The 71471-nt window shown below is 40.8% G+C and overlaps 2 protein-coding genes across 6 annotated transcripts; both read left to right on the top strand.

Annotated features, from left to right (window-relative positions):
- Positions 1-14825: 14825 nt before the first annotated feature.
- On the top strand, positions 14826-40369 carry RIOK1 (RIO kinase 1). 3 transcript variants are annotated; one of them, XM_020797122.3, is made up of 18 exons: positions 14826-14911; positions 18983-19107; positions 20715-20940; positions 22103-22193; positions 23189-23258; positions 24928-24970; positions 27815-27907; positions 29784-29896; positions 30025-30105; positions 30377-30463; positions 31749-31886; positions 33269-33372; positions 34067-34173; positions 34881-34946; positions 35661-35780; positions 36378-36431; positions 38102-38263; positions 39889-40369. In XM_020797122.3, exons 2-18 carry the CDS (start codon positions 19037-19039, stop codon positions 39997-39999), a joined length of 1737 nt encoding a protein of 578 aa, XP_020652781.3. In that variant the 5' UTR covers positions 14826-14911; positions 18983-19036; the 3' UTR covers positions 40000-40369. The 3 variants fall into 3 exon arrangements, with proteins under 3 accessions (XP_020652781.3, XP_020652782.3, XP_020652783.3); XM_020797123.3 differs by lacking the exon at positions 14826-14911 and adding an exon at positions 15121-15377; XM_020797124.3 differs by lacking the exon at positions 14826-14911 and adding an exon at positions 15679-15702.
- A 6763-nt stretch (positions 40370-47132) lies between these two features.
- On the top strand, positions 47133-67860 carry SSR1 (signal sequence receptor subunit 1). Of its 3 annotated transcripts, none has more exons than XM_072998597.2 (8): positions 47133-47347; positions 54483-54601; positions 55754-55841; positions 55958-56220; positions 56634-56710; positions 61280-61358; positions 63431-63524; positions 63886-65248. In XM_072998597.2, exons 1-8 carry the CDS (start codon positions 47260-47262, stop codon positions 63948-63950), a joined length of 873 nt encoding a protein of 290 aa, XP_072854698.1. In that variant the 5' UTR covers positions 47133-47259; the 3' UTR covers positions 63951-65248. The 3 variants fall into 3 exon arrangements, 2 of the variants coding, with proteins under 2 accessions (XP_072854698.1, XP_020645462.1); XM_020789803.3 differs by lacking the exon at positions 63886-65248 and adding an exon at positions 66815-67860 and having other exon boundaries at positions 47134-47347; XR_013545193.1 differs by lacking the exons at positions 63431-63524; positions 63886-65248 and adding an exon at positions 62643-62791 and having other exon boundaries at positions 61280-62475.
- Positions 67861-71471: the final 3611 nt, after the last annotated feature.

The raw sequence follows: 71471 nt of genomic DNA, 5'->3' as shown, positions 1-71471 counted from the left end.
TTTTCAGTCCATTCCTATGGGAAATTTTGCTTCAACTTAAGAACGTTTCAACTTAAGAACACAATTCCAAAATGGATTAAGTTCTTAAGTAGAGGTTCCACTGTAGTTTCTATGGACGGAAAAGAGCAGATACGGATTAAATGGTTTTCAATGCATTCCTATGAGAAATGCAGATTCAACATAAGAACTTTTCAACTTGAGAACCACCTTCCAATACGGATTAAGTTCTTAAGTAGAGACCCCACTGTATAATCATTAGGTAGCCACATTAAGACATCAGTCCCCAATTTGAAAAACTGGGGAAAAGAAATCTAAACTAAGATGAATTGAATTACAGGCTTCTCTTGTTGAAATTTCCCATTTCTGCAGAAGCATTAAAGATCCAGGAACCTTGCTCTTTTTTCCAGCTGGCTATCATACAGAGGTATTTGTATATTCTTCTCACACAATGCAGAAAAGAGAAGCCACAGAGGTGGACAATTTAAACTGGGACAGCAGCATGGAAAAATGTATTTGCTACAGTTGTGTAAATGCAGGAAGCTTAGCAGGAGTAGTTTGCAGAGACTTGAGATGTCCTTCTGCTCTTTTGCAGAGGGCTCCAGAATCTCTTCTGACTTCCCCTGCTCCTAAGTGGAGTTTGGTTGAACATGCACATTTTTGTTTAGTGAGCCTGTGTTAATGAACAGCACACTTTTGATAATTTCTGAATAATGCAATTGATGTAGCATGTGGAGATGCTAGATCCCTAGTGAATGAACTCTATTTCTTCTTGTTATTTGGAAGTTTTTGTTGTTCACTACTTAGGACATACTGTAGTTATCCTCAAGGGCAGATGTTTACTTTGCAATGTCAATGGAGAGCAAATTACATTTATGCTGATCTGCATGTCTCTCTGTCTTGTTTTTCCACACCTGGTTCCTGACTATTTCATTCTCTTGTAAATGAAACAGAGAACAAATAAATTTATGGACTGCTTGTCCATCATTTGCAAACTAGCCAGAACAAGGATTCTGGCCATGCACTAGTTCTCCAGCTGAATTGCTTCTAGAATGTGAGACGGTGCTGAGCAGCAGCCAAGGTTACTCTAACCTTGGCACTAGAGAATGAAGGACTACACTTTGATGTTGCATCAGAGAGGTGTTATCTATTTCTGTCTCTTTATTAGAAATCTTCCCCCCAAAAGATCAGAAAGGGCCTCCTGCCTGCTGAAGGGGAGAAAAAACACACCCGCTGCTCTAAGTCCTGGTGGAAATTTAGCAGAGCACTCCTCAGAACTTATTTTCAATGCCTGGTCAGAACTCTGCAAGATGCAGAGACAACTAGTGCAAGTAGCAGATCTTTGGGGAAGGGCACGAAACAGAGACGAGGTGCTAGATGTCAGAAATAAGTGGACCTTTTGCCTGTCCCAGACTGCTAAGTGAGACGCCTGTCCTCACTGGCAATGCAAGTTATATCCTGTCACTGGTCTTGGACCACTCTAGAAATTTGCAAGCAATGATGTAAGGAGTACAGCATCTATGGATGACTTATGGCCTCAGCAGTGTGGAGAGCTTCACCCCCAACACCTAGCCAGATGAAATGCTGCCTCTATGTGTCAGTGAATCTTGCATTCCTCTCAGCACCATTGTGTAAACACAGCAAGCAGGCCACACACACAGAGCTAACCTACTCATTCCTTCATCAGCTTAAGCCCCCCCCCCCCCTGCAGCATCTCTGGTTTTAGAAAGTAAGCAGCAGGCCCCACCCTGGCCTGGGTGCTACTCTTGGTAACAGCTGTGAGGTGGGTTCCTCTCCCTGCTGCCCTCTGGCTCTTTATGTGGTACAGCTGTGCCATGAAAGCCTTTAGGATCCAGCCCCATAGGATGTCCCGATCACCTGGTGTTTCTCTTCAGCTTTAAAACAAATGTGAGAGATTTTGGTCAAAGCCGCAAAAGAAGGTGGAGCATTTAATCTTTCTTTCTTCCTCCACTCTTCTCCAGTTTGGAATCCTCTTCCCATCCAAAATGTTTCTCCTTGAATAATAACGAAATTGGAGATGGGACATCTAACCAGAGACCTCCTAGCACTCCTAGTCAGGAGACATTGTGCAGCTATTCTCTCTTTTCCTTCTTAAAGACTTTTCTGTAGAAAGAAAGAAGAAACTTTCTGCAGGACTTGGAAGAGTTACTTTTGGACTCTTGTTCCCATAATTCCCTAGCCAACATGGCCATTCATTCTGCTAGCTGAGAGCTTCAGAAGTAGTGACATCATTGTCATCATCTCTATTCCCCCTAAAGTTCCAAGCATGAGATAGGATGACTACACAATCAAAGCCTCATCTGAAAACAGCTCAGATAAAGCATTTTCCATGCCCCATGGGTTTTGGACTTTAAAAAATAATATTACTTGCAGCAGGAGGCAGGGTTTGCACAACAGTTTTTGTAATGAAATCTGTTTGAACCATTAAATCACAGGCAAGCAATGTGGATTCTTCTTGGTGTGTTGAACTGTAAGTCCCATGCTTTCTCTCCAATGGCCATGCTACCTAGAGTTGATAGAATCTGCAGTCTAACAAACCCTAGAAGGCCACCAGTTTTCCACACCTCCTTTAATTGACAGCCTAGGAGCACCAACTTTTCCAGAGTTCCAGAAAAATATCTACTTCTGCTTCATTGACAATGCAAAAGCCTTTGACTGTGTGGACCACAGCAAACTATGGCAAGTCCTTAAAGAAATGGGAGTGCCTGACCACCTTATCTATCTCCTGAGAAAAAACTAAGATCATGGGCCCTGGTCCCATCACCTCCTGGCAAATATAATGAGAAGAGATGGAGCCAGTAACAGATTTTACTTTCTTGGGCTCCATGATCACTGCAGATGGAGACAGCAGCCACAAAATTAAAAGACACCTGCTTCTTGGGAGGAAAGCTATGACAAACCTTGACAGCATCTTTAAAAGCAGAGACATCACCTTGCCAACAAAAGTCTGAATAGTCAAAGCTATGGTTTTTCCTGTCGTGATGTATGGAAGTGAGAGCTGGACCATAAAGAAAGCTGACCGCCGAAGAATTGATGCCTTTGAATTGTGGTGCTGGAGGAGACTCTTGAGACTGCAAGGAGAGCAAACCTATCCATTCTAAAGGAAACCAACCCTGAGTGCTCACTGGAAGGACAAATCCTGAATCTGAGGCTCCAGTACTTTGGCCATCTCATGAGAAGAGAAGACTCCCTGGGGAAGACCCTGATGTTGGGAAAGTGTGAAGGCAAGAGGAGAAGGGGATGACAGAGGATGAGATGGTTGGACAGTGTCATCGAAGCAACCAACATGAATTTGACACAACTCCGGGAGGCAGTGGAAGATAAGAGGGCCTGGCATGCTCTGGTCCATGGGTCACAAACAGTCGGACATGACTAAATGACGACGACCTCCTATGGCAGGATTTTCTCACAACTGCATGCCTGCACAATCAAAATTGCAATGCCTGTGTCCACCATTCTTCTGATGAGCAATCAGAAGACAAAGCAATTTTCAAGATACTGTACCAAGATGAGACCGGCCTATGCTAAGACAAACAGATATCTTTCACAGCACCTAAAGCTTTGAAGTGCAAACCCAGGATCACATGCAGATTAATCCCTTTTCTATAACTCTGAAGCTGGCGTGCTACTAAAGGAAAATGCCTTCCACCAGGTAAGACTATTTATTTGCCCTTCAGTGCTGCCTGCCCTGTTACACAGTGAACACAACTCCATTTCTGGCGATCCATTCTAGCCTGGTTTCTATGAACAAGGTCACATAATTGCACCAGGGCTTGAAATTTCAGAATATGAAGAGTTTGTGGTTAGTTTCTCTTGTTTGAACAACTGTTGTAAAAAAAGAAAGAAAAAGAAACAGGCTTTCTTCACTCATCAGGGGGAGTAGCTGCAGTCCAACTGAATAATATCCATGTCAGATTGCAAATAAAACACTACCTTGCAAATTCCTTTGATTCACCCTTGAAGAAGTCTGCTTTATCTCTTTTGCCTCAGCACTTTCTATGAGCTTTCTTGCATAAACACAGAGAAATCAGAGAACAAGTATGACAGAATAGCACATCCTAATTTAAAGGGCAAATCAAGACCCCATACATATTCAAAAATATAAAATGTGATCACTTACATCGGTGGTTCCCAGAAATCCCAGCCAGCACAGCTGATGGCGAAGGCTTCTGGGAACTGCAGTCCAAGAACACCTGGGTTACCCAAAGTTTGGAACCACTGACTTACGTTAAGAGTGGACTTCAGAAAAATAAATGTTTCTCTTGACAAAATATAAATTGAGGGCTGGGGAAATATACCATCACTGGTATAAACTTGAAGAACCACAAGAAGCGACTCAAGAATTTTAGTTATTTCTGGTGGAAAATTAAGAAGAGGTCTTATAGTGTTCCCAGCTGGCATTTAAAGAGGAAATACTACTACATGATTAATCATCCTAATAGTGCACACCTTATGCTGTCATTAACAGTTATGAAATTCCACGATGAGGTGCTAATTTTCCATGTTGCAATCTTTCTGCAAGATACTTAGTTAGAAAGGAACACAGGGTATTTTTCAGCATTTTAAAAATTGTTTAGATATCAGTTATGAACCGAAGCAAGGGAGCAGTGGGCGTGTCTTATTTTATGACCAATCAGGGCAGTGATGGGTGTCTCCCTTCATTCTACACCAATCAGGTTTTCCCTTCAAACATTTGCTTTTGTACTTTTGGTGTACATGGAAGCTCATAGAGAAGTGTGAGAAGAGTGTTAATAAGTTTGGAAGCAAAATGTGAGTAGATACAACATAAAATGTGATGATAAGGAAAAGACCAACAATGAAATTAAACAAGTAAATAAAAGTACAGTAACAGGGAATCACTGACTCAGCCTATCCACATATACTCTAAATGCACTGGCTGAACTATGCAACAGCCCTATCCACACAGCTAGAGACTGAAAAGAGAAATTAATACAGTTTATTAAGGTATGAAGCCATTCATGCTGGGGGAAAACATCACATTGCTTTTGCTAAGCCTGCCACTGAGCATAACGTGCTCTGTATTGATGGGGAGTGACATCCACATGCCAATATTTACAGTGTGTCCATCTCAGCCACTGTACAAACAAATGAATAAAAGGTAGCAAACACAGCAGGCTAAAGGGGGGAAAGTTGCTTTCATTTTGTGATGCTAAAGGAGGAAATGTTCAAGAAATGAATCAGAAATCTTTAATGTTTTGGATAAAACTTATATTGATGTAAAATATCCAACTATTCCTTTGAGAGCAGGGCCAACACAATCGTAAAAAAGAGTGAGGAATCCATTATAGAAAGATGTTTTGGAGTGTCATGAAAAAGCGATAGATTTCTAATTATTTACTGTTGTTTTATTTTTATTACCAGGGAGGGTGCGGGACTTGCAGACTTTTCCTCCTTAGATGTCCAAATAAATTGTCTGGCCTTCTTCTGTGTACCTTGTCTGTGGGCTGAAAGGTGGGGTTGCTTTTGCTGCTTTGCCTCAGACAGTCAAATGTCTTGGGAAGGTCCAACTTTGGATAAATGATCCACCTTTTTTGTGGGTATGTCACACTGCAGTAACTCTAGGGTGAAGAAGACAGCCTCACATGTACTTCTGAGAGTCAGTAAGATCTAGTGGTTAAAGACTGTTGGGCTGGGACTTTTAAACCTCACTGATGCATGGAACTGACACATCTTGGGTTATTTTTTCTCTCTCTCTCTCAGTCCAATCTACCTCACAATATTATTGCCAAGATGAAACATGCCAGCAGAGGAGAACCATATTCGCCACCACACGCTCTTAGGATTCAGTGGGAGATATAGATGAGGCAAATATATTTGAATGTTTTCCATAAATCAAGAGTCATCACAGGGCACTCCACGAGCATAGTATCAGGTACACCTTATACAAATGCACAGGTTCTCCGGAGCTGCGGTACTTGCTTATCCAGTGCTGTCTGAAAACACTTAGGCAGCAACTTTAATTCCAACAATTAACATAGCTTGGGGCACGCCTATGCCTGGAGCTCTGATGAAAGTATGACTAGATCACAGCAAAGGAGAAAGTCTCTTACTAACAAGAGCTTCAGGAAGCTTTCTGCAACCAAGGAGTCCCAAATGGCCTCTCAAGTCTCAGCAGGCGTGGCTATTAGAGATGGGGGTATTTGTATATGAATACGAATATTCCCGCACAGGTGGAAATAACGAGAGTCCAGCTCCATGGGGCCGGACTGTCCACTCATGATTTCGCTGCTGCTGCCAGCTCTGCGCAGGCTTCCTGTGGCGCTGTTTTCTGCAATGGGTTAGCCACTCTCCGACCCAGCAGAGAGGGTTTTCATCCCGCCTCCTGCCAGGAGTGGGTAATCCACTGTGGACAACGGCACAATAGCACAGCGGCTTCGCGGAGCTGGTGGCAAAATCGTGAGTGGACACTCCAGCCCCATGGGATCAGAGCCTCGTTATTTCCACCTGTGCGGGGATATTCGTATTTGTATATGAATACCCCCATCTCTAGTAGCTATACATGGGGTGACCAATGTAATTTTTTTCATGTTAGTAGCAGTGGTTGTACAGCCTTCTATAATTGTGAAGATGTACAGCATTTTAAGGCCATTCATGCTGTGGTCACTACTCAATAAAGTAGGTCCCCTTCTACCAGCTACACAACAGACACAATAATTTAACTGCTGTCCATCTTCATGCAGGAACAACCAACCCATGACCTGAGGAGGAGGCAGCACCTCACCATGAAATGGGGAGGCACAGCCATTGTTTCACAACATGTGTTTCTATGTACACCAGGAGCAAGTGGAACCTGTAGGCATTCAACAGCTGTTGGACTTTAACTTCCATCTACCTCATCCAGCATGGCCAGTAGTTACAGTAGGTATGATGGGATTTATAGTCTAAGAACATCTGGAGGGCTGCAGACCCTTCACCTGTTTTATATAATAAGGGCATGTCTTCACCCTAAAAGGAGCCATACTATTTTTCTTATATTCCTTTCATCAGTTTTTAAAAGGCATATAGCATGGCTCGGACTCAACATTTATAGTGGCTGCTACACTTTAGTTTTCCACTGAAGAAGCCATTGCTTTTTCTTTAAAATATGCTGACCTCACAAAATTTGGTTATAGGAGCTTACTTTTGCTATTCCTTTTAATAAATGGGGTTTTGAATACATGACTGAAGCACAAAACATCTCATAAGTCTAGGCTCTCATAATAACTCTTAACTCTAGGGTGACCAGTGGCAAATTAGGACAGCTTTAACAACTATGCAGCAGAGAATTTTAGTCAGGTGCAACACAATGTGTAATGAAGGAGAGAGAAAGGGTTCAAATTGACAATTTATTTCTTCACTTTTTGGACTGGGCTTTAGGCTGAGATAAGTGGATAGCTGCAAGATAGCTCAGTGGTTTAGGTCCCTGGCTGCAGAGCAAAAGGTTAGGAGTTTGATGCCTCACTGTGCTTTCTTGATAGGATCTGGACCTGATGGTCCACAAGGTTCCTTCCAGCTTTGAAGTTTTAAGACTATTATTATGAAAGTAGGCAGCAGCATGAGGCTAGTGCATCCCTGTGCAAATAATTGGTCCTGTTGCTTTGGGGGACTTGAGAGAGGCCAAGGATTGTTTTGAATTCCCAATAATTTTCTTTATGTGCATGTGTGTGTGTGTGGGCCTTTCATCATTGTCAGAGATCCTTTCATACCATGCCCTTCCCTTCATTTCGTTTGTCAGTTATCTATGGCAAAACTAGAATTAATAGGCATAAATTCGAAGGAAGCAGTTTTTGTCTGACCTTTGGGAGAACATTTCTGACATATACTACTCAAGGACCATGCTTAAAAACAGAGCTAATAACTAGTTCCTAGAAATAAATATACAGTATAATGTTGTACCAACAGGCTCATTCTGGTGCAAAAAGCAAAAAAAAAAAAAAAAAAAAAGGGAACAAGTGTTGTACATCAGAGGCTTGCAGATTCCTTTTATTACAAACTAAGATGACTAAGATTTTTTAATGTTGTTGTTGTTGTTTAGTCGCTTAGTCGTGTCCGACTCTTTGTGACCCCATGGACCACAGCATGTCAGGCCCTCCTGTCTTCCACTGCCTCCCGGAGTTGGTCAAATTCATGTTGGTAGCTTCGGTGACACTGTCCACCCATCTCGTCCTCTGACGTCCCCTTCTTCTCTTGCCTTCACACTTTCCCAACAACAGGGTCTTTTCCAGGGAGTCTTCTCTTCTCATGAGATGGCCAAAGTATTGGAGCCTCCGCTTCTGGATCTATCCTTCCAGTGAACACTCATGTAGATAAGATGTATTCATATTCCTCAAAACACCAAAGAGCTTCCTGGACTCCAAATGCATTTGTTAGATGGAGCTTCGGAAGGCATCCCAAAGCTTAGAGAAATGAAGAATACACTGTTGTGATTTACTTGCTATTGACATCATAACATGCCTGTGGGCTTTATCCATTACCACCAGCAACTTCCATACTACATCCTTATTTTAGAACTGTTATGCCCCCACTTGTGGTTACATATTTTACTTCTATTTAATGTGTACCTTTGGAGATTGAGAAATAGTTTCATTAACCTGGCCCATATATGGAATGATTGCAAAGGATTGGCAGAAACTAGGTTTCGCTTTACATATTCATATTTATTCTCTTCTCCCTCGAACTTGCCTCTGCCTGCCTGAAGAAACCAATAAAGAGCTGAAATCATGAGGATTTAGAAAGTAATTCCTCCAAGAACATAATTCACCCTGACATCTTGGGCCGCCAAGAAGCCATCCAGAATACGGTACTGTGCAGTCATCGGTGGTGGCCCTTTGCCAGTTCCTGTAGACCCCTGAATACTTACTTGTTTCTGAGATGCTTGCACAGGACAGTGGGCCTTTGTCTAACATAGGATACCACAGCTTATGCGCTGAAGGAAATGTATTTACGCACAGTTATGTAGAAATTTTAATAACACATGAATTACTCAGAATGGGTACTTTAATAATAGCCATATCCACCATTCAGGCAAGATTGTTATCTTAGGTGGAGGATACTCAGGGGACAGGGAGTGGCAGCAAGGTGTTAGAGAACAGAGTACTTTAGTATGTCCACTCCCAGGTTACCACTGCCCAAGGCAGTTTGCTGCTCTCTGAGGCAAGAGCAAGATGCTGTTCTTTCTCATTCCACGCTCACTGGACTGGTAGTTGATATGAGACAAGGTCCTCCACTGTATTTGAATGCACCAGCCTGTCTTCAGTAGTGCAAGATAGGCAACAATGGACATAGCTCATTCTTCCCAAACTTTGCTAGTCCTTCCTGGCACCTAATGCAAGTAACTGCCCCATTCTGTCTAATAAGAGGGCCAACTCTGCATACAGCCTGCTTTGTGCCTTCTTAGTCAATGCTCTTTGGGATAGTAGAGGATGGGGCATCATCGCAAGTGTGGAAGACTGAAGCAAGATTCCAAGGCCAATCCAGCCAACTTCTTTACCTGGAATGACAGTCAATCACCTTGCTTTCATCTCAGAAACAAAACAGCTTGGTGTTTTTTGTCCAGTAAACAAAATGGTCAAACTGTTTTACTCTCTTTTTCTGTCACAAACTAAACACACAAGACATTTTCGCAGACATCCTCAAACAGACAAGACATGACCAAGTGTTTGTTTCAAATCATGACAAAGATCCAGAGTATGATGAAGCTGAGAAGAAATCTCTCTTTTTACCAGTCTACTTTTCAGTCCTCTCCTTCATTCACTGGGTGCTCCCACTCTCTGGAGCTAGTTCTCTACTTGAAACAAACTGAGGGAGGAGTGGATGTAATCTTACTATCTCTACAACTATGTCTGCTAGTTCAGACAAGATCCTGAAGAGATCTAAATCCTCTGATTCAGGTCCAGCTACTTCACTAATCTGTCATAAAAGGAATGTGATGATTCTTCAGTTTCTCACACAGAGGGAACAGTTGGACACAAGTTTTCCCAGATAATTCTCTTGAGAGGAGTATGAGAGATAAAAAAATAAGGTAATGCTTTGAAAACAAGAATCTGAATAGTGCAATCCCGTGCAGATCTACCTCAGAAGTAAATTCGGTGTGTTCTATAAGTTTGATGAGTTCTATGAGACTTAATCTCAGAAATGTTTGTACAGTGTTCATTTATTAATGTACTTCCTATTTAATAATCATATTTATGTCCTGCCACTCTCTTCCAATGAGCTCAATGTGGGATTAGAGGTTTCTTCCCCATGGCAGTTTATGCTCACAACTCTGTGAGGCTGGACAGACACAGAGACTGTTACACTGAGTTTTATATCTCTGTGGGGACATGTAGCCTATATCATGCAAGTCCAATTCCAGCACACTCATCATCACTGGACTACACAAAATCAAATCCTTTCCATTCATTTAGGGCTGCCATCATTACTACCGGCTGTAGACCCTTCGCCTCCTGTACTACTGTGCATCACACTGCAGCTACGCACACCAAAACAAGTGGTGGCTGCTAGTAAATAATGTGACACCACATTCCTTGTAATTCCCTTACTACTTAGGGAGAGGCATCCTAAAGATGAAACTATCTTCAGAATTTATCTGTATGCATTTCGCCTCTTCATCTTTAATGTTTTATTTCAACATGAAACTATGGACTGTCTTAAGGCCACACCTTTTCATGAAGCCTGAAAAACAAGGCAGAAGACCTGAGAGAAAATGAGTAGAAGAACCAGATGTTCATTGTATATGCATAAACCTATGGAAAAAAAAGAACCTGACAGTAGCAAAGTACAAAAGCATAAGTTATCACAGCCCTGGGGCAGGAGCATGTTCTGCCAGTGCATAACTCATTTCTTGCCCAGGATTATTTTACTGTTTTCATAATACTTGCAGCTAGTTGCCAGATCGTACTGGATGTGCGAAGGCTGACATTTTTCTTTTACACAAAACTAAACTAATGGCGGAAATAAAGTAATGAACACACCATTAAGTATATGAAATAATTAACAGAACTGATTGCATCCTTGATTCCGCTGTATGTCGGAGCATTTTGCTTACTTTCCTCCTTTCCCTCTATAAATAGACCAGATTTTAATTTCAATCAAATTATGAAAGACTTTTGGCTTTAACGTATAAGACCCTGATATTACGTTCTTCTTAATGTCTTTCCTCAGTCCTCCATCTTAACAGATGTATGATGGGAACAGATAGCAGGGAAAAACCAAATCTGTTGTGGAGGTGTCAGCTTGTTGTGTAGATCTGATAAAGATGAAGTGATGTGGTGGGGTGTGCAGGGGAATCAGGTTGTACCGGGTGGAGCAATACAGGTATCTGCATGTATAATGGCATCTATGATTCTGCCAGATACGACAATTCAAGAGGATAGTCTATATTAAATATGATAAGTATTTCAACAGTTCTCATTAACTATTTGAATAATTGTTATCTGCTTCTTAAATTAGCATTTCTTGCACCTATCAGTAGAGGTGCAATGTATCCCAACCCACATTATTTGAGTTGAGACCCCAGACTTTCAGATAGAACTAAGCCAGAAGTCACCTTGTTGGCTCCAAGGACCCCAAAACCATTCAGCCCTGAGCTGGAGGCAGTTGTTTACTTAAGCACTTCACAGGCTGCAGCAAAGAAAGGTGTCAAGGACATGGGAGAAGGAAAGGGGCAGCAGGCGGCTGAGCAGCTGCAGTTCGTTGTGATGCCTCAGGGCACCAGCTTCAGAGAAGGGACCGGCAGTCTGTGTCTCTTGCATCCCATCTCTAGACCACAAATCGGAAATGGGTGGCCCTGCAGAGGTTGTTGGACGGCCACTCTTACTAGAATAGCCTCACTGTGAGCTATTCTAACTAGGACATTTGGGACGTGCAGTTCAACACGGGGGCTGCCGTGTTTTGGGACTCCAGCTGAAGTGCTCTACTTCATCCGGTTTCTTGATGGGGAGAGAAACTTCAGGGAGAGCAGCACTGAAGGAGGACAACATTAGATGGTTGTCTATGAGATCGCTTTAAAGTCTGGAATCCATCTTAACACATTCCCAGCTGGCAAAGACCTCTTTATCTGTACTGTCCTAAAGCAATGGCAGGACAGTAGTGAAAGGAAGAGACTGAAGAAACAGAATGAATGCACACACTTGAGTCCATCGTGTTATTTGGAGCAAGGCAGAAAGGAGAGGGCCTACATCCAAGGCATGAAGTGGTGCATCATGATGCATGAGGCTCACTGGCATCACAACCTATGAGGCTTCTTATTGTGCAAGCCTCAGGAACAGTAGCACAAAACTTTGGGACAAAATTCCCTGTTGGCTGGCAGAGTGTCAGCAGTCTGAGGCCTTTAAAAATTCACCATGTGTCAGATTGTGGCTGTAGGTAATGCCCACAAGGACTAAGTCCTAGCAGGAATGGAGTAATCCTTGCACACACGTTCTGAGTACATTTTGCCACCTTGAATATACATACATATACAGTACCCCCTGTCTTTCTGTGTGTGTGTGTGTGTGTGTGTGTGTGTGTGTGTGTCTGTGTCTGTGTCTGTGTGTCTGTGTCTGTGTGTGTACTCAAATTCCTCCATGCCTGTTGCCACAATCAGCTGACCCATTCAATATTTCCACTCTCCTGCCAAACACTGCCTATGCTATCCTTCTGGCATCACAAGGATCTGCCTTATAGTCTCAAGTTTTGATCTTGAAGTCTCAGGGACTGGGATGCTAAAAATCTCAGGGAATCGAAAGTCATAGAGCATAGAACCTGGCAATCCTACAATTGAGGATTGAGCTTGAGACAACTATCAAATAATTTCAGAATTAACAGGCAACATGTAGCCAAATAATGCAAAGTCTTTTGCTATTTCAATCCCCCCCACCCATTCGACAATAATTTAAAACGGATGCTTTGCATTCAGAACCAAATGGTCCCCAAAACAAATGGTCCCCAAAACTGCTTTCCAAGGTGCAAAAGGTCTCAAAGCAGGAATCAAAGTGACACAGAAAAGGTTGTGACTTGGGAAGTACTGTAGTTCTGGGGTCTACTTACTACAAAACACACAGCAGTGATTTTATAGGATCATTGTTCAATTAAATATGGTATAGGGACCATAGAAATAAGTTTCACAAAACAATAAAACAGTAATGCTATAGTCCTGAAAATATATGGTAGAGATTATGTTCCTCTGGACATGTTGTTGTTTAGTCGTTTAGTCGTGTCCGACTCTTCGTGACCCCATGGACCAGAGCACACCAGGCCCGCCTGTCTTCCACTGCCTCCCAGAGTTGGGTCAAATTCATGTTGGTCGCTTTGATGACACTGTCCAGCCATCTCGTCCTCTGTCGTCCCCTTCTCCTCTTGCCTTCACATTTTCCCAACATCAGCGTCTTTTCCAGGGAGTCTTCTCTTCTCATGAAATGGCTAAAGTATTGGAGCCTCAGCTTCAGGATCTGTCCTTCCAGTGAGCACGCAGGCTTGATTTCCTTCAAAATAGATAGGTTTGTTCTCCTCGCAGTCCAGGGGACACTCAAGAGCCTCTTCCAGCACCACAAGGGACATACAGGGACATATTTTCCTCATTTAAAATAGCATGCTGGAATAAAGCACTAATGTTATTAGTGTGATGAACAAACTATTTCAGAACAACTTAAAATTTTGCTCTCCAACTCAGGTAATTTTTAGACATTTTTAATATGCAATCTAAATATACAGTTTTAATAAGCCATTTAAGGTCCTTATACAGTATTGTTTTTGAGAGTCAAGTATGAAGCTGTACCTCCCTCTAGAGGTTGTAAAGATTGGTGAGAATTCAGCTGATAGTTTAGTTGTTGGAAATTCAGAGGTGGTACTGTATTTGTTTTACAACAGACCATCACTTAGCAAAATTATCTACCACTTGTCATGATTCCCAACAAATTTCCCTGTATTTCCAAACTCAGTGGCTTCCCAGCTCACCTTGTTTTCAAGGCGCTCAGGTCAAGACGGAACTATAAAAGCAGAATGCTTAATTCTGAGACGTGGCTGAGTGTTTGGTTATGTAGACTGGGTGCGATTCTATATTATCTTATTTACGTAAAGATTACCGATGTGGAACTCTAGAGGGTCATTGCCATTGCATAAAATATACCAAAAACTTGAACTGGTTGTTTCCTATGACTTCTTGATTTTTCTGTACAGAATTGTAGAGATTTGAAACTAACTGAAGTTGAGGGTATGATCCTAATTTAAAAAACAAACTGGTCTCTGCAATGAATAGTTCTTCCCTTCAAATAGGACCATCTAGAAGTTAAGAATCATGTCATCATTCATCAGAATGAAAATCCCAGTACCAACCAAATGACAAGTTGTCTAGCAGGTAAATCGCCCAGAGTAGCCTAGTAGCCAGATGGGCGCTACAGAAGATGAATGAATGAATGAATGAATGAATGAATGAAGTTAGGACATGCTTCCTGTAAAGGCTAAGCACATGTCCCAAGAGAATTCAGGTACATATCTAATTACTTTTTAAAAAAATCTAAACTGGAGACCATAACAGAAGTTTAAAATGACTTGTCAAACTTCAGATATAACACCTTCTTCTCTGAATTAAAATGAGAGGTATTCCTCCTCATGTAAAAGTGTTACCTTTACGTCATTACTGCCCCTTCATTGCATAATGATACCAGTTTGTTTACCACTGTTACAAACTCCATTCTACGGAATCCTGTTAGTACAGTACAGTACTCTAGTATTGCCTGTGAAATGCATTACAACCCGCTGAAAGAATGCTACCTCAAACTACAAATCCCAGAACTCTCCTGGATGAGTTAAAGTGATATCACACTGCTTTAGCGCAGTAGGTACCTAGCGGAAGACCACACTTTGCGTTGTTTTGCGAACTGTTGTTCTGAGTTTACCGCAAGATGTGAAAAAGGTAAGGCTAGAAATGCACAGTCCCAAGTCGCCCGGAGAAGAAGGGAATGGTAAACAACTTCTCTACCTGGGGGAAAAATCATTTTATTAGATCAGGACAATATACACAGTATAGGGACTCGGGCAGAAGTAGCGTTGAAGAATCCAGTCTCATCCAGCAGAGGGAGGTAGTCTTGCCCACCGCACCCCTGCAGAGACTTGAGTCGGAGTAAAAAAAACAAGACCCACGCGGTCAATCGGCAGCGCAGAGGCCGAACTTCATCGGGCGAGCATTCCTTGGTGGAGTCTGCCCCACGTTACAGCCCTGAGTGAATGCAGGGTCACCGCCAAGTAGTCGAGGCAGCCTTTAAGGAACGCGCTTTCGAAGCCGCTTCCCATGACCCTTCTCGGGAGCCGTATGACGTCGTTTGCCACGCTTGTCCAGGAAGGAGCTTGTTTGCGCCTCGTGGGTGGGAAGCCGGGAGCAGGTAAGCGGGAGCGCTTCGCGGAGCCCGAAAAGCGCCTTGTCGGCCGTCGAATCGGTCTGCGTTTAATAAAAAAAATGGCGAACAGCGGCTTTAGTTGCACTGAAAACCACTTAAAGCTGCTGTTTAAAGCATTTAAAGCCGCATGTCCCGTGTTGTGGGGGGGGGGGAGGAAAATAAGAGTTATCTTTTTTGGACTACATGTCCCAGAATCCGCTAGCCCATACCGTCAGCATCAGGCTATCTGGGGCATTCGGGGAAGTGTGCAAAATAGCTTTTTTGGCTACATTGCTGTTTGCTACCGTTATTCTGTTGCAAAATTATTTTGGTGGGTGTTTATATGTTGACTTGGAAAGAGTTGTAAGCTGCTGTTTTAATATTGTGTGGTGAAATTATTGCTGGTAGTCTTTTATGTTTTAGGTTTATGTGTAAACCCCCTTAGAAGGGCTGTTTGCCCATACAAGCAGCAATGGGTAAATATATATAGTAATGGGAAATGTATATAGTAGTGTCTTAAAGCAAGCCCTGTACTGGAGAAGTACATGATAGTAAATGTATTACTGTATTTCGGTAAGGCCAGAAAGCTATACAGAATCTTATGCATTTCATAGTTTGCCTAATGTGGATATTATGCCTTAATCAGGTTATTATAATATAGGTACTTATGAATATGTGTGATGATTTATGGCAAGGTAATATTTGTGTTGTGGAGAGAAGCAGCCTCAAATGCTATGTTAAATTGAAATTATTGTTGCCCCCTTTTTCAAGACTATGAATTATAAAGAGTTGATTCCTTACGCTAATGAACTTTGGGATTGCCCATTGTTGTTGTTGTTTAGTTGTTAAGTTGTGTCCGACTCTTTGGGACCCCATGGACCGGAGCATGCCAGGCCCTCCTGTCTTCCACTGCCTCTCAGAGTTTGGTCAAAGCCATGTTGGTAGTTTCAGTGACACTGTCCATCCATCTCGTCCTCAAGAGTCTCATCAATACAACAGTATCAATTCTTCGACTATCAGCCTTCTTTATGGTCCAGCTCTCACTTCCATACATCACTGCTGCAAAAACCATAGCTTTGGCTATGCGGACCTTTGTTGGCAAGGAGATGTCTCTGCTTTTTAAGATGCTGTCTAGGTTTGTCATCACTTTCCTCCCAAAAAGCAAGCGTCTTTTAATTTTGTGTCTGGTGTCACCATCTGCAGTGATCATAGAATCCAAGAAAGTAAAATCTGTCACTGCCTCCATCTCTTCCCGTTATATTTGCCAGGAGGTGATGGGACCAGTGACCATGAGCTTAGTTTTTTTGATGTTGAGTTTCAGACCATTTTTGGTCTGAAACTCTTTCACCCTGACTAAGAGGTTCTTTAAGTCCTCCTCACTTTCTGCCATCAGAGTGGTATCATCTGCATATTGGAGGTTGTTGATATTTCTTCCGGCAATCATGATTCCAGCTTGGGATTCTTCCAAACCAGCCTTTTGCATGATGTGTTCTGCATATAATTTAAATAAGCAGGGAGACAATATACAGCCTTGTTGTACTTCTTTCCCAATTTTGAACCAATCAGTTGTTCCATATCCAGTTCTAATTGTTGCTTCCTGTCTCATGGATAGATTTCTCAGAAGATAGATAAGGTGGTCAGGCACTCCCATTTCTTTAAGAACTTGCCATAGTTTGCTGTGGTCCACACAGTCAAAGGCTTTTGCGTAGTCAATGAAGTAGATATTTTTCTAGAACTCTCTGGCTTTCTCCATAAACCAGCGCATGTTAGCAGTTTGGTCTCTAGTTCCTCTGCCCTTTCAAAATCCAGCTTGTATTTCTGGGAGTTCTCAGTCCACATACTGCTGAAGCCTACTTTGTAGGATTTTGAGCATATCCTTGCTAGTGTGTGAAATGAGTGCAATTGTATGGTAGTTGGAACATTCTTTGGCACTGCCCTTCTTTGGGATTGGGATGTAGACTGATCTTTTCCAATCATCTGGCCACTGCTGAGTTTTCAAAATTTGCTGGCATATTGAGTGTAGCACCTTAACAGCATCATCTTTTAAGATTTTAAATAGTTCAACTGGTACGCCATCACCTCCACTGGTCTTGTTGTTAGCCAAGCTTTCTAAGGCCCACTTGACTTCACTCTCCAGGATGTCTGGCTCAAGGTCAGCAACCACACACTCTGGGTTGTCTGGGACATCCAGATCTTTCTAATATAATTCCTTTATGTATTCTTGCCACCTTTTCTTGATGTCTTCTGCTTCTGTTAGGTCCCTAACATTTTTGTCCTTTATCATGTCCATCTTTGCACAAAAGGTTCCTTTAATATCTCCAATTTTCTTGAACAGATCTCTGGTTTTTCCCCTTCTCCTCTTCTCCTCTATATCTTTGCATGGTTCATTTAAGAAGGCCCTCTTGTCTCTCCTTGCTATTCTTTGGAAGTCTGCATTTAATTTTCTGTAACTTTCCCTGTCTCCCTTGCATTTTGTTTCCCTTCTCTTCTCTGCTATTTGTAAGGCCTCGTTGGACAGCCACTTTGCTTTCTTGCATTTCATTTTCTTTGGGATGGTTTTTGGTGCTGCCTCCTGTACAATGTTACGAGTCTCTATCCAAAGTTCTTCAGGCACTCTGTCCCCCAAATCTAGTTCCTTAAATCTGTTCTTTACTTCCACTGTGTATTTATAAGGGATGTGGTTTAGATTATACCTGACTAGCCCAGTGGTTTTTCCTACTCTCTTCAGTTTAAGCTTGAATTTTGCTATAAGAAGCTGATGATCAGAGCCACAATCAGCTCCAGGTCTTGTTTTTGCTGACTGTATAAAGCTTCTCCATCTTTGTCTGCAGAGAACATAATCAATCTGATTTCGGTATTGCCCATCTGGTGATATTCATGTGTAGCATTGCCTCTTGTGTTGTTGGAAAAGAGTGTTTGTGATGACCAGGTTGTTCTCTTGACAAAACTCTATTAGCCTTCTTTTAACCACTTTAAAAGTGGTTGGATGGACTGCCCATACAACCACTTTAAAAAGATTTGTTAATTGATTGCTCAGTTGTTGTCAAACAATAGTACAGTAGTATTTGTAAAGCATCAATGTTTTAAAAATGGATACTTCAATCATTTTGAAATTTATTTTTTATGCTAAACTGAAGACAGTTTACTTAACCAGTGATACAATGACACTAATTTTAAGGAGCAATAAGGATTTTCATCATTTCAATGTCATGGGATCTCCAGACAGTGCCCCCAACAGATCTTCTCATTGGCTTTTATCCTGGAAAACCAGTATCAGGCTAGTTTTTTAAAAAATACTCAGATTTCACAGAACCCAGAGTTCATTGCCATTGGCAATACTACCGTGGGCTGATGGAAGTCATGGTCCAGTGACATCTGGAGGGGATGCATTTTGTCCTTTTCTGATCTATATGGAAAATTGTGTTATGTGCAGATGTAGTGCTATATGTGCATTTAACTCCCAGGTGGCATTATAGGTGTAAGGCATCCAGCCAGCTTAATTATCATTGTGAGAAGTGTAACTTCCACAGCCTGTGTAACCCAGAATCCCACCTTAACACAGAATATATGATATGGCATTGTATTGTGACACCTACAAATATACTTTACAGGAAACATTGAATACATCACAGATTGTACACCTTGGAGACCATTTACCAGTAATAATGGATTACAGAGGAGAAATTATGAGCCAGATAGTTCCAGGACAATTTGATGATGCAGAAGCTTCAGACAGGTAAAGAAGAAGTTAATGTTTTGGGTGGTCTTCAAATCACTTAATTCAGAGATGGGTAACTTGTGACATTCTAGACGTTGTTAGTCTATGGTTCTTATCAGCCTAGTCAGTTGTAAGGGATTTGGAAAGCTGTAGACAGGAAACATCGGAGGTGGTACAGCTGCCCTATAATTGAAAGAATAGAGCTCTCCCACAATGCCACACAGCTTCAGTCGCTCACTTTTTATTGATTTAAATTTAGTCATCATTCCACATTGATGTTTTCAAAAAGTTATGGTGACTAAAGAGCTAAAGGGCTGTCCAATGTTTGTCTTAATTCCTGCTCTGAATTGTCAGGGACCAGGCTCAGACATCTTTTTGCTGTGGGGCAGGCAATTGCAGAGAGTGGGTGGGGTTCATTTCTCACCCACCTCCTGGATCCCTGCTGGTCACAGCAGTCCCTCCTGGTGAAACTAGAATTTTCAACATCATTTCTGATTTTTAAAATAAACTTTCTTTGATTTAAAATGTCAAATCTACAGTTCAATGCATTCCAATGGGGGGGGGGAAATTCACCAAAAATTAACGAAGAGTCAGAACAAAGCCAAATTAAGTTTGCAAAGGTTTTACAAGGTGCACTAACGATTCCAAGCATTTAAAACAGTTTTTGAACATTTCAAGACACTTTAAAAATAGCAAAAATGGACATCGTTAAGCGAAATAGGGGGACCTAAACTGTCATCGCTAAGCGAGGCAAGGTCCCGAACATCGCTGTGCGAAATTTCCCCATAGGGAACATCACTAAACGGAGCACAAAATCGCTCCAAAAACCTAATAGCTAAGCGACTACATCGCTAAACGAGGCAATCGCTAAGCGAGGCACCAGTGTACTAGGCTAGGAAAGGGTGTTTCTTATTTTTTGCAAGAATGTCATCTTCCGGAGGTTTAAATCTCCTCCCCCCCCCAACTCAGCCTTTTTTGACAATTCAGAAAATGGAGGATAGTCTGTAGAAATGGCTTTGGAAAGCTATATGAGTCCTATACATGTTGTTAAGAATCCAGTGGTTTGAGTTTGTTGATGGTACTCTTCAGATGTAGGAAGTTCTTATATCACCTTCAGAAAGGCAGTTTTATAGGAACAGCTCTATGTTTTGTGGAACTGAAGGCCAGACTGTGAGAGATATTTGGGCTTATGTTCCCAGTTCCTCCTCTTGGATTCCTCCGAGAGAATATCTGGCAAATAAATTAGCTAAAAATGTTCTAAAGAATATTTAATAAAGGGAGATGAGAGAAGCTGCCCTCATAGTGAGACCAGACCGCATTTATAATGTCACCCACACCAAAAGGAACATACAGGGTCTTGTCTATGATGTCTTGCTGCAGGATTAAGCCCCACAGTTCTCTGCAGCTCTGGCCCTTTCAATTGCTGGCTGGGACTCAAGTAGCTCCTAGAAGTGCCAGCTGAGGATAAAGACGAGGATCCTCAGTATTTTTGGCCATTTCCTGGAGATGACAAGATTTTTGGAAAGAATGTTAAGGAAGGAACTCACAGTATTATATTTCATGCTTACTGATTCTCTATATGAGTCCATGAAGATTTTACTAAAATGTGTGGTTTTAAAAATCAGCGGACATGGATACGTTACAACATCGCATGAGGAGACAGTGACCCTTAAAATGCAGCAGCCACAGTTACATGAGGAAGCCAATGGGGATGAAGTTGACGAGCATGATGATGATGATAATGATGAAGAAGAACATTATGATGATGATGATGATGATGACTGGGATTGGGATGATGACACAGGAAAGGTGACAAAGAGGAATCTGGTATCTGGAGGAAGCAACCCACAGGTATTCTGTTTAAGGAATGTGTCGTTGGAGGGCTTAGTTCTGTGGCTGTTGCTTTTAAGTGAGTTTATGTGGCCATGGATTTAGCTGCCATCTGTGTGCTTGGGAAGGGGTGTGTGCAGTTAATTAGAAGCCTTGAAACATTTTTTTCCCCAGAGGCCACCAGAACCCACTGGTGGAGCCCATCCCTTGAATGACCAAGAACCTCATTTTGTCTCAAGCAGTAGAAGAGTGCTGTGGCATCTTGAAGGAGACCAGCTTTATTGTGTTATGAGCTCTTCTAGCAGTAATTTGTGTCCAAATTATTTTAAATTATTGTTCCTGATCCTCATGGAACAACTAGGTAAAATGAAACTGAGTCCTGTTCTGTTGCTTCCTTTGACTGCAAGAAAGAAGAATGCATAGGAGCACACATGCCAGAGGCATTTGCTTGGGCTCCTTTTTGTTCCTGCACATGGCACCAAATCTATGGTGGGCAACATATATCCATAGACAGCACATGTCCTCAGGGACCTCTCAGTGCACTGACCTCTACATTAATTTTTTTCAAAAAAGTTCAAACGTTTTTATGTCATCAAAGGGGGGGGGGAATTTTGCCATGTTTTGATGTCTGGTGCCCCATACCTTCCAAGTTGACTGGACTGTTTTAGCTTTATACATCAATGTATTCTCGAAGGCTTTCACGGCCGGGATCCGATGGTTGTTGTGGATTTTCCGGGCTGTTTGGCCGTGTTCTTAAGGTTTTTCTTCCTAACATTTCACCAGTCTCTGTGGCCGGCATCTTCAAAGGATAGGAGTCAGAACACAGAGCACAGAGTTCTGACTCTATGAGGAGGTGCCCTTTTTTATCAGTCTGAAACCTGAATGGACTGCACAAATTATATACTCCCCCTCCTCTAATGGAAATTCCTGTTGTAGCTTAACTCTAGTTAAGGTTTACCTCAGAACTTGTCTGAATAGACAAAGAGCTGTTTTTCAGAGATTGGAAATCAGATTTGCAGAAAAGAAGGAATGGGTTCGGAGTTACAATCACGCAATCTGAATTGTTTCTGTTGTTGCAGGCAGAATGTGCACCCAAACGGATGTGCACCCAAACTGATGTGTATCTTTGAAATTGTTTTGGGTGGAGGTTCAAATACAGTATATTACAAACTGTTTCTTTCAGGCGAATAAACAGGTACCCAGTTGCAATACTGCCAAGATCTCCACTCCTACAGATAAGGCCCTGCGAAAGTTTGAGCATAAAATCAATCTAGGTAAGAGGGATGCTTCTCATCTTTTTCTGTGGATGGAATTCACTAAGGACCAACTTCACACAATTGTCTCTAATAGGTTGAAGTCAGTGACTTCATGTATGTGGAACATATCTTGGGAGTGCATTGGCATAAATTTAGAAAGGAATTTCTGAAAACACTATTGTCTGTCTTCACCACGAAGACCTGGTTGTGCTCATGAGCAACAAGAGGAGGTCAATATCTATTTTTCCTTCTCTTGCTTTACATTTCATGAGGCTACTTGGCACGCATAAGCACCTTGTAAGTCAGGCTAGTCTGTAAAACCTTTCTAGCCATAATGATTTCATCAAATTTTAGCTTTTCACAACCAGTTCTGTCAGCTGCTATTTTGCCTCTTTTTTTCTCCTGCAACCTCTGATACACCACCTTTTCCTTCTGTAGACCACAGTTATTTTTCTCTCTGTCTGTGTGTACTACTGCGAGTGTCTCTAAACTAGGGAGGGGAAGTGGGATAGCTCTGGTATTTCCCGTGTTTTGAGCTACAGCTCTCTCAATCCCTTCCCACTGGTCATGCTAGCTGAGGTTTTTTGTGTGTATGTGTGTATAACCCAAAACTTCTGGAGAGCCAAAATTTTTCAACCTGTGTCTGAGCTAGCCTTCCATAGTGTTTTCTTTGGATATTTTAGCCTCCACTCCTTGTCAGTTGTAGATAGCAAAGACATATGGATGAGTCTACAAGACTTGGCCATGTGGCCGAGTTCTCCCTATAATTATTCAGACCGCACCAGTATTGTAGGGCTGAAACTAATTATGAGTTTCAGGACTGCTTCTGTCCACCCCTATTCAGAGTTACAACTTTATCTTCCAAATATGGCAATATCTGTAATTTTATTTTTATGTGAATGACAGGTATGTTTTTTCTGGCTCCATAGAGTTAGTTTTAAATTGGGGGTTGAGCACGGAGGAAGAGCATTTGGCTTTCATTCATTCTTAATGTGTATGTTTGTGTTTTCTAGACAAGTTACGTTTTGATGATTCTGTCATAAATAGAGTCACAGAGAAGTCCAGACAAAAAGAAGCAGATTTGTAAGTATTATGGATTTACAGTAATAAATGTTACATATAACTTGTTTATTGTTAAGTTAGATTCATAAAGTTTTATGTTGTACCTTAAAAGAAAACAGTTGTGATAAAATAATTTAAAAACACTTTAAGTAGAAATGTCATATTCTCTAACATTAACAGTGTAGTCCTAGGTACTGTATTTTTCCGTTTATAAGATGCCACTTTTGTCTAAAATCTTTAGACTAAAAATTGAGGGTTGTCTTATACACAGAAGTATATAACCCTACAGGACTTAGCAAAAGGAGGGGGAAAGGGATCAAAGCAATCCCGCGGCTGCACAACAGGAAAAAGGGTCAAAGCAATTGTTAAGCCGTGAGATTGCTTTGATCCTTTTCTCCCTCCTTTTGCTAAACTCCATGGGGTTTAGCAAGTGGAGGGGAAAGCAGGGATCAAAGCAATCCTGCAGCACTTTGATCCCTTTCCCCCACTACTTGCTAAGCCCTGCTTAGATTTCTTAATTTTGAGTTAGAAAAGTGGGTGGGCGTTTTATACATGGGGGCATATTATACATGGAAAAATACGGTATTTCTTTCCTACTTGCAAGTAAGCCTCCTGAGTTCAGTGGGACTTAACTCCAGATAAGTTGTGTTTAGTATTGCAGTTGTAGTGAGTTACCAGTGGTGGGCAGCCTGGGCCCCTTCGGATGTCTTAGATAACACCACACACAATTCTGTGTCATTGGGTGACCAAAGCAGATGGGAATTGGAGGCCAGATATCTGGGAGCCAAAGATTTCACATGTCTTAATTAAATAATTTATTTAAAATGTGTCCCTTATTTCCAGGAAACCCATCCTAGTTGCTGATAAGTCACCATAGTATTGTGATGTTTCAGATTTCCATCTCTGTCCAAGATGGTCTCCAGAGCAAAAGCACAGATATGCAAAACACTCCTCAGTGAATTATGACCCGTGCGATCAGTGGGCCTTACTTCCAGATACTGTACATGTGCAGTCTGTCTTAGGGTGACACAACACTTTGTGTCAGTCATGCATCACTTGTACATTTCACTGACAGCAGTTCTTATAGACTGATTTTTATTTTTGCCATTAGAAACCCACCTCTGAGATTCCTTGTCTTCTGCAGTTGAGTGGGTGGCCCCATCCATGTGGAATGGCCTTCCAAGGGAGACTTCCATGTCATCAGATGTGCAGTCTTTTCAGCCCAAATCTTCCACTGTGTCCCCCAGTTTTTTAAAATAAGCAATGATTATTTATGAGAGAAGACTATCACCAGGACTCAAGTGCGGAAAAGATCTGACAACTGTAGTGCCTGCTTCTAAAGGTGAAGACATGGATTAGCTCTGAGCATCAAGTTATTCCCAATTTTGTTTTGAAACAATGCAGTTCATTTCACAGTCTCTCCAAGCGAGGTATCGGCAAGCTTGCCCATGGTTTTTGTGTGTGAGAGAGTGATTTTGTAAGCCACCAGAAAAGTTTAGGATGCAGATAAAAATCTGTTGAATTGCAGTGTCGTTTTGTTAGTGTTTTCTGGTCAAAATGCCTATGTAAATTTGTTGCTGTTAACTATTCCTTAAGAATGTTTGATAATTTTTTTCAGGCCTATTCAAATCATTGTGATATACTGTATAATGAATCACATGTGCTAATAGAATTATTTTATTTCTACTAGGTACCGAGTAAAAGATAAATCAGACAGAGCAACAGTAGAACAAGTGAGTTATGCAGTAGCATTAAAGATATCTGTCAAAGATCTAAAATGGAAAAAAGTTTTCAGAGAAGTACTGTTTGGACTTTTTTTGGGATACAAAATCCACAGTTCTTCATTCTGGGAGTGTCGCCCGACTGACCTATACCTACAGGTACCAAAATGTGGCTCAACTGGAGAAAAGGCCCAGCTGGCAGACTTTGTGGCTGAGGATAAGCCTAACCCTGCCTTTAGCTTTCTGTTAGAAAAGGAAGGTGCCCCAGGGCTTCTTGGGAAGTCTTTTTTTTAATGGGAAGCAAGGTGAAGTTAGGTAATATCTTAGGCCATGAAGCCTGCTCCTGAGGCCACAGCTGATTCACATTTTCGTATCTTTAGGTGTGAGTATGTCAAATAATGGTACTATTCCTCTTTAAAAACTCTAGCTACCTTAACTGATTTTCTTTTTAAGAATCCTTAGCTTTAACTAATATCTGAAACCTTAGAAACAGATAAAATGTATTGGTTATGTTTCAATAGTTTAGAATCCTTCATACACAAGATTGTAGATTAAAAGAAAAAATAGTCGGAATCCTATTCATCAGCTCCACATGCAAGAGGCTGATGATGTCACCAATCAGACTGTAATATTTAAGTAAAAGTTTCCTGTTTGCCACATGTTCAGGTTCTGAGTCTCCTTAAGATCCCTTTTGACCTGAGTAAGGGTTTCGGAACCACAGGATGGGGGAAGCCTTTAATGTCTGTGATGGAACTCTGGTCAATTTGTGTGGTAACAGGAGAAACAAGGTGATTGGCTGAGTGGGGGTGCAGGTGACCAGCCTCTCTGGGAGAACGCAAAGGAGAGGCTAGAGAGCTGCAATGTAAAGGAGAAGCTAAAGTGTAACCAAAGGAGAAGGTTGTGTTTCTGCAGTAACTGTAACTGATGGAAAGTTGATTTTGAAATCTGTTTATTACAAAGTAACAACTAATAGGGAAACAGATTTCAAAATCAGAATTTTAAATTCTTTAATTGCTTGGTCTAGTATTGTTAATGGCAGATGTCAAGACCTTTACAGCAGAGGTCATCAACCTTTTTCCTACTGGCTGAGCCTCTGAGGGAGGCGGGCGTCCCCTCGTGCTCGCACTCTCGGACACATGCACGAAGTGTTCGGGGAACACACGCACCGCTTCGCGCATGCGCTGGAGCATGCCCACCACTGCCGGAAGCCTGAGAGCTTGAGCATGGCCGGGAGGCTCCCTCCGGCTGCTCACCTCCCAACGGGCTCCTCGCCACCCTCTGCGGGAAATCTAAATGCAGCCGCTGGTGCCGGTTCCGGAGCTGGAGGCACCAGCGGCACCATCAGCCTGCTGAGGGCAGCAAGGAATGCCGACCCTGGTCTTCTTGAAGCCCGCCGAGAGGCCAGCAGCCAGAGCACCCAGCCATGCTCTGCCTCCCGGCTCTTGGCCACCACCACCCTGTCGACGCTGTTGCCATTGGGCCGCGAAGACAGACCTCCCCCCTGCACGCACTCCCCTCCCCACAGCTGCTTTGCACGCGCGAATGGGTGAAGGGGTGAGGGAGCGTTCACACCGGTGCTGGCACATGTGTGTGCAAAGCAGTTGTGAGGAGGGGAGTGCATGTGGGGCAGTGGGAGGTCTGTCTTCGCAGCCCAGTTGGGCTGAAGTCATGGACCGGCGATAGGCTGTGGACCAGGGGTTGACGACCTGTGCTTTAGAGGAAGGTTATTTTTTAAAGTGACAATTCTGGGTAGGGGCCAGTCACAATGTCTGGAAATTGACAGCAATAATTATTGAATGTTAAAAGCTCCCGCATCCCAAAGCTCCCAAAGGTTGAAAGTGATTTCTACAAAGCTTTGGAAATAACTAGGGGAGAGGGGAATAGGAAATTTTAATTAAAATTGAGGTCTGTGGCTGATGACTTCATCAGCTCTACATGCATTTAGCTGAACAAACTGGATTCTGGCCAGTGAAATACACTGTGACAAAAAAATGTGACCTAGTAAAACATTTTTAATTGTAATAATTTGCAAATGCTACAGTTCCAGTGCTCCTTTAGACATTGGACAGTTGGACACCAGTCTATAAAAATGTATGCCATATTCCATATTGTAAGCTTTTGCTTTTACATAGGTCATATCTCAGTAAAATGCTATTCAAATTATCCCCTAGAGCAGCGGTCCCCAACCTTTTTCAGTCCACAGACCAGCTGGGGAAGGCGGGGCACCTCCGCACTCATGCTCATGCATGAGTGCGGGCTTGCGCATGTGAGCACTCATGTTCATGCACAAACAGTGGCACAGCGCTTGTGTGGGGCGTGCATGCTGTCATTAACATTAGCGCATGCCTGTGAGAGAGCATGTACCTGCCCAAGCGCAGCGCTGCAGTTCACACATGCGCACAAGTGTGCACACAGGTGCAAACAGCCTTTGCGGGGGTGAGTGCATGCGGGGGGTGGGGCGGGAGGTCTGTCTTCATGGCCTGGTCGGGCTCAGGCAGGGGATTGGCACTGGGCCGCAGACTGGGGGTTGACAACCTCTGTCCTAGAGCTGTTGTAGAAGGTCAGATTCTCTCTGCTGCATGGGATGGATGAAATCAGGTGATGTCACTGGTTGGCTGGTTGAAGTCCTGGGTGGAGCTTTTCTACCTGGTGCTTCAGCCAAGAACTAGAGTGTTTTCTTATGTCCTTTCATTCTCTGCAAATACTTGATGTATGAAATAATAAAACTTTATGAGAAGAAAATACTCTTTTGGGGTTTTTTAAGCATATTCCTTTGCATTTGGAACTTTGAAGTGATTTTTCCCCAGCATCCCTGAGTAATTTGTTGTTATTGTCATGTGTTTCTTCCATTTTGAGGTTCTGGATCCAAGAACCCGAATGATCCTGTTCAAGATGCTAACCAGAGGTGTAATATCAGAGATCAATGGCTGCATCAGCACTGGGAAAGAGGTTGGATTTACTATGATTGGGCCTGGTACAAATTAAATTAATATGCTTAAATCTATTAACTAAAAATATTCTTTGGAATACTTCCACAGTATATTTTTTTAAACAAATGCAAATTGCTTTTAACATAAGTTTCTGTGCAAATTTCCAGAAAGAAGAAACATTCTCTCTTTTTCTTCAGAGATAGAGAATTGGAGAGTTTGTACTAAACAGTGATTTAACATTGTAAGAAGAATCAGCTTGTACGGCATGGCATCCAGTAGATCATAAGCTGCCATTTTAGATTAATTATAGCTTGGCATGTTGTCCAAATTCAAACTAGTTTAATCTTAACTATGATTACTAAGAAAGATGTCTTCATAAACCAACATTTAAAGTTGGTTTCTTTCAACAAATCATGATTTAGATTAATCATAGTTTGTAGTGTTCAAATGACTTGCCATATTGGCATTCATTTTTTTTAAATGGAAGCAGAAGTCTAAGCTTCTGATGCCTTACCCGAAGGATGATGGAATGTGTCTGAGGGTCAGGCTTGCACCTCAAAATGATTTAGCGTTAACATGCAACCTGGCCCCTGTTCCTTCTAAAAGAATGCCTGGTATGATGCACACCCTTTGCAAAAGAAAAAATACTGTATATATTCGTGAAGGCTTTCACGCCCGGGATCTAATGGTTGTTGTGGATTTTTCAGGCTCTTTGGCTGTGTTCTGAAGGTGGTTCTTCCTAACGTTTCACCAGTCTCTGTGGCCGACATCTTCAGAGGACAGGAATAGCACTCTGTACTCTGGTGCAGTTTGTTTGGGAGTTGACTATGGCTGTGGGATAAGCTTTTGTCCTTTTCAGGAGATGGGTGATTATGGTGATCAGTGTGTTTTTGTTGTGGGTGTATTGTTGTGATAAGGAGAGATTATCTGTCACTATGATTGATGGGTGGTGTTAGCTGGTGTTTTGTGTGTAGTGATCACCGGTCTTTGTGGCTGGGTAGAGTTTGTTGACCTTTATGCACGCTGTATTTTTCAGTGCTGGGAGCCAAGCTGTGTTGAGTTTTAAACTTTCTTTTTTGTTGAAGTTCTGCTGGTGTTTGTGGATTTCAGTGGCTTCCCTGTGCAGTCTAACGTAATGATTGCTGGTGTTGTCCAGTACTGTATTTCAGTATTTTGAAATAGAATTTCATGTCCAGCTTGTTTTAGGGCATGTTCAGCTACTGCTGATTTTTCTGGTTGTTTTAGTCCGCAGTGTCTCTCATGTTCTTTGATTCTGGTGTGGATGCTTCATTTTGTGGTTCCAATATATACCTGGCCACAACTGCAAGGTATCTGGTATACTCCTGCAGTGGTGAGGGGGTCCCTTCTGCCTTTTGCTGACCGTAACATTTGTTGTATTTTTGTGGTGGGCTTGAATACTGTTTGTAGGTTGTGTTTTTTCAAAAGTTTCCCCTTGGGGTCCGTGATCCCTTTGATGTATGGCAGAAATACTTTATTTGTGGGTGGCTGTTTTTCTTCTTCAGTTTGGTGTTGTTTTCTTGGTTTGATGGCTCTTGTGATTTCATTTTGGAGTAGCCATTTGCCTGTAGGGCCCAGTTCAGATGGTTGAGTTCAGTGCTGAGCACAGCAAAAAAGAGGCATAATCAAAAAACTGGTGGACTGTGCAAATCGGAACTGTGAAGCTCAGTTTCTCAGCAGCACCAGGAAGCTTATCAGTTTGTCTTGGGCAGATTATAATTAGTAGATTATATAGATTTGTGTACCAGAAGTCCTTGAATTGTCATATGAATATCAAAATAATTGCTTTTAGAAGCATTGTTCTAGCCTCCATGTAAAACTTAATGTGCATGTATCGTGATATATACATTTTCTTTTATTTCTTGTCAATACGTTAGGCTAACGTATATCATGCCAGCACAGCAAATGGAATGAACAGAGCGATAAAGATTTATAAGACATCTATTCTGATGTTTAAAGATCGGGATAAATATGTGAGTGGGGAATTCAGGTGAGCCTGATGATTTGTTTATTTTTGCCCTGTAGCAATATCCTTCTTTACTGTTATTTGAAGTTTCTAGAAGAAATAATTTCCATGCTGGGTTTTAAAAATTTCTTTTCTCTATTATGCTTCTCAAGGTTTCGCCATGGCTATTGTAAAGGAAATCCAAGAAAAATGGTGAAGACATGGGCAGAAAAAGAAATGAGGAATTTAATAAGGTGATCTCTTTATGTTTCATTTGGGCCCAGGACTCATGCTCAGACCATTTGGTATTTCTAGTGAATATAAACTGCTGAGAACACTATCAATTTTTTTGCTACATTTACTTTTAAATACTGTTGTACTAAAAAGGCTGCTACTTCTGCAGCAGTATCTCAAATTCTGTTTATTCAGATCGGGTGGCGAAGGGTGCATTTCTGTGCAAAAAGTGTAATAATAGTATTATTCTTGATAACTGTTTTGGGCTTTTTTTCTTTGTATTTTTGCTAGGTTGCACGCAGCACAAATTCCATGTCCAGAACCTGTTATGCTGAGAAGCCATGTTCTTGTGATGGGCTTTATTGGCAAAAATGACATGTAAGTACTCTCAACTCTGTGCAAAACAAGCTTTGTTTCATTTTATTAGTTGCACAGTCCTATATATGTCTTTTCAGAAACTGTAGTACCAAAGCAAGTAGGTATAGGATTAGGGGCTAGCGTCTGTTATGTTTTCAAATCTTATGATTTCTTGGATTATTTCATTGTTGTTGAAAGAGTCCTTTCTCAGTTCTTGCATAGTTGTGCTTTATTAACATTAGAGGTTTTTGTTATCTCAGCTTGCTAAAGCAACAATGGCCATTACGAGTGTGACACTTTGTGGAAGTGTATGATGGGGGGCTTAAGTGCAAAGTTTGCTCCTTTTTTTCTTTCCTTCTAAAATAACTTTAAAACCGTATATTGGGATGTAACTGAAAATCTTCCATTCTTTTATTCGTATCCCATCTTTGGGAGAAAGGTGAGATATAAATAAAGGTGGGATATAAATCAAGTGAATTTCAGGGTTACAGTTTCCCAATTCCTAGTCCAGCTCTCTTACCTAGCATACCAATAGTGTTCAGTCTTTTCAAATCCCAGACTGCCTTTAGCCCCATACAGTGGACCCTCTACTTAAGGAATTAATCTGTATTGGAATGGTGGCTGCAAGTCGAAAAGTCTGTAAGTCGAATCTCCATTGACCTACAATGCACTGAAAACCGATTAATCCCATAACCAGTGGTTTTTATTCTATTTTTATTCCATTTTGTTTTTTTTTTCTGGTCTGTAAGTCGATTCTCTGGCTGCAAGTCGAATCTAAATTTTGCAGCCAGAGAAGTCTGTAACTCGAAAAGTCTGTAAGTCGAGCCGTCTGTAAGTCGAGGGTCCACTGTATGCATTTTCTGACATATTTCTCAATTGTTTACTACTACATATTTATATGTTGGTTCTGTTCCTGTTGCAAACTATCTTAGGTGAGACTATGGATCTTGATCTATTGAAACCATTACGTCTTCCTACTTTTTAGTACTGTACTTGCCCCATATATATCCCCATCCCCAGCTTAAAAATTCAGTATTGCACCATTGCTTTCCCAGACTAAAACTTACTAAACCATGTGCTGTTTACTTGCAAATAAAAGTGCATAAGATCAAAAATTTTACATACCTTATATATAGCTTGTATGCCCTTACCTAGAAGTGCAAAACCTGCTTAATTGTTAAGTTTGATCAGTGAGGCAAGTAGAAGCAGATTCGTTAGGATACTGAAACAGGATATGCAAATATTTTATTTGGCGTTAATTTTCTTTTTCTTTTCCATGCCCCCATCCCTTTTTTGTTGATCCAAGGCCTGCTCCTTTGCTGAAAAATGCCCAGTTGTCAGAATCAAAAGCCCGGGAATTGTACCTGCAGGTCATCCAATATATGAGAAGAATGTACCAGGATGCTAAGCTTGTTCATGCTGATCTCAGTGAATTTAACATGCTGTATGTCTTCATTGATAAAGATTATTAGCTTGTCTTATGTTGTACAAACTGGCCCTCTGGGTAGGATATCGTCTTCATGGCTTCATACTTTGGGAATTTGTGTGTGTTTACGCAGAGAAGTAGATTGCAATTTGGACCACTTTTGGAGCAGTCCTGCGTGATCTATTTCACAGCAGTCACACAGTGCCCAGGGTAATGTGCTCCAGGCTCATCCCAATTTGTGCCCAGCTATGGGGCTTCTAGCTTTTGGGGCTGGGGTGAAGCAATTCCCTGGCAGATGGAAGGGTTGTTTTATGGGAGACCAGTCCCATTAAAGTAACCCTTTCTGGTACGATCAGGCATGTGCTTTCTCATTGCACCCTTTCTCACAAAAGAGGCTGGAGTGGCATCTGGTGGCACTTTGCTGGGAGACCTAGATTCTCCCTCGCCTAACTTTCCCCAGTGGCAAGATGAGGCAAAGCCAGAGACCCTCATGGCTGGAATACTGGCTTGGCTTCTATCGTATAAGGAACTTATCTAGCTCTTTAAGTTCCAGCTGAATGTATTCCTATCTTCACTTTCTCCCCACCTTCCACATTCAGTGAAGGCAAGGTGAAGGATTAAGCAGTGAAATCGCTGAAGCCACAACTTAAGCCAGTGGTTATATGCAAGCAAGCCACTATCTTCTAGCCTCAGGTTTCACCAACTTTCTGGGCTGCCATTAAAGGCCATGTGTGTGATCAACTGTATGCTAACTCAGGAGTGGATGTGAGGAATGAGTTTGGTTTAATGGGCCAGATCATCCCAGCATTGGTACTTTAGCTTGAAGAGCTAGCAGACATCATCCATTGTGCAGTTGAATGGGAGAGGCCCCACCCTTGTTCCCCCTCATCAGAGAAACAGCTACTACAAAGAAACACAGGCAGATTTCTACAGTTGACCCATCCCAATCCTTGGAAGGTTTGATTGTCTTATAAACTGAGTTAAATCCAGGATCTTCGTACAGTATATCACATTGTTCACTGATTTCAAAGTCATCCACTTCATGGGAGACATCCTTCTGTTCCACTCCCCCCCTCACACTTGTAGAACAAAATTGTGACAATGTCCAGATTAGAGGAAAGAATAAGAATGTGTATCCTGATCTGCATTTCTGTGCTATTAAATGGAGTTAAGACATATATCATGGTGCATCATTTAGCTGGTGGATTGATTGCATTTTTATGTGGCCTTTAAGAAAAGTTATCTATGATTTACAAGGCTGAAATATTTTATGATCTTCCTCTGTGACAATTTCCTTGAATAGTAGGATGCTGTCTAAAACATCAAAGCCCTCTGTAGATTTAAAGCAGTTCAGCTGTTATAGCATTAACAAAACAGTGTTGTCTTTTTTCTTTCTCCAGGTATCACAGTGGGCAGGTGTATATCATAGATGTGTCCCAATCTGTAGAGCATGATCATCCCCATGCTTTAGAATTCTTGAGGAAAGACTGTGTCAATGTCAATGGTGAGTAGGGGAGTACCAATGATATGGTATATTTCTGTGGTGGAACCAACCCTCTGGATTAGTATCACTTCAAGGGGTAATTCTGTAGAGCGGCGATTTAGAAAATGCTGTTATTTTTAATGTTATGTTAATATCCTAGAAGAAAGTCCAAATTATTAATATATTCTATTTTCATTTTGTAATGACAAGCTGCCTGACAAGTTTACATAACCTGAAAGGCAAGATAGGGAAAAGGAGGAAGGAGTGATGGTGATAGTGACAGTAATTTCTTGAAGTAAATTCTTCAGGTATGAGGAACTTAAGGCTACAGGGCTGTTTGGTGCCTCAGCGTTTTGTACAGAATAGGGATTGTTAATATCAGATGGGTTTTATTTGCTTCATAATCCACCTTCTTTTTGCTCGTAGCCTTATTATGAAGTACAGCTAGTAAACTGCAAAAATGTGAAATTGCAGATTTCTAAAAAATCTGAATGACCTCAAATGAGAGTTTTAATTCTGTTCTGCTAGGAGATTGTTTAAACAAGGGCCACCTAAGAGTATTCTTGGTAACTGTTACCCACTTTAAAAAACTAAGTTTGCAAGTCTTAAAAGAAATTTCTACAGTTCAGAAGTCACATTGTGTACTTCTTGTCACCAGGATTTGTGCCTGGATAGCCAGTGTTTTACTGTCATCTCTGTCTGTTCTTTCTGGTAGATTTTTTCCGGAAATACAATGTTGCCGTAATGACAGTGAGAGAGCTCTTTGAGTTTGTCACAGATCCATCTATTACAAGTGAAAATATTGATGCTTATCTTGGAAAGGTAAGACTTAGGATACCATGCTTTTCTGGGAAAGTATTAGTACTGATGGTATGGGTTTGACTTCCAGTCCTCTTATATACTTGTGAACAAAAATGTTTATCTTGTATGGCACAAGCCAGATCTTATGAGACTTGTTGTAAACACCCAAGTATGACTTGCATACAGTTCATCTGATATGAAGGGAGTATGCAAGTGATTTGGTCCCTTTCCAGTTCTGCATAAGCCCTTTTCATATATTATTTATGTGTAGGGCAGTTCCATAATTAAGCAGAAGAGGGGCCATGCCTCTGCCCTGCCCCTGACGTTATGTAACTATGTTAAATCTACAACGTGGTATATAGGCATTGAGTGTGATTGTCTACAGAGTATCTCCTGTGGGCATGCAGTTGCTTCTCCGTATGAGGTTGATGTGATTGGGATGCCTGGGTGGCGTCCCTGCATACCAGTAACAATGTCCAGGATCCATATGGATCCTGGACATTGTGGAGCTTCCGCAGCCCCAGGAAAGACTGGAAGGAAGGAGGCTATTTCCACGGCTCATTAGAGACCAATGGAATGCCTCAAGGTGGTCTCCAGGTCATCTGTGGAGAAAGATTCACTAAAAAGAAGCAATAGCTTAAAATAATATGGAGACATATAGCTAGACTGTTCTTTATGAACGCTTTGCTAATATTGCTGACTCTTATACCTGGTGTTATGTACTTCAGGCAATGGAAATAGCAGCTGGGAGAACAGAAGAAGAAAGATCCAATCAGGATAATGTAGATGAAGAGGCAAGTCAATAGATTGATTTCTTTTTCTCTTGTTTTCATCATACATATAAATATGTTCTTTGGTACTTGTATAACAATTTATGGTCAAATATTTTTACATTTCTCAAATACCAACAGTTTGGTTATTCTGGGTCTACATATAATTACTGTTGTTCATTTAATCCATCAGGACTTAATTTTCAGATGTTAAGAGACTGCTGGAATATAGCATGGAATCTGTAAGAGACAGTGAGCGTCATACATAGAACACTTCCTCATTCTTCCAAAACAGTGCTTCCAGATCCTTATTTTGGCTGTGTGGGCATGGTGTTGTTTTTATTTTAGCAAACTTTCTTTCCTTTGGATTTATAGGACTGGCTTTCTTGCAGCTAAATTTGTGGGCTGGTTTGCACAGTCTGTTTCTACATCTGAATGATTCAAATCTTTCCCAGGTACACACTAACATGGAGCACACAATACTGTATATGAACAATCAGAGAGAAAGCCAGATATAAAATGTGTCAACGTGATTGTATCAGTTGGTACTGGTTGCATTCCAATACATGTCTTATTTGTCCAGACAGGAACTTCTGTAAGGAATAAACTAGACAAAATGTAAGAGATCTGTGATCTGTTCTCCTCTGGTGACTGATAAAAAAAGGTTGTGGGGAACAGGACTTTGAACTTTAATACTGTGAAACTGAGTAAACAACTGTGATTATTTTGCCTTGTTAGGTGTTCAAAAAAGCATATATCCCTAGAACGCTAACGGAAGTGAAGAACTATGAGAGGGATGTGGACATAATGATGAAGCTGAAGGAAGAAGACACAGCCTTAAATGTGCAGCAAGATAATGCAAGTAGTCTTGGACCTTTTGGATGCCCAAAATATTCTGTTTGTTTGCAGCTTCCAATATTGTCAGAAGGGAGTCCTGAAGCAATCTTTGATGAATTCCCCTTCTCCATCACTTTTCATGTTGTGTTGGGAGGAACCCCAGCCATTTTGCAGGGGTTCAGAGGACAAGAAGAGGAAGGAGGAATTGCAAAATTTGCCTCTCCCTCCAGTATGAGTTGAACTTTGCAAAGAGGTATTGTACTTTGGATCCAACCCACAGATTACAGTGATGGTAACAAGTTGATAGAGTTGAACTTCCAAAACCAAAACACTTACTTTATTTGCTTCTATTAAAGTTCTGCAATTAAGGTCTGAATTTGTTGTGGCAAAAGTTCAGCACTCTGAGATCTTTGGATACATAATTCTTTTATTCTTGTGCTTTCTAGATTGGCTGAACCAATATAATATAGTTGGTAAAATGTTAAATATTGACTAGGAAAAAACAGGTTAACGTTACTTTTTTGGCTTACCTATGAAAATCACTCAGTATTGAACATTGTGAAATACAATTTAACTATTATTTCTTTTTGACTCTTTTTTTTTGTTTATTTGGAACAGATTCTGTACCAGACTGTGACAGGATTAAAGAAAGACTTGTCTGGTGTCCAACAGGTATGATGGGAGGTATCTTCAGGACTGTTTTCCAATAATGATAGCCCTTCTCAGGCTTTATTTATCTCATGGGGTTAATGTTATGTACAAAGAGAAAACTTGACTGTGTAGGCTGTCCCCACCCTCTTGTTGTCCACATATTGGAAGCATGTTTTTAGTGGAGAAGTCATCACACACACACATAAGTTCCTGAATCATTCTGCTGTTGGAATAATGTTGAATGCAAACATACATGAGATCTTTTTATTTGGGGTCTCCCATGGAGTTGCATTTGCATGGCATATATTTGTAAATCTGGAAGACCGTGTTGGGGGGGCATCTAGCTTATTACAGCAGGAGGATTCTATAGACATCAGCTACAGTTCTTCCAAATCACCCATTTCCTTCCACAAGTTATTTGCTTCATTGTTTAGCTAGGAATTATTTGCTTGGTACACAGCCTGACTGATTTAGTTCTTTACAAATATTTAGTACAATGTAGAAAATAACGGAACATCCATGTGCAGCAATAATAGACAATATAAAACTACGCTTCCTGTGCAGTACCTATGTTATCTATAAAGTGGAAGATCGATTCAGGTATGCAGGGAAGACTTCCAACACCAGGCAAGTCTTCAGCATACATCTGAAAATCAAACTTATTAAAATATGTTTACTGTAAGAGGAGGGAGTACAGTATTTCCCATAGTAAGTGCAGTTCTGTTAAATGCCCAATGGCTACTTTTCTGCCTCTAGAATCAAGCTTGTTCTTCATTTTTATTTCAGGAGTTCTGGAAGGAGTTTCCCCCTCTCTTTTTTATCACAGCCTCTCAGAGTTTTCAAAACAGCTTTCTGTTTCCTCACTTTCCCCAATTATTCAAGCATCCCTGGTTCCTTCATATTCCCCAAGTCTGGTTGTCAACACACTTGATGACTTACAGCCAAATATATCGACATATATGAGCTGGATTGTGAAATTTGATCAATTGATGGTCCACTGAAAAAATTCAAGGCCATACTTTGCCCACTTTTGCTGTAGATGTTTCATATGCCTTTAAGGTTAGCTTATATAAATATGAATTGACCATAGCAGTCCAAACACATAACAGATGTTTAAAAAAGGAATCATAGACTTGATTCGTGTAAAATGAGGTAGGGAAGTATGGTGGGTCTGGGAGCTAATTTTCTGCCCTGTAGGTTCCTGGGGCAAGAATTCAAAAACAAATGAAAAGCCTAAGGCCCTCAAAGTTCTGGTTTTGAAAAATAGATTGTGTGTGAAGAGATAATTCCTTTTTTTCTGGAAAACCCTTTTCTGTTTTGGGGTGGGGAGATAGAAGAATCTGATGGGGCCAGAGGATGCAAAAGCAGACTTCAGGGGCCACTCCTGCTGTCAAACATATAAAATCTGCTAGATTCAAGCAGCGGTGGGTTCCCCAGGCCTGCGAGATTTGCAGTCCTGGAGGAGTTCTTGAACTGCAGCTGCCACAAGCATTACCTGGGACAGCTAAATGTGAGAGATGATGGATCTTTCAGTTCATCAGCATCTAGCAGGCCACATGTTCCTATTTGCCACCCTAAGAGCATAGTATGTGTAACAAGGTAGCTAGGTACAGAGTCGGACTTCATTCCATTCAGCCATTGATACTTTGAACTCCAGATGTGGAACCACAAGTTTTCATGGTCTGTCCTAGGTGCCTGCCCTTCTTGATAATAAGAGTGAGTCCAAATCCGATTCTGATCATGGCAAGGATGATTATGATGACACTTCTGACAATTCTGAATCTGATTCCAAAGACCAGGGGACATGGGTGCATCCTAAAGATCGACCTGCTGAACCAGGTGTGGATAAAAAGGTTAGTGTATTAGTTTTCCTCAACTGGTGGAGTACCTGCTTTGCGTTTAACAGATCCCAGGTTCAGTCCCCAGTATCTCTAGATAGGGCTGGAAGAAATCTTTTTCTGAAACTTTGCACAGCCACTACTGGTCAGTGTAGAGCTAAGTGGTCTGACGATCTACCTTATTACAGGATAGCTTCCTGTGTTCCATCACTATTGTTTGAAATTATGCAGTGATGGCAAATTGTTTAAAGAGCTTGCTTTCTTAAATTATCTCAGTGATCAAAAAATGGGTTAGCTTAATGGTAGAAGTAAGGTTATTTCAAGTTGGCTTAAGCTGCACAAGGCTAAGATGCTGAACTCTAAGCCTGCAGACTTAACAGGGATGCCCTGTGATTGTAAACAGTTTTGTGCAATGTCACAGATCAAATCTGCTTTCTGCTTGTTCTCTGTACCTCTACATTTTCCTTTGGACTTTGAGTTTCAAAGTAAAGTGGGGAGGGTGATATATCTAGGACCTTTTGAGTTTGATGAGGCTTAACTCAGAATACTGGGTATATGGCTGCAACAACTTGTAGTTCTGTTCACTCTGTTGCAATAAACACTCCCAGCTGATGGTCCAAAGAAGCCTCACTAAAATGCATCAGTAGATTGTGTGGACAGAAATATGGGATATCTTTTTGAAAATTGGGAGTGAAAATTCAAATGTCTCAACTTTTAGCACTTTTAACCTAATATAATGGAGTTTTTGTTAGATCAAGTTCAAAATTAGACTTCACCAAGTAAGTCACTGATACTGAGGTTCATTTTACTGGTGCAGGAGGTACATTTTTTAAAATAAGCAATAGCATTTTCAGGCTTACAGTGGCAAACTATTTTTTGTATGATCTTCCTTAATTCCTGGGCCCCTTGACCCCTGGCTTACAAATGGATGAGCAAAGATACATAGCCGCTTCACTAAGTATGGCTAGTGAGTTTATGGATAAACTGAAACTTTAATCTGATTTTGTGACTCAGGCACCTAATGCTTCATGTTATGAAAACCAGTTTTTGTACATTATAACCAACTACCTGTAATAAGTATGTGTGGTGGAAGTGGAAGAACTAGAAGGGTCTTAAGGCTACCATACCTAAACAGTGGGTCAATGCTCTAGAGACAGAGGCCTGTCACTTTCCATTACTCTGTAAGAACCTGTTGTCAGCATCCTGATGTTTTGGACTAAAGTTTGCACAAGCCTCATCTTTATGGTCAGTATTCAGAGATTATAGAAATTGCAGTCCAAAACATCTGGATGTTGTTAGGCTTAAGTACTGATTTTATTTATTAGTTATATATTGCCTTTTCTCCAGTGAGGTCATAGTGGCTTTTCACTGCCACACTTTACACGTGATAGTAAATCAGTCTGAGAGTGACTGCCTGAAGGCTTTCTCAGTACATTTTGTGACTCAACGACTAGAACCTTGGTGTCTCAAGTCCCAGTTCAACGTTCTGACCAATATGCCACACTGCTTGACACCGCTATACACATTGACAGTGTTGTATAATCAAAATATTAGTTGCTGTAATTGCCCTTTCTGTTGTTCGCATACTACAGATGATTTTGCCACTTAGGTCTGTTATTTACAGTGCTTTTCTCTTCCAGGAAAAGAAGAGGATGACAAAAGAGGCTCAGAGAGAGAAGAGGAAACACAAGACCCCAAAGCATGTGAAGAAACGAAAGGAAAAGACTGCAAAGTTGAAAAAGGGCAAATAAATCATGGTTGCCAACTTTTCAGAGTTGTATTTGCCTTTCAGGACTTAATAGGTCACTGTTCTAGTAGCAAAGTACTACATCTTGGAAAATGTTCAAAAGAACATTGTAAAAGGGCTGACTGTTCAGAGTAGCAAAGACGGACTTCTGTACTCTGGCATGTCCCTTCACACAATCAACTCTCATTGAGAATGTATCCTTGCAGAGAAATAGAGACTGAATTAAATATCTATATTAGGGCAATCCACAGAAATATATACCACTTATAATTTTGCATTTTATTAGTGTGAACATCTGTTTTATTTATTCATACCCAAATGCTGTAAGTACAGATTCATATATGTAAATAACAATATAGAGTGCGGGAAAGTAACTTTCTCATTCATTTATTTGTCCACTATACTAAAGATTGTACATGTACATTCTTTTTTTTAAACAAGGGGAAATAGTTTTTCAGGCAGTCTGGTGAATTTTTTTTTGCACTCTATCCATGTGGCCCTATCTGCAGCAATGACAGTATGCTGGAGTATCAGATATGTGGAACAGAACCAGGTTTGCTTGACATTGCTGTACACATTGACAGTGTTGTATAATCAAAATATTAGTTGCTAATATAATAATCTTTTTGCCACGATTATGATTAGAGATGGGGACAAATAAAAAAAATAGTGATTCATTTTGATCTGTTATTCATCAAGGTTAATAGAGCAACAAATATGAATATACAAATATTCTTTGATGAATCAACGAATCAATCCATTGATTTGTCTGCACTTTAAATGGCTATAACACTGGCCCTCAACCACCTAGACACCAAATTTTCAGGGAAGCTTCCCCAGATGCTTTTCTAAAACTGAAATGATAGAGAACAGTGGATCACAGACCCCCAAGTTATATAGTCACAAATAGCACCCCACAGGAAAGCTCCCCCCACGTACTTAGAAACTCCAATCACAACAGAGCTTCCGATGTCTTTCCCCAACACGCCTGCCAACTTTGGTGAAGATTGGATATCGGACATCCGAGTTATTCACCCACAAATTGGGTCCCCCCAGGAGAGTTTACCACATGGCACAGAAGCCCATTCTGCCTACTGGCCGATTATCAGAACACAATAGGCAGCCATCCCCCACACAGCCAACCACCCCAACAGCCTACCCCCACATCCCTTCCTTTCCCTACCTTAGCCCCCACCCCACTCCCACCGACACCCCCTTACCTTAATAGCTGCTGCCAAGGTCTCCATCAGGCCTTCACAGCCATGGTGTGTAAAAAGGGAGGCTGGCTGTTCTTTGCAAAGATGGTGGCTGTGGCTTCATTTTGGGTAGGGAAGCTGCAGCTGCCATCTTTGCAAAGGGCGGCCTGGATTCCCTTAAGGCAGGCTAAGGAAATCCAGGCTGCTCTTTGCAAAGATGGCAGCTGCAGCTTTCCTACCCTAAATGAAGCTGCAGCGACCATCTTTGGAAAGGGCAGCTAGTCTCAAATTTTTACATGTGTGGCTCTGAGGCCAGAATACCTCTGCAGCAGAGATTGAGGTAAGAGGGTGTCGGGGTGGGGTGGGACCTAAGAGAGGGAAAGGGAGGGGTAGGCTGTGGTATTAGGTGGCTGTGTGGGGTGGTGGCTGCCTTTTTGCTGCCAATTAGCTGATCAGCGGCTGGTAGGCAGAATGGGGGGGTTGTATTTTTTTTAATATAAAGGATGAATAAAAATGGGTAAATATTCATCCTTTTGTATTCGTGGGGGTCTCTGGAACCCACAAATACGGATTGACAAATATTTAATGAATCGGTTATATTCATTGGAAAAAGTGATCCTTTTTTTATATTTGTCCCCATCTCTAATTATGATCTCTTCCCCCCCCCCTTGGGTTATGTCTGGATTGATGCTGGCCAAGAAATTGGGATAGGTTGTAGAAGGGAGCAGCAGCAGGCTAACAGATGAAACCAATGAAGAACTGAGTGTCTAATCTACTAGTATCTTTTCTTGCCTGTTGGTGGAAGCATAACAAGAGCTCTACTGGCTGGGCAGCTAAATGAACTTCTTTCTGAACATGGCATACAACTGGTCACAGACATGGGACAAACACCCCGGCCCTGCTTCCCTAAATCCCCGCTCTCTGATGTTTCACTCTGTTCTCAGCCTCCTCATTTGAGGGGGATGCTTCTGTTTGTGTTTACTTGAATATGAGTAGCTACACCTACATGGAGACTATTTTGGTGGAGTTCCTGGTTGTACAATCTAATGTTCATGCAAAAGACTCATTCAGATTCCCTGTTCATTAGAGAGAGTATGGGAACAACATGAGCAGGGCCATTTAGTTGTGTTTATTTTGGGCATCACACCTGAAAAAGCATTCTGGGAATGTGGTTTTTATCCTCGCCATTTGGGGAGGAGTATGCGTGTATTCTGTGACTTAAGAAAATTCCACTACACTTGCAGTATTTTTGACCTGTTGGCAAAGTATTTGTTTTAAATACTAAAAGTTTAAAAGCAGCCACTTCTGTTGTAAATAAGAAGGGTGACTTAGTGTCAGGAGATGATATGCAATAGCATTAACTGCTGTCTGGATCCCTTTATAAACAACATTCTGGCAAGGCTGCTGCTGTTGTCATCTCGTCCTGCGGCTGAGGTGAAGGAGGGGCACCGCTCGCAGCCTGGCCACATGCTTCTCCTTCCTCCCGCGTGGCACTCCTCCACTCCCTGCCCAGATGTGCCGCGGGATGGGGTGATGCTGAGAGAACAGCCTTCTCGTGCACGCTCCCCCCCCCCATGTGCTTTCACAGCCTGCTGCGGAGAGCTCGCACCCGTCCATCCATCCATTTTGACAGTCTGTTGCTCGTTCGCTCCCTCCCTCTTCCTTTCCTTTCCCTTTCCTGCTGCTGCTTGTTTGCTGCCGCCAACAAGGAACAAACAAACAGGAAAGGAATCTTGGTATCTAGTAGAACAGAACAAAGTCTATTTTATATTTGTTTCTTCCATGTAGGCAGAACACAACATATTTCAAAATACATTGTTATTGTCAGCCAGTAGTTGAACATGTGTAGCACCAAAGACTGAAAGGGAGCAGTTTTGCTCCAGTGTGATTAGAATTCTGTCTCCAGGAGCTGATGTAGTTTAGTTGTATGTAGGACCTGCCATGTACCACAAAGAGCTCTACCATCCAATACTCCACTACAGTATTCCTTTCCATTCCCCAGTATATGACTTCTGAACCACCCATCCCCTTCTGCCTAACCAAATGCAGACTGAAAGACGGGGAAAAAAGGAAATTGAATTTTTAAGCAAGGAACATCTTACTCCAATACGTCCACTTGAAGAGACAGTGGTCTTCTCATCCCTTTCCTATTAGAGGCTGGATGTCATTGTGGCCATTCTGACCATGCATGCAACAACTCTAAACAATGATATTGTGTTGTATCCAGACCAATAATTGATTATTCTTCCTGCACTGCTTCTTCCATTGAATTTACCTTTCACCTGTATGATCAGTGATAACAATCTGTCACAGATTGCTACAAATACTTTCTCCATCTGCAGCTCTTGGAAACTTCTGTTTAAAATTTATAAGGTTCCAACCCTTGGATCTCTATCCTTCAGGATCAAGAGAAAGAGGAGAGCTTTTTTCCTTATGTCCAAATGGGAATGCCACTAGTTTGATGTTTTCTTGATAAATCAGCAATGCTGATCATGTGAGCCCTGTCTCAGTAATTCACCTCTTGTGTGGTAAGAGGCAGAATCAGTAGAAAATCAGTATAGTGTCAGGCCTGTGATTATTCTTGTGGATATCCTACATTTGGATGGGTGGGAGATGGAAATTTGCTTGTGGCAGTCCAGACTTCTTCGGGGATGAACTGTGGAGCTGTTGAAAAAGAATGTAAAAGAAAATGTAGAGGAGACATGTAAACTAACTGGAAAGCATTTGAGAATTTTTGTAGTTAAAATATTCTGCTATGGTCCCTTGTTGACTATTGACACTTTGGAATATACAGTAATACTATGAATTTCCAAAATCCTGTAGATTTATTCACATGATATTTAAAAATTCACGAAATTAATATTTAATGTTTTCCTCCACCACTGTTATTTAATCTCTGCCCACCCTCTCCCAAAATAGAGAGACAGACACAGGTGTTTAAGTTAACTAGGGCCACACTTTGCTTTTAACCTCCAATCACTCTTATCCTGCAGAGGGGCCTGGACATCATGTGGATCCCTGGAGCAGGCTCTAGGGGTATCTATTACTCCCTCTCCAATCATAAGTGGGTGAGTCCCAAGCCCCTGGTCAGAGCTGTCCCCCGAACAGCTCATGCCCAGCTGACCAGAGACTGGGAAGAAAAATCTCCCTATTTGCCATCCATCCAATTGTCTAGAACTAAGACATGCAATGGATGGGACTATACCTTATTCATCCCTCATCCCAGCAAGTGAAATGCTAGATCCTGGATGCTGTGATGCTGGGTGCAGTAGGACCCCATATGCTTTTTGGGAGCTCACTGAAACTCACCTTCCGCATTATATGACAGTTTCACCTATTTAAACGTGACTCAAACCTAGAACAGACCTCAGAATCCCATGGGTAAACAGTGTGGGACAGGCAAAAATACGTCCGCCCACCTTTTATATGCCAATCAAGTGAGACGGACTTAAAATTCCTATCCGGCCTCAGACCAGCTCAGCCACACTGGACCCAGGGCGGGCAGGTTAACTCAAAGGAAAAAAGGCTGGCTGGGGCAGAAGAATCTTGTAATTGTACCAACATCCAGCCCCAGCACAGCCTTGTGAGAAGTGCTAATTGGTGTCTCTACCTGCCTATGTCAGATCAGGAGATGTGGGAAAAATAGTTCCAAGCCAGTGTATGAATCCACGCCAGCAGAGGTATACATTGCCCACCAGCTCCAGAAATACAGAGATGGACTTGGGTGTTGGAGTTAACTAGGAAAACACTTAACTGATTTTAACCCCTCTATTGAGGGGTGGGTTGTAGGGGGCATGTTATAAATGGTGTGAGGGAGTGGTTAGGACTGTCGGGCATGTGGGGCATGGAAGGGATGAGGGGAGTGAATAGTGGAATGCTTTTTGTCCATGTGGGGCAGAGGAGTCGTCATGTGGCATGGTGTGGAATTGGGAGGGTAGGATCTCCTGTAGGAGAGCCATACGGCTGGGAAGAAGGTGGAGTGTGTATGTATAAGAGGGGAGTTGGGTGGGTCTAGAGGTGATGGGTTTTTTTTTAAGTAATAGTATGTCTGGGTATGTGCATATGAAGAGCAATGATGGAGGATTGTGGTTAAGAGGACAAGAGACATATTCTGTCTGTTGCTGGAAGGAGGGAGGTGTGGGGAGGGCAGGTCAATGTGATAGTGGATAAATTCAGATGTAGGGACTGAGTGGGGGTGTGAAGATTGGGTTAAGAAGTGAGATGGAGATGAAATGTGTAAAATATATATGGGAGAGAGCAGGTCTGGATAGGACTTTGTGTTCCTCCCAAACATTTACCTCTTCTGCCAACAACCTATTTTGTTGTTTAGTCATTAAGTCGTATCCGACTCTTTGTGACCCCATGGACCAGAGTATGGCAGGCCCTCCTGTCTTCCACTGCCTCCCGGAGTTTGGTCAAGTTCATGTTGGTAGCTTCGATGACACTGTCCAACCATCTCATCTTCTGCTGTCCCCTTCTCTTGCCTTCACACTTTCCAAGAACTCACCACCTTAAACCTATACTACCCAAGCTCTGTAGTTTCCAGAGCTATAGACAAAACAGGAAGCAATCCTGTCCGTTGATACAGAGTACATCTCTACAAACTATGAACCTGAATGGCTGAGAATGTCCACGGTTAAGCCCAGATGAAGGTAAATGTAAGTAATTTCGAAAAGCCAAGGTCTCTCTAACTCACTCTGCTCCCAATGGCTGTTGAGGCAGGAAAGCAGCAAGTGGGCAAAGTGTCAAGAACTTAGAGCACTGTTGCTACAGCAATCATGTGACCTCAGAGGTCATGTGACCTCTTCTCTCATTATGTCCTCAGTGGTATGTCAATAGTTATTTAAATGTCTCTCACACTCTTAAGACCAACCAGGCTGCTTGCAAGAGTGAAATAAAAGTGGATTATAAATACTTCTGCATGGGCTGCTGTCGGGCTGTTTTTGTTTTTTTTATAAGCTCATAAATGATACTTAGTATCTCCAAATGAGCATCCATTAACTATCTTAGTTAATGTCGTGGAGCTACTTACCTACTCCTTTTTAGGTCAAGAGTCAAGAACGGAATATTAGAAGATGTTAGAGAACTAATTGCCACTCAAAGCACTATTTATGTCACAGAACCCTGGTCCAAATTCAGAAAATATTAGCACTAACATCTTTCTTTCTCTCATCCTGACTTAGGGCACAATCCTAACTAGCCAGGCTGGCTGAATCAGACTCTCACAATTAAGAGGGAGATGCCTGTTAAAGGTACAGTGTCCCTCTCCCTTGCATGTGTGGTGCAGTATTGGACAAGGACAGCCGAGTTCAAGTCCCCAGTGACCCATGAAATTCACTGGGCAATTAATGATGCACCTGTGTTCCCAACCCAACATTTCCCAGGGTGATTTTAAGAAAAACCAGTTACTATGCCTTGAATTCACTGGAGAAAAAGTGCAATATAAATGTTAAAAAATATAGAGAACTGCTTTGCCTGTCTCCAGAAAGTGAACTGATTATTCTCCACTCCCCCTCAACACATATAAAGGAAACACTTACTTATAGAGAAAGAGACCGCAGATCTGGTGAAGAAAGAAAGGTCAATTTACAGTAGTTTTCTAGACAAACGGCACTGCTCACACGTAAAGTTCTAGCGCGACACTGTGACTGAAACGACGCAAAATCGCCGCTGTGGGATTTGACGCATGCGCTACCGCATGCGATCCAGCCATAAGATTACCAAGGGAAGGAACTGCGCTGCGTTTTAACGTGCCTCAAAATAACGAGCTCTAGGGTTACGAAGGAGCCACTGCGCGTGCGCACTTACAGCGGCGAAGCCAGCATTCAGGGAAGGAACGTAGGAGGCGTTAAGGTTACATCACGTGGTCTCTTTCCGCCTTCCAAACGAGGACACGTCCCCTTATGCAATTAAAGGGGGAAGGGGCGGAGTCAGGCCGGTCTCACGGTGACGAAAGGGGTCGTGGGGTTAGAGAGGCGGGACATCAGCCGGATGGGAGTCTTTCGCCATTGCGCCGCGGCCAGGATAAGTAGTAACTGCTGCCTAGGGCGCCGAGTTGGCCCGCTACCATGAGGAAGTCTGTCCCGCAACTGCTGCTGCTCGTGCTGCTGGCCTTCCCGGCCGCCTTGCTTCTCGGAGGCCCCCGAGGCAGCTCAGGTGAGAAGAGAAGGGACGAGGGGGGTGGCGACGCGCGCGTGTGGCGCTTTTCTAGCTGTCGCGTGCGCCTTTTGCGAGGCGGTGGTTGCGGGGCGGAGGGTTCCCTTTTCGCCTGAGGTGAACGGTGCTTCTCCGCGGGCTGCGTCGTGAGGGGAGCCCGAGGGGCAGGGAGGTGAGGAGCGGGAAGGGCTGCGGTGCTTTCTCTCCCGCGCTCGCCCTCCTCCCCTCGTGGCTGACGTGTCAGTTCGGTTCGTCGATCCCTCCACTTAACCCACATGGTGGCTTGTAGTTTTTTTATTCATCTGTGGGTTTTGTTTTGTTTTTTGTTTTTTTTGTTTTAATTTTGGGGGGAGGTAGGCGTTCTCTTAAGGAGTTAAAATATAATAGACTCCAAAATATAAAACCTGACAAGCGAAAGCAGGGTGGTCAGGTTTCTCTGGCGTTTTGAGAGAGCCTTCAGCAGACCGCCCAAATCCTTGCTCCGGTTTATGTCTCAAGTGTTTTGTTGCTCAAGAGGCCTGGGTTGCTGTGATTGCTTCTCACTTCCTTTCCCGAATCACGCCCAGGTGCTGGTAACTTACCCGTAGAGCTCAGTTTCTTTCTCTGGATGTCATCTGAAAGGTTATGGACTAAGGGAGCAGCTTTCCAGAAAGCTCTTTTCCCCCCTTCAAATACAGAGCAAGTATTTTTCAAATGCAAGTAACGGAAGTTAGTGTTTCAAATGATCATAATAAAGTCATATAATTGGTTGGAGTGTTTTCAGATGCAAATGTAACTTTATGGAGTGCATTATGTCATCTTGATAAGAGGAGGAGTGATATGTGCTGGCCTGTATTGTTACCGTTGACTTTGTGTGTATTCTTAGTAACTGAGTGAAATCAATTTGTCAAAAATGATACAGTAATCTTGTGTGTAATGATTTTATAATAACAAAAATAAAAGATCTCTAAAGAAGAGAGAAAACACTTCTCAAAAATTGGCTTCAGTGTCTATATACAGTGTCAATTTGGTCTATGGATGCAGTGCAAATGGATTATCTTTTGTTGTATCAGTGGCAATTTCTCCATAAGAATCACTTTGCATTCTCTGTTTAACAATGAGTCATTTATCAGCTTTTGTTTAATAATGGTGTTGACCTGTTTCTGCAAACATGTATTGCAAAGCCTCTCAAGTAGTTAACAATCTGCAAGGGTTTTTGAATGCTTAAAGTTTCACTCTTACATCTGGGAAAGTTAACGTGAACTAAGAAAGCTCACATTAAAATATACCAATTAGTCTTCAAGGTGCCAAAATATTCTTTTTCTTTGTTGTTTTGTTATGTTTCTTGTCTGATATGATTGTTTAAAGTCATTCGAATTTTAGTGTCCTGCCATCAGTATATAAGATGTAGCTGATTTTTCCAAACGCAGATTTAAGCTTTCCAGGTGCACATTTTGTGTCTTAAGTGCATGTGAAAGCCTTTGGTTACTGATAACATCTGTAGTTGTTTTATGTGGGAATAGCTTAAAAACTATTGCAATATATGCCTTGTTACATCGTGATGAATCCACACTGTAACAGCCAGAGAAAATACTGTACATTTCAAAGTCATTGGGAGTTGGATGACTCCAGGGTGGATTTGATTTAAATCAGTTGATTTTTTAAAAAAATTAATTAGTTTTTATCCACCTTGGTTGCATCCAGTACATCTTTAAGAAGATCGAGTTGTAAAATACACTGTGTTGGATGCCAGAAACTATTCTTCAGTATTTGTACTGTATTATTACTTTTTTTCTGATATTGCATCTTATAAGAATAAGCCCTGATCAATCCAAAAGTCCTTCTGTCTATTCCAGCATTTTGTGTCCCACAGTGGCAAATCATCTGCCTGTTGGAATTGCAGATAATTAGGTAGCCTGTCTAGATCTTTCATAAGCTTGTTTTTTAAGTGATTTTCACGCTGCCTTGTTTATCTTTTTATTATTTTGTCTTGGAACAAAGGCAGACCCCCAACCAAACTAATGCACTGTGAAATACAGCACTTGCTTGCCTCGTTAGGAAGGCTTTGTGCAGAAATTTTATGGAACTTCATTTCAGTGACATAGATGCAAAAGCAATTTGTGGTGGTGTCTGTGTTCATTGTCTGTTTTGCAGCAGAAAGTTTTTTTTACCTAGATTCATTAATTAGTGCTAGTGCATTTCATCTAGTTCCTATGTGTAACATGTTGCCTACTCTTCAGTAATGCTCACGCAAAATGACTAGCTGCCTTAGCAAATATCTTCTCTAACTGCAATGCCACATCATCATTTATTCTGAAATATATAGGAGAGCTTAGGAATGCTGGAACACATGCTCTCCCTTAGAAAAGTCAAGAGTGGCCTGCTGTTTTAAATACAAAAATGTGCTTGTTTTTATAAGGAATTTATTAAGGAATCTTCTTCCTAACAGTTGGGAAATGAGGGAAAGGCTTTACAAGCTTCTTGCACATTTTTCATACTTAAGTTTACTATACTACAAGCCTTCATTTATTTTCAGAATGCTTTGATTATTGTGACATAAAGAAGTCTATGCTGGCATCTGCTTACTAAACAAATTAAACCAATATGTTGGGCTTCAGCTCTTAAATCAATGGAAGTGAAATTTTAGTTGTCAGTGCTTCTTGAACTGAGACAATTCCCTAGTAAACTAGTAAATTCTTATTCCTGTAAGATAAAAATATTGATCTGAGTTTTTCAAGAAGATGATCATGTTAGTCTGTTGCAGCAAAAGAAATGGAACCCTATGATACCTTTTTAAGAAGACAAAATATATTTGACATAATCTTTCATGGACTGCAGACCACTTCTACAGGTCTTTTTGAAGAAGTGAGGCTGCAATCCATGAAAGCTCATGCCAAATAAAACTTGTTAGTATTTAGACGTGCTATAAGACTTTCTGTTCTTCGATCAGCTTTTGTGTCTCCCTGCCCCTGGTTAGTTTTGCCTTCTATTTGGAGGAAGTGATGTGAAATCCTTTATTGCTCTTTCATGCATTGCCAGGTCCTACTTTGGCAAGTTACCCTGTCTGCAGTACTGTGTGTTCTGGTTATGTGAGTTGGTTTGAATATGCTGACATGAACAGGCATGACTACATTTGACAGAATAATATCAACACTGCAGTCTGAATGTACTTTATTTGCTATAGTGAAGCTTCAGCTTAGATTTTGCTAACAAATATACCCCACCATATGTGCTGCTCCTTCTTTCCAGCTACGTTCATAGTCAAAGCAGTTCAATACTACTCCTGTTCCCTGCCCAAACTCAACTCTTTAGATGTAGAATTTCCAGAAGCCTTTGGGGTAGTGTGAGTGGGTTCCAGATAAGCCCCAATGGCAGCCCCCAGTTTTGTGAACTTTTCATTTACCTTTTTATTTAACTCAATATTAGGTCTACAACAACCTCAAATGGCCCAAGTTCCACATCACTGTGGGTTACTTGGTAACAAAACATCTTCAGAACTTAACCTCCAGCTGGGATTCAGCAGAGTATTCCGTTGCCAGAATATCCCCAGCTGGGATGGAAAGGTGGGAAAGTCTGGATCTCCAAACTCTGGGATGGGCAACCTGGACATAGTCTTCAGTTCAGCCCGCATTCCTTCCTGCCATGAGACCACTCCTGCGCCCCCCCAACCCACCTCCTGGAAGAACTCAGGCATTCCCCTTGTTCTTGGAGCCTTCTCTCACATTTCTCTCCTTATTGCTTTCTTAGCTCTCTCTACTGTTTCCTCCCAAAATGGGGCATTGGCTGGTAACTGATCCCTCTTACACCTCTTAGCTTCTTCAGGAGGCATCATTAGTTTCTCCCATTCTTCTGTCCACAGGTTCTGCATAATTATTCCCTCCCATCCATCAGGCAGTTTTCTCTACTTTTCCTTCTGTTCTCCACCTTTTATACTGTCCTTTTTCCTTAGACACTCCCCCTTTCTTCCCTCTCCTTTTCAAACTGTCTCACCAAGCTCCACTTTCTGGTTTCCTCTTCAACTCTCAGACTATCTGCTTTACTGTCATTGTTTACGTACACTTCCCCAAACCTAACTTCTAGTGGTGCACTACTAGATTCAAGCCCACTTCCTTTTTCTGGGGTTGCCGGGGAGGACAGCACATGGTTTCCAAGTTGGTGTCTTCTCTGTTCTCTCAGAGAACTTGTTTCCTACTTTACCTGTAAAAAACAGTGAGTTAGGTATCAGCTGTGGACCCAGAAATTGGGAGTTCATTTCCCCACTGTGCCTCCTATGAGTACAGTTAGTCTGTGCGGCCTTGGGCAAGCTACACAATCCTAGGATGCGTCCAGAAGTAGAGAACAGTAAACAATTTCTAACTATTCTGTATCTGGAAAATCCTGAAAAAGTTTGTTATAAGTCAGAATTAACTTGATGGAACATGATTATTATTTTTGTGGCACAGTATCTTAAAGAACATGAAACATCATAGAGAAATTGCAACTTCTACAGTGGTGCCCTGCATGACAACGACCCCGCTAAATGACAAATCCACAGGACAATAGCTTTTGTGATAATTATAGTGATTCACAAAACAGTCATTTCAGTGGGGGATTTTCGCTTCACGACAATTAGGTCCGTGCTCCGCAAACCATTTGTTCGCAAGACAACGATTTTTCCAGCTGATCGTCGGCTTCCTAAAATGCCTGCCCTGTGTTTTCTGGACCCATGCTTCGCAGGGCAGCCATTTTAACAGCTGGTTGGCGCTCGGAAAATTCCCTTATGGCCGATCTTTGCTGGACAACGAGTTAATTTCCACATTGGGACGCATTAAATAGGTTTCAATCCATTCCAATGGGGAATTGTTTTTCGCATGATGACGATTTCGCTTAACAGCAATTTCAGGGGGATGTCGTCATGAGGGGCACAACTGTAATTGATCTTGGTAGCTAAGTCAACATGTCAGTGTATTTTGTTTAATATCCTGCATTTCTCACAGTGCTCACAACGTAAGTTAATCCCATGCATTGTATTTGGAAAAAAGTTTATGTTCAATTGGACTTGTGTGTATTATGTGTTTATATCCACCCTAATAGGGCTTTCAATGTAAAGGGTCATTTTACTAGTTCTATTCCCCTCCCCAACGTTCCACGGCCAGATGGGGATTCAGACCCTGGTCGCCTGAATCATATCATTACTTTATCCACTAAACCAGACTGAGTTCAGTTGGGCAGACTCTTTCCTGTTTATGTGTTGTTTGTCTTTTCTCCCCTGGCCACCTTTTGAGAAACAAGCGTGGGGGTTTCCGCCATGTGAGAAACTCATTTTTGTCTTTTAAATTTCTGACTCTAACCACAGCTGATAACTGTGATAAACCTAACTTCTAAATTCATAAGATGCATCTAATAGTTATCAGTTCACTGTTTACTACGCAGGGGCTGATCTGTGTGCTTTATAGGGGTTGCTGAGACTGGGCTAACATATCAGCCTTGTACTCTGCAAACAAAAGGAGTAACTGAATTCCTAATATAAGTTTATTTAACAACAACCTGTAGGTGGTGCTTACAGCCAGGTAAATGTGGCCCAGTATTGCTTCTGGAAGGCAAGGCAACCTCTGCAGTCAAGAGTGTCATTACTGAGTTTGTGTTCAGTAGAAAGAGGCTGGAGCTTCTTTTGGTGGTGAGGGACCAACATACAGTATTTTAAACATAGATCATACTATCAAGATGTTCCACATGTGGATCCTTATGTAGTGATAACGTAATAGTATCAGTACACTTGAGAGAGATTCAGTGTTTGCAAATATGGATAAATATAGATATGGATGTAGCAACCTTAATAGGGGTAGATGCTTAGTTACTATAGAATGTATTATTTATGAGGGGAGAAAATACATTTCTAGAAAGTAAATAGAGCTGTCTGGCTGAAGTCCTGAAAAGGTGCTCCACACTCAATTATCTATTTGCTGATTTTGTATTTAAATGTCTTACCCTCATTAAATGTGCAAGTTTACACAGCATTAAAAAGAAGTTATAAATGTTTGTACCCAAAGACACCCAGGAACATAAAATTAATATGAAAATAGAAAATAGTTAATAGAGTAATAAAGAGGGGACATTTTATTAATTGCCTTTAAATCAAAGCAGATAAAAATCAATTTTAAAACAATATGTTTTATAAAACTTTCCCCTAATTGAGAGATGGGGAAAATTGCTTTCTGGGCAAAGCAAAATATTGTGATTGAAACAATATCTTTACACTATCTTATTAGCATGCTGGTAAATCTGTTTGTAGAGGGCTTGGGAGAACAGGAATGGCAGTTAGGCAAACCCACATACACATTCAGTGAGTACCAATTACAGCACGCATACAGAGAGAGAGAGAGAGAGAGAGCTGCAATTGTGATGTAACCATAGAGTGGTGGACTACAACTCGGGAGACCTGGGTTCAGATCCCTCTTGGCTAAGGAAACTTTCCAAGGTGGAGGCTGGGTTATCCATCCTGACCAGGCTGGATAAAAATGAATGATTTTTAAAAAACAAATTGATTGAAATCACCATTTAAATTTTAAAAATTGTTTTTAATTTAAAAATGGGTTTTTCTGACAATTTAATCTTTAAATCGTTATTTAAGTCAATTTGATTTTAATGAAATCCACCCTCACAGTGGCAATGGTAAAATCATTCCTTGACTGTCTCACATGCTTTGAAAGTCATATTAAGGTTCCCTTAAGTCAGATACAACTCAATGAAACATAATAGCAGAGATTCTTGTGCGACACTATTTTTGCCATTGTGTTTGGTATCTTTTCGTATTTTGTAATTACATATTTGCTGATTTATAACCTTTGTTTTTTTAGTCTATGAAACTACTCAAAAGGTTGCTCTCAAAGATGGCCTACAAATTATTTGTATTATGCCTAGCACACTAGATGTTGTATTTAAAAAAATCTATATAACTCTGTTATAAACATCAGAGTAAACCCTGGATTGCAGTGCACCTAGCACTTTGTAAAGTAAGTGGTGCCTTTTAAATTAATGCTTCAATACTTTTTACTCAGTTATGTGGTTTGCCTAAAATCATGTACATCCAAAATTATTATCTGATTCTAATTGAGATTTTGCTATGATCATTTTGGAAAACTCTTTTTAAAAGAAAATTTCCCTTACTTGCTTCTAGGATCTGGCTTGCTGGTGGCTGCTCAAGATGCCACAGAAGATGAGGAAGCAATAGAGGATACAGTTGTTGAAGATGAAGATGATGAAGCTGAAGTTGAAGAAGATGAACCCACAGAATTGGTATATCTGAAGTGATCTCTTCAGTTCCTCAAATGTTGCATGTTTTCATGTTTGCAGCAGTTACCTATTACTGTGAATGTATAAATTCACTGTGTTCTAGGTATCCTGGATGTAAATAGAACACAGTACATTTTGGTCACAAGCCAACTTGTGCAAGTTAGGGATAAGTAGGATTCAAACCAGTGAAGACGGACCTTTGCTAGCCAAAATGAACATAGACGAATAATTCTGTTCAATAAAAACAAAATGCTAGGGGGAAATAATCAGTTCATGTACTGGAATGACCTCGTGGGGCCAGGTGTGGAAGGAAGTCTCACACATTGAAAGGGCATTGTTTTGATGCTTAATCTTAATTAGGTATTAGGTTCCAAACCCGAGAGCACCATCACAAGTTTGGTTCCTCCACTATGGAACTCCCATTGCTACAAACTGCTATGTGGTGTTTGTCACCGGTCAAATTGCTAGTAATTCTATTCATTGTCATACTAGCAGAAGGCTGGGTGTGATTAATGTACAGTACTACTAGCTAAGGGATAAATTCTGTTATTGTGTTTGTGATTTTGAATTGTATTTACAGTATATGTTTGCTAAGCCTACCTGCCTTTTGCACATTTGATTGTTCCTAGACAATGTCTAGTTGTGTGTTTTGATTTGTTATTATTTTGACTTGTATATTGTCCCATAGTTCTAGAGCATTGTGTGGGCAGTTTACAACATAATTATGCAAAGAACACCCCCTCCCCAATGATCTGGGTACTCAATTTACTGAACTCGGATGGAAGGCTGAGTGAACATGAATGGTTTTAAATTTACCACGTTACTCTCATATTTCCCATCATCATAGAACAGTTGGTCCTTGGAACTCAGGTGGCAAATTCCAGGCTTTGAGTATTTCCCCAATTAGCTCCAAAGATGTGAAATTCTCACCTTCAGCATCTTTGTATGGTACCAGAGTTGGACAAATCTAGATGATATTTGAAAACCTATTTGTTCAACTTGAGAATTCCTGAATGCTTATTGGACAGTGAATTTTGTTGTGTGTGTGTGTGTGTGTGTGTGTGTGTGTGAAATTGCAATGCAACCTTGCAGTGTACATCTATTCATTACTTCACTGTTTGTCATAGGCTTTTCAAAAACATTCTCTTATATTAGACAGAAGAGAAAGAAGAAGAAGACTTATCTGGGGAACCTAAAGCATCACCTAATGCTGATACAACAATCTTGTTTGTGAAGGGAGAAGGTAAGCATGACTGCATTCTTCAGACCAACATGTCTTGTCATTCTAGTCTTTTGTAATTGCACAGATTTAAAATGCAGAATTGCTTCTTAACCTTTTCCATAATTTTTCTCCTCCAGACTTTCCAGCAAACAACATTGTAAAGTTTTTGGTAGGCTTTACTAACAAGGGTTCAGAAGATTTCATTGTAGAGTCTCTAGATGCATCATTCCGGTACCCTCAAGATTACCAGTTCTTCATTCAAAATTTCACAGCTCTTCCTTTGAACACAGTTGTTCCACCACAGAGACAGGCCACATTTGAATATTCCTTCATTCCTGCAGAGCCTATGGGTGGACGTCCTTTTGGACTAGTTATCAATCTCAATTATAAAGATCAAAATGTAAGTGGAGGTTTTTGTTTTGGCTAGCTCTGCTGCGGGTTGGGGCCAGCACTAAGGTTAAGTAGTTATTCTGTGGCTTCCTCTGTAACTGTTGCCTACATGATGTTCCAAGGTTCTGACAGAAGCTTTTGAAATGAGCCATTAAAGCCGCAGACTGTGTTTCAGTCTGGTTTGATGAGTTTAAGTTTTGAAGACAGAATGCATACTGGTAGTAAAAAGCAGTGCATTTAAAAATTTCATTTTTGCCAGCATCTCTCCCAATAACATTATTTGTACTTCAGTAGTTTTGTATTTTGCCACATTCTTTGTTTCTTTTTAAATTCAGAATTGGTGGTATACAGTAACAATGTTATATACTGGCACTAGGCAGATACTTTTGTCAGCCCATAATGTTAGTTTATGCTTTGTTTTAGGGGAACTTTTTCCAGGATGCTGTTTTCAATCAGACTGTTACAATTATCGAGAAAGAAGATGGACTAGATGGTGAAACGTAAGAATAATAAAATATTGCACTAATATTACCATTGCATTAATTAAATTAAATTAGATTTTAGAATGGTAACAGAATTGCTCTATAGTAACTGTTAAAGATAAATAGGTACCACTACGGTGGGAAGGTAATGGCATTCCGTGTCTAGTCATGCTGGCTACGTGACCACGGAAAATGTCTACAGACAAACACTGGCTCTGTGGCTTGGAAACAGGATGAACACCGCCCCCTAGAGTCGGACACGACCGGACAGTTGTCAAGGGGAATCTTTACCTTCTTAACTGTTACAAACAAGGAGATGTTTTCTGTTTCTAATATGCAGTTCCTCAGACCATTCCTTTATATGAAGTGAACTTTGAGTTTTGAAGTATTGTGGACTGTACTTTGTTTTATTTTTCCCCAGAACTTGGAGAGGGAGAAAAGTGTATGGCTCTCAGCACTGGAGAACCATTACAGAGCCGAGAACTTACACAGACATATTTCATTCCATTTCATTTTGCCTTTCTAGGCCAGCTCTAGAGAAACAAAATTACTTAAAATTTAAAACTATAACATACAAATATTTTTTAATTCCCTGAAAGCTGTGTAAAAACTATAAAATAAATTCTCAAATATCTTCTCATGTCAATTGCCCACTGATTCTGCAAAACCTTCTCTAAATACATAAGTTTTCAATTGCTGGCAAAATAAAAAGAGGAAAGGGGTGGGCCTTATTCAGTGAGGAAGAAAGTTCCATAATTGAACAGCAGCCACAGAAAAAGCTCTTTGAGTCCTCACTAAACATAAGATTATAAAAAGAGCCCTGATGGATCAGGCCAAGGGCCCATCTAGTCTAGCTTCCTGTATCTCACTGTGGCCCCACCAGATGCCTCTGGGAGCACATGAGACAACTAGATACCTGTCTCCCGATCCCCCTCCCCTGCATCTGACATTTTGAGGTACCTTCATTTTAAGCCTGGATATTAATCATCCCCATCATGGCTTGTAACCTGCAATGGACTTTTCCTCCAGGAATCTGTCCATTCCCTTTTGGAGGCATCCTGGCCAGATCATCACCACATCCTGTGGCAAGGAGTTCCACAGACTAATAGCACACTGGGTAAAGAAATCTTTTGTCTGTTTTCACTCTCCCAACACTCAATTTGAGTGGATGCCCCCTGGTTCTGGTACAGTGTGAGAGGGAAAAGAGCTTTCCTCTATCCACTTTATCCATCCCCTGCATAATTGTATACATCTCAATCATGTCCCCCTGGCACCTTTTTTCTAGACTAAAGAGTCCTTAATGCTGAAGCCTTTCCTCATAAGGGAGGTGCCCCAGACCAGTCATCATTTTAGTTATTCTCTTCTGCACCTTTTCCAATTCCACAATGTCTTTTTTGAGGTCCGGCGACCAGAACTGTACGCAATACTCCAGGTGCGGCCTTACCAGCATTTTGTACAGTGGCATTATAATGTTGGCTGTTTTATTTTCACTCCCCTTTTTAATGAGACCTAGCATGGAATTGGCTTTCTCTGCTGCTGAACACTGGGTTGACACTTTCATTGAACTGTCCACCAGCAAACCAAGATCTCTTTCCTGAACTGTCATGGAGAGCTCTGAACCCATCAGCTGATAACTAAAGTTTTGATTCCCCCCCTCCCACTTTGCATTACTTTACATTTTCTTATATTGAAACACATTTGCCTTTTTGCTGCCCATTGTCCCAGTTTGGAGAGATCCTTCTAGAGCTCTTCACAATCCCTTCTGGTCTTCATCATCCGGAAAACCTTTGTGTCATCTGCAAACTTAGCCACCTCACTGCTTATCCCTGTCTCCAGGTCATTTATGAACAGGCTGAAAAGCACCAGTCCCAGGACAGATTTTCATGTCTCTACATTGTGAAAATTGCCCATTGACACCTACTCTCTGCTGGTTCTCAACCAATTTTCACTCCATAAGGGGAGTCCCTCTTATCCCCTGACTGTGAAGTTTTCTCAGCAACTTTTGGTGAAGAACTGCGTCAGATGCCTTCTGAAAATCCAGATAGACAGTATCCCCTGGTTCGCCTACATCCACATGCCTGTTGACCTTTTCTAATAATTCTAAAAGTTTTGTGAGGCAAGACATACCCTTACAGAAGCCATGCTGATTTTCCCTCACCAAAGCTTGTTCTTCTATGTGTTTTAAGATTTTTATTTTGGATGAGATTTTCCTGCATCTTTCCTGAAATGGACATTAGGCTAACTGGCCTGTATTTTCCCAGTTCCCCCCTCCTTCCCTTTTTAAAGATTGGTGTGACATGTGCAATCCTCCAGTCCTCTGGCACTGTAGCTGTTTTAAGGGACAAGTTGCATATTTTAGTTACGAGAACAGCAACTTCATTCCTCAGTTCCTTATTAACCCTTGGGTGGATGCCATCTGGGGCTGGTGATTTATTGATCTTCAATTTATTGATTAGGTCTAAAACATTCTCTCTTTTAAGGTGTATCTAATTAATTCATTTATTAGGAGGGGCTGTTGGGGCAACAGAAGGTCTTCTGTCATAAAGACAGATGCAAAGAACTCATTTAATTTCTCTGCAGTCTCCAGTCCCCTTTTACCTCCCTTTACCTCCCTTTACCTCCGTCACCATCCAGAGGGCCAGCCGCTTCTCTGACAGGTTTCCTGCTTCTAACATATTTAAAGAAGCTTTTATTTCCCCCCTTTATATTGTTGTCCATACATTCCGCAATGTCTTTCTTTGCCTTCCGTATCATCGTCTTACCTTTCTTTTGCTAGAGCTTGTGTTCCTTTTTATATTCCTTGTTTGGGAAGGATTTCCATTTATGGAAGGACTCCTCCTGCCCTTTAAAGCCTCTCTAACTCTACTCGTTAACCATGCCGGTACCTTCTTGGACGTAGCTGGGCCCCTCTTTCTTTGTAGTATACACTTCTGCTGGGCCTCTACTACAATTGTTTTAAACAGGCTCCATGTGTTCTGGAGAGGTTGGATTTTTACCTTCCCTTTCAGCTTCTTTCTAACTAGTTTCCTCATCTGAGGGAAGTCTGCCCTTCAGAAATCAAGGTTTTTTTTGTGTCAGATTTACTTGACACAAAAGCTCCCCTCCAATATGCATGGCAAAAGAGGTCACAGCATGGTCACTATTTCCTAGCAGGTCAGTGACATTCATGTCCCTAACCAGGTCCTGAGGACTAACCAATATTAAATCCAGAATCACCTCTCCTCTAGTGGGCTCCATGACAAGTTGCTCCAAGGCACATTCATTTAGCATGTCAAGAAACCCGTTCTCTTTCTTGACCCAAGCATGCATTGACCCAGTTGATGTAAAGATAATTTAAGTCCCCTATGATTACAATCCTGTTCCTCTTGGACATCTCCCTGATTTGTCTCCTCATTTCAAGGTCCCCCTGAAGTTTTTGATCTGGAGGATGATAGCACCCCCCCCAACTATCACATCGCTCCTTGGACCAGGTAGTTTAACCCACAGTGATTCTATGATGGAGTCCGACCCGCTGTCCATCTCTATTCTGCTTTAATCTACCCCGTCTTTGACATAGATGGCGACCTCACCTCCAACACGCCCCTCCCTATCTCTGCTATAGTTTATAGCCAGGGATTGCAGTATCCAAATTCTATCAGGTTTCTGTTATGGCCACTACATCAATGGTATTCCTAGCCACCAAATGTTCCAACTCTCCCATCTTTGCTCGGATGCTACGGGCATTTGCACAAATGCACCTGTGTACATGATCCCCCAAAAAAGGCTGCTTGTTTGTTTGTTTTTCCACAGCTTCTCATTCCAGTGGACCAACTATCACATCCCATCACACTACCAGTCCTAATTCCTATGCTGTCATCACTTTGTGGTTCTCTACTCTCTCCACCCTCATTCCACAGGGATGAGGAACCCTGAATCGTCCCCAAAAAAGTCCTTTCACATGCTTGTGAAAGTGGTGGGACTGAGAAAAGATTCCTCTGCTGATCTTAATGCTTATGGGGTCTCAAACCAATAGATACAGTATTTCATATAGCCTGGATCTGAGATATAAAGGACCTTAAAGGTCATGAATAGGACTCAGAAATTTACTGGCAGCCAGTGAAGCTGTTGTAATGGGAGTTAATCCCAATAACCACCCCCAGTCAACAGTCTGGCTGCAGCAGTTTTCACTGCTTGAAGTTACCAAAATGACATCAGAGGTAACTGCTCATAGAGCACACTGCAGTAATCCAAATGGGTGGTAAATAAGCTATGTATCACTATCGTTGTGTTCCATTTATGTGTCTTATATTCTAGAGCCAGTGATCTAAATGAGCATCTGGCTATTATATCCAGGTTCTTTAGATAGAACTGGGGTCCTTTAATTCACTTTTCATTTAATAATCTGAATACTGTCGTCTATTTCCTTGTGTATGTCAACTCTTAACAATACATTACAAATTATATTTCGCTTCATATTGGGGGGACGTTTATGTTAGGACATTAGTTGACTTGCTTGAACTAGTAAAATATTTAGGAATTGTTGTTGTGATTTTCCTTAATTAAACAAGTAAGAACTTAACTATAAATTATCCTTGCTTTTTAAATAAGGATCTTTATGTACGTATTTCTTGCTGGACTTGGACTCCTTGTCATTGTTGGTCTACATCAGCTGTTGGAATCAAGAAAGGTAAGTAATGCTATCTGAGCATCTGCATTCCTGAGTGTAGGTTATTGCCAGCATTTTTTTGGGGGGGGACCCAAGAATGTTCTGAAGACTCTTTTATTTTCTGTGGATAGATACATGTGACTAGGGAACATATGTGCACTGCTCCAGCCTCTTTTATAGAAAGGTCAGATTGCACATGTGTATATAAAATTAGTTTTTCAGAAAATGAAGCAAGGCAATACAAGTATAAAATTGTTTTGGTATTGGCAAACCAAAGTCTTCTAATGCCAGTGAGTATCTTCTCCACATGACTGGTCTTTTTGCAGCTAGCAGATAACTTACAGATATCTACACACATTTTCAGATTATCAGATGTGACAGCCTAAGCCAGGAGAGAACAATCTCAGGCGATATGTTTTTACAAGCCTCAACAAAAACAAATTGTCCCTTTTCCAGCAGCCCGCTATGTGAGAAGGAATGGCTGGGAGAGAGAAAGGGATGGTGTTCTTGTGTTCCATCATGAGACTTCCAAATTATGGTTACTTTGTGAATTACTTACCTCCAAAAGGTCCTAATATTAATAGCTCTCTTTGGGTGTTGCAAACTAAAGCCATTGTTTCTTTTATTGAGTCAAAGGGATGGTAAGCAGAGAGATAAGAGCATGATTTAATGTGTTCTTACTATCCTCATCCATTGCTGTTGGGCCTGCAGCAGGCTGATCCTGAGGGAATGTAGCCTTCGACACAAAAAAGATTGCTTGCTAGTGACCTAAGTAAATAGTAACTACAATTATGGACATTGGAAAAGACTAAAATGTTGGGGTTTTTTTACACCACGAAAAATAAATGCGAGTGTAGTATGTGCAGAACATTGACATGTCAGCCCTTGGTCTGATTCTCTTAAGTGTGACAAGGATGCTAATCTAGAATTGTATCTTTAATAAAAGAATACAGGTGTATGGAGTCAGAAACTGTTTAGAGATTATACCAGTCAGCCCCATGCAGAAATGTATTTTTAGGTAGGTTTGATCTTTACCTGCCTGTGAGATACACATTGAAGAGCTAGTGATGCCCATGCCACCAGCATTGATAATGTTACAAATTTCAGGCATGTTAGCAGCATTAAGGAGGAAACTACAGTATTTTTCGCACCATAAGACACACTTTTCCCCCACAAAACGGGGGTGGAAAGTCTGTGCGTCTTATGGAGCGAAGAAAACAGATTATATTTTCCTGTTTTCTTCTCCTAAAAAATTGGTGTGTCTTATGGAAAGGTGCGTCTTATGGAGCGAAAAATACGGGTAAGTACTGTGAGGATTATAAAAACATTCTATAAGTCAAATGTATCTAGCTGAATTTAGTACCTTCAAGGCAACAAAGTACCTCTTTGTGTGGCTGTGAGGTATATTCTCTGTTGCTAGAAAACTGAAAAAGTAAAAAAAAAGAAAAAAGAAAGCTTTGTTGTAATATTTTGGGTACAGATGACAACAAAAGATAAGGAACTGCTACAAATCTGCATCTAAATCAGCCCTATGTTCCTAGTTGAATAATGTTTCTGTATCATAGTACTATAACAGACATAATCATAGTTTTATGTATCTGCGAATTGTACAGTGGTGCCTCGCATAGCGAGGTTAATCCGTTCCGGATTAACCTTCGCTATAGCGAAACATCGCTAAACGGAATTTAAAAAGCCATAGAAACGCATTGAACTTTGTTCAATGCGTTCCTATGGCTTTAAAACTCACCGTTAAGCGATGTTCCTCCATAGCGCCACCATTTTCGTGCCCTCGGTAAGCGAGGGCAGGGCGCGAAAATACGGCGCGGACCTTCCGGCAGCCATTTTGGAACTGCCGATCAGCTGTTCTCCCCCGCTTCGTTATGCGATATCCGCTAAGGGAAAAAACGCCATAGGGGCCATCGCTGAGCGAATGCTCCAGAGCCCCTCATTAAGCGATTTCATCGCTCAGCGAGGCGCTCGTTAAGCGAGGCACCACTGTATTGTAGTTTAATAGTCTCTCATCATGATACTCTGTACAGAGAAGAAAACATACTCTGTTCTTTTTATTAAACTATGTATCTTAATGCATCCAGAGAAAAAGGCCAGCTCAGAAAGTAGAGATGGGGACAGCCAGTCAGAATAACGTTGACATGAGTTGGATTCCTCAAGAAACTCTTAATCAAATAAGTAAGTATCAAACCTGGTAGTCCACCAATTGGTTTCTTACGGTCTTTGTAGTCTTTAGGAAAAAGAATGTTGTAATGGAAAATTTCCTAATTCACTTTTAGGATTTGTTGGACTCTTTGTCATTGAGTTTGTTCAGTGACTATTCTTTGAAGACAAAATTGTAATTCTGTGACCAGTAATGTTTTATTCTGGATTTGTGTTGGGTTGGGATAGAGGGAGCTCTGGGACTCTAAATTTTTCTTACTTCTGTATAATTAAAAAAATAAGTCCAAATAATAATGTATGCTAAAGCTCTAAAATGCTTATTGACTTCTCTAACATCTTTGCTATTTCTTCTATTTTATTTTTCCTGTGGCTTCAGTGCAAAGTAGAAGAGGTGAGACAAACTTTATTGAGATGAGGCTTCTAGAATATATGCACTTATAGGTTCCTCATTGCACTCGTTTTCTGTTTGGTGGTCGGTACACTTCTGATAACTGCATGTGGTGGTAAAATAACATCAAGGTATTGAGAATGTTACCAATGTGCCTGCAACCCAAGGAAAAAAATACCTTTTAAAATCCAGCTCAATAGATCAGTTGTTAAATGTTTCAAAGGAGTTAATGTTCAGTTAAACATTTCCCTTTAAAAAGTTCTTCTTTGAAGTTCTCTGCACAAATAGGCTTCATCAATCCCAGTGAAGTCAGTTTAATTTAAATTGACTAACTGTAGGAATAATATATACAATTATGTGAACATAAATGACACCATCCCAAATCCTATTTGTGCAGCTATGCCACATAAGATTGGTGATGTCATCATCCTTATGTGATGCACAAAGAGAATTTCAACCACAGAGTTCAAGGGACTTCCTTCATAGTAGGCTGTACACTGCTGCAGTGTTTGCTGATTTTTACACAAATCAGTACTGTACATGGACTAGATTATGGGTAAGAAGTCCTTGTATCAGGAGAAAGCTGGTCTATAAGAAGTAAGTAGGCCAGACATAAAAATGCTTGGCAAACTGCTTTACCATATATGAAATTTATTGATATCTCATTATGCTTTGAAGCATGCCTTCGTTCCATGTTAGTATAGTTCTTAATTTCATTTCACAACCTCAGATTTCTGTTTAGTTGAACATCTGTTCTTGTGTTTTTGAGCTCTGCGAACTAGAACTTTCAAATCAGAGTGCTCTGTTCCTTTCACCAGAGAGCTGACTTGCAAAGTATGAACTGTCTGTATATCTTGAAAATCAAAGGAACGTTAGCTACGTGGTATCTGCACTTCCAGGTGTTATTTGCCTCAAGACTTCACATTAGTACAGTTTAGGACATTTTGTGCTTCTTTTTAAAACATCTTACAGGCTTGATATAATTTCATACCTAGCTGCCCAAAATAAATATTAGACCATTTGTTTTGGGCTGATGAGAAAGAGGCAAATTGCTGGCTTTTTAAGAAAATAAATGTTATAAAATATTAATTATTACTGTTTTAAACCACTGGTCCTCTATTAAAACAAAGGCTTTTCACTTAGACAGCAATTCAGTGGCTAACTAGAAAAACACTACTGAGCTTTTTTTGTTTTGTTTTTAAGGATTTCAGTCATTGGTTATATATACTTGTACTAAATAGCAATTGCAGTGACCCCTTTGACTCTCATCTGATGTGGAGCTACTCCAGGAATAGAGCATTTAGCAGATGAGTTTCCATGAGGGGAAGAGAAGGTAATTGTAAAAGAAAAACTGCAGTTACATGTTAGGATCTGGGAAGAAGTCCCAAGATGTAGGGAGGCAAAGGGACAAGGAGCTTGAAGGCAATGATACTGACAGTAGGATGCAAAGTAACAAGTGGATTAAAAGGAGAAATTTACTGGAGAATACGGCTTAAAGAAAAAGATGGAGCAGATTGACAAACTAGTCGGGGGGGGGGGGGAACAATGAAAAAATTAAAGAATGCCTATGGTCAGGAATGGCTATTGCTGGGTGGTTGAGGGAGACAGGCTGTTGACATGTCTCAAGCAAAACAGAGGGCATAGATGTGGACAGCGCTGTGCAGATCGGCAATACAGAGAAGAGGCAAGGCAGATTGTGGGAGTGTGGACCAGGAGTTGAAAGAGGGACTGTGCAGAGGGACTGTGCCAGTGGTAGCTTCTGTTGATACTATGTTGCATTGAGAACTGACAGTCTTCAGAGGCAACTTCCACCAAAAAAAGAAAGAAAGAAAATAATTGTGGGTGATTGAATTATGCATTCTGACTTGAACTATCCAGCCAGTTATTCAGATCTTTAGTTTTCATACTAACTAAAATAACAAGATATTATATTGAAGATTAACATATTTGCTTGACTCTTTCAAGAATATAGCATAATTTAACAGTGGCATATCATTTACCATTGTGCCATAGCAGCCTGTGTGTAAGTCTAACATGGCTGTCTTTTTGGAATTTACTAACATATTAAACTCAATACTCGGGGTAAACCCCAAGTTTGTGGAAGTGAAAATTATTTTTAGATCTAGCTAACCTAAGCCCAAGAGGCAAGATGGGACATTGTTGCTGAAATCCTGTTGCTTAGCATAGTAAGTGTCAACTAGAATAGACTCAATGAATCAGTGGAGATTTGGTGAGATTTGGCGAGTCTACTTTTCCATATGTTCCACTGATTCAATAGGCCTGTTTTAATTGTGACTTGCTGTGCTACATAGTAGGATTTCATCCACTCTTTTCTTTACTCAGCAAAGTATTGCACTGTTACCTCTCTTCTACATTTATAATTTAAAACTTAACAAAATCATCTTGTTTAAGGCCACCCAGTTTACTACAATGGAGCAGAGATTAAATGCTTTGATCTCCTGTTATTCTACGGTGTTTTCCCGAAAATAAGACCGGGTCTTATAATAAGTTTTGCTCCAAAAAACGCATTAGGGCTTATTTCCAGGGGATGTTTTATTTTACAGTCATGTCATTTTCTGGTTGCTGCACAATGGTGGAGGGCGGGGTTTCACTTAACTGGGGCTTATTATGGGGGTAGGGCTTATATTATGAGCTTCCTGAAAAATCATACTAGGGCTTATTTTCAGATTAGCTCTTATTTTCAGGGAAACATGGTAGGAGCAAATAGGAAATATACTGTACTATCATTGCATGTTGATTACACAATAAAGCTCATAAGGTGCTTTCAGATCTGCTAGGTGCATGATAGTTCTTAGAGTAGGTAAATGAGAGTATTAATTTTCTCTCTTTCTCAAACCCAAAGTTTCAGTTAAGTGATTGTGTTAGGTAACGTCTCTTTTTCTTTTTCTCCCTTTAGATAAAGCATCGCCAAGGCGGTTGCCCCGCAAAAGGTCACAGAAGAGACCAGTGGGATCTGATGAGTAAATATTGTCAGTACAGTCAGCCTTTATTAACCCAGCCATCCAACCCTTCCCTCTTGTTTTTGCTTGAACTGGGAGTTGTGCTGAGAAGCCATATTGACTGAGAAGAGTACTATGAAACATTTGGACTAAGCATTTAGTTGTGTTCAAAGAACATTGCTAAAATGCACTTGTTCCTTTTAAAGAAACTCTTAAGAATCATTGTGCTATCTGAAATGTGCCTTTAGAGTCTCTTCATAATGCTTATTTGTCATCTGCGTCCCTTAGTTTCTGTCTTCAGACACCTCATTTTTTAACCCTGTTCTTACTGTATCCTGTCATAGAAGGTCTTTATGCATTTTCCTATCTACTACCCAGCATCACTGGTCTCATTCTTTGCCACATGTATGCAGCTAATTCCTACTAGGCATGTCGGATCTGTCATAATGCACTGATTCATGGTTTTGTCTGTCTAGTATTCTAAAGGCACAAACAGGCGTAACTGCTTTTAGCAGTATTTTTTTAAATTGTTGCTGCTGTTTGACATAAAGCGCACATGGAATCCAAGATCCAAAATGTTGTTGCATAAGTGTGAAATAAGGGATTTCTTGCAGCAGCTGCATGTGTGAAGTAAGGATTGTGTGCCCACTTTGGCATTTTATCATCCCCTTTTTGATAGAACTGCATCTGTAATAAATTGCTAGCATTTATAGTCCACAAAACAGGTGATCATAGGCAAAGTCACTTTTGAATGCTAGCTTCCTATTCTTAAAAACTGGTTATCATTAGTATAATTGTGTGGACTCCCATCTTTTGGAAACCCAATCATGGATAGAAAAATGCGTTGACTTACTTGGATAAAGCTGGATACAAGGTTTGACTTTTGTGAAGGTGTCTTCGGGCAACAATTTACAAACTCAATATAATTGTGTTCTTTTGTTCCCGTATTTGATTGTATACAAAGTAAGTTCAAAATTACAGTAAAAACATAAATTAAGTTTTATTTTGGAGTTACGTGGTGCCTTTTCCTTTTTGAGTTCCACTGGTTTCTTGTCATCTGTTTAGACATAGACCGGAACAGGAAATGCAGCTCTACATTATACTCTAAAGGAATCCTAATTGGTAATTTGTTCAATTTTTAGCCTCTGTTGGGCATGATTTGACAATCTGAAAGGATATTGACTGCATAATTTAAAGTATATATACATGTGTATATACTGTGCTAGCCTGAGCCGCAGCATCTGAAAGTATATGGGAAAACTGAAAACATTAATATTCAAGAATTGTGAAGGTGTCTTTGTTTGAAGAAAAAACGTGGTTCCTTTAAAGCCTACCTTCAAACAGAAACAACAACTTAGAATGTGAAACTCAGCTGTCTTTTTCTGCTCTCTTGCATCAGAACATACTTACTGCCTAACCATTTGGGATGCATACCTGGGCCAAAGCCATTACAATGCCATCAATACCACTAAGTCTGAAGATATCTAAAGCCTCTGCTGGCATAATTTTAGAGTTTCTCCCACGTGGAAATACCTTTATGAAATTATAAGGTTTATTTTAATTGCTCGTTTTTATTTGGCAGCATATTGCTCTTCATTTTAACCTCACTAAGTGGAGTTTAAGTCAGGAAGACCATTAATAATTCAGATAGTATTATCAATATGCACTTTACCTCTGGAGTTTTTTCCATTTTAAACACCAACTGGGGTAAGCAATCTGTTATTAAAGATATAACTGAGAACAGATTTTATTGTTTGGATGTGCTCAATCTCTTTAAAGTGGGGGGCTGTTAGCTTTGGGTTTCTGTTGGTTCCTTATGATATTTAGAAGTTTCTCAAAAAAAACCTGTTAAAAACAGTGTTTTCATTACATGACAACAAAGTGCTATTTGTCTTGATTAGCATTTTCCTCCTTACACTAGAAGCTGATGTGATACAAATTCTCTAGGATTGGAACTGGAAAGTTTGGATACTTTTTTGTACAATTCTGCAAGAATGAAATTTAAGTTTTAGTTCTTGAGATTCTGCATGACTCTTGGTAATCTTGCATAACAGTTACGTTTTTTAAAGGACCAGTTTTGATCTATCCTGTAAAATCAGCTACACATCATACAAAAAAAAACCCCAGTATTTTTTGTCTGTATTGGCATGTAAGCATAATAGCCCAGTAACTGGCAAATCATATTCATGTATGTGGATATCAAAATCACTTGTCACTAGTGTCATAACACGCCTTTGCTATTCCTTTCTGTGTTGTAACACCTACTCAATTGTCACCTCCACAAAACATACGACAAGGTATTCTTGTGTGTTTAATTGAGATTAATGGTTGTCTTTATTCCAGATTTTGTATACCATCTGAGTTGGCATGAAGTCATTTGTCACTGAGCACTTGTTAAAGTTTGGGCTGTCTGCCTTATTTGGCAGTATGGCATGTTTGCCCCTGTCTATCATGGGTTTGTTTACTGTAAAAGGAAAATGGGGATCATAATCTCCTGGGGGGCCTGGCACATTTGAAGGGAGGGCACATACTGGAAACAGTTATTCTCACACCACCTTATAAGGTTCGCTATATGATTTATACAATCCTAATTCATCTTATATTTCTTTCGTATTGTGTTTGTGGCCGTGGCCAAAAAAAGTTGAGAATGGCTATTCTAGATAACCATGCTGCGATTGATACTCCCCGCATGTTTTTCTACCCTTTGGCTATAATTTGTCTTGCTTTTACTAGAAGGGGGCCTATTAAGGATTCATGTAAAATACTCATTCTCCCCTTAAAAAGGGTAAGAAGTGTTAATTCTGGGAATTTAGTAATCAACTGATTTGTGATTTTGTTTGCTTCATTAAACACCTCCCAAATTTGGGCTACTTTTTTGCAATACCACAAGTGTTTTACATATTACTTTACTTTTGGAGTAAAGGCAACTTTGTGTGGAATTTATGTCAAACATTTTGTTATCAATCTACAGCATGTCATGCTTGGAATATAGATGGCAAATAGATTTGCTTCATCCTTTTTCAGAAGGCATGTGGTGCAGGTTGGTAATCAGTATTCAGAGAGGCCTCGAGGTGAAGTAGCTTGAGGTTTTCAAGGTGTCACAGTGATGCAGCTCAAACACGTTTGCCAAAATGTTAATACTTTTTAAACTGATGTTGCAGAGGAATGCTCTTATGTAACTATAATGTAATGCCTGCATGGCTGACTGACCATAGCAATACTCATACTAATTGTATGAAATAAAGATGTGGCTTTAAAAAAAACCCCACAGAGCAGAAAAATATATTTTGTGGATTCTAGTCCAGATAGCTCAGTTTTAGAGGATGAGCAGCTTCTTTTTCTACCACAAATATGGGATGCTCAGAGTTAAGATTCATGGAGTGGTGTCAGTGATTAAAGACTGGGTTTTGAAACTTGAGATATGTTCAATTATTAGGCTGTGTTAGTAACTCAGCAGTATTTATTTAAAATATTATACTCCATATTTCTCCTCAGGAGGACCCAAGGCAGCTTAAAATAGTAAAACAATACTAAAATCTAAAAGCAGTTTAAAATGTTAAATTAAACAGACATTAAAATAAAAACTATTGAGTATTGTATTTATTATTAAATAGATTATTTTTAATTATATTTACTTAGTATTTTATTAAGGCATTTTTAACTTGCTCTCTAGCCAAAACAAGCATCCATAGTAGTTTGTACAGATCTGTAGTATGACATCCATGATTTTAGAAAAGCGGGGGGGGGGAGCTAACTTGGGGACCGATCTTAAAGTCACAGTTCTGCTGATCAGCTAGAAGTTGTTGGAATGGAAAAGGTATGGTGATGTGAAGAAGAATAGCCCAGTGCAGCAAATTGTTCATGACAGGCCCTGCTTCTCTTCCTTGCTTTTTATACCTTGAATATTTTCCTAAATCTGCTACATTTTGTTCTGCAAAAAGAGATAGAGATACTTGTCTCACAATAGTGTTGTCATGGTTGTTAAAACTGATGTGTCCAAATAGCAGTACAGTAGTTTTCTTTATCAGTGAAGTCCTTACTAATGTACAGATCAATATTTTATTGACATAGATTTGCACCTTATTGAAGTAGAACGTGTTTTTACCCACAACAATCTGGGTGAGTTCTTGGAGCATAGATGGCAAAAATTTCTCTAGCATTCCTGTTAGTATGGTGTCCTCAGCTGTATTTTACTTGGCTATGATTAATCTGTTTTTAGCTCTTTTCCTTAGCATTCAAATTTGCAGAGGGAGGTAAATTAGCTTTCCTGATAAAGGTTGAAAATGCCCTTTTGCAACTTCAAATATCTTCATAGTTGCAATGGAGTTCTTGTGACTAGCTGCCCTCAGTGTTTGAAAACTTAAATCCTGCCACAACTGAAATGCCTGTAGCCTTAAATACTACCACCAGTATTGCCTTGAAAATTGTGCTTGGTACATTTATGTAGATCAATCTTTCCTGAAAAGATTGCTGTCAAATTAAAATGCTTATAATAAACATAGTACTAAAGGTACTTAAGTTAGAGAAGCAGATGATGCATTTTTGTAGTGTTGTAGCTGAAATTATGACAGTTCACAATAAGGTATGAAACTTAACTACTTCTCAGTGTGCATT

Source organism: Pogona vitticeps, chromosome 4, assembly GCF_051106095.1.
Source record: "Pogona vitticeps strain Pit_001003342236 chromosome 4, PviZW2.1, whole genome shotgun sequence".
Lineage (NCBI taxonomy): Eukaryota > Metazoa > Chordata > Lepidosauria > Squamata > Agamidae > Pogona > Pogona vitticeps.
This window is presented reverse-complemented; position numbering and strand designations above follow the sequence as displayed.

What these genes read in the sequence shown, in the direction of transcription:
- RIOK1 (XM_020797122.3), top strand. Translation starts at nt 19,037, where the DNA reads ATGGATTACAGAGGAGAAATTATGAGCCAGATAGTTCCAGGACAATTT. An exon ending in TATGTGAGTGGGGAATTCAG is followed by an intron (nt 29,897 to 30,024) that starts GTGAGCCTGATG and finishes ATGCTTCTCAAG; the next exon opens with GTTTCGCCATGGCTATTGTA. An exon ending in GAAATGAGGAATTTAATAAG is followed by an intron (nt 30,106 to 30,376) that starts GTGATCTCTTTA and finishes TATTTTTGCTAG; the next exon opens with GTTGCACGCAGCACAAATTC.
- SSR1 (XM_020789803.3), top strand. Translation starts at nt 47,260, where the DNA reads ATGAGGAAGTCTGTCCCGCAACTGCTGCTGCTCGTGCTGCTGGCCTTC. An exon ending in CTTGTTTGTGAAGGGAGAAG is followed by an intron (nt 55,842 to 55,957) that starts GTAAGCATGACT and finishes TTTCTCCTCCAG; the next exon opens with ACTTTCCAGCAAACAACATT. An exon ending in TCAATTATAAAGATCAAAAT is followed by an intron (nt 56,221 to 56,633) that starts GTAAGTGGAGGT and finishes GCTTTGTTTTAG; the next exon opens with GGGAACTTTTTCCAGGATGC.